The sequence below is a fragment of the Rutidosis leptorrhynchoides genome, chromosome 11, assembly GCF_046630445.1.
Source record: "Rutidosis leptorrhynchoides isolate AG116_Rl617_1_P2 chromosome 11, CSIRO_AGI_Rlap_v1, whole genome shotgun sequence".
Classification (NCBI taxonomy): Eukaryota; Viridiplantae; Streptophyta; class Magnoliopsida; order Asterales; family Asteraceae; genus Rutidosis; species Rutidosis leptorrhynchoides.
The window spans coordinates 34,023,092-34,095,180 of record NC_092343.1 but is presented as its reverse complement, the minus strand read 5'-3'; the positions used below and the strand labels follow the sequence as shown (position 1 = coordinate 34,095,180).

At 34.6% G+C, this 72,089-nt stretch overlaps 3 protein-coding genes across 3 annotated transcripts; 2 read left to right on the top strand and 1 right to left on the bottom strand.

The window, feature by feature from the left end:
* The first annotated feature begins 20,675 nt into the window (after positions 1–20,675).
* LOC139877506 (tubulin beta-2 chain-like) lies at positions 20,676–23,228 on the top strand. The gene is made up of 3 exons (XM_071864939.1): positions 20,676–21,129; positions 21,972–22,241; positions 22,329–23,228. Exons 1-3 carry the CDS (start codon positions 20,736–20,738, stop codon positions 23,000–23,002), a joined length of 1,338 nt encoding a protein of 445 aa, XP_071721040.1. The 5' UTR covers positions 20,676–20,735; the 3' UTR covers positions 23,003–23,228.
* Positions 23,229–32,322: 9,094 nt separating this feature from the next.
* LOC139874443 (uncharacterized) lies at positions 32,323–34,825 on the top strand. The gene is made up of 2 exons (XM_071861876.1): positions 32,323–32,843; positions 34,567–34,825. The coding sequence occupies exons 1-2, from the start codon at positions 32,323–32,325 to the stop codon at positions 34,799–34,801; spliced, it is 756 nt and encodes a 251-aa protein (XP_071717977.1). The 3' UTR covers positions 34,802–34,825.
* Positions 34,826–35,271: 446 nt separating this feature from the next.
* LOC139877845 (uncharacterized) lies at positions 35,272–46,398 on the bottom strand. Its single transcript, XM_071865251.1, has 4 exons — positions 46,342–46,398; positions 45,812–45,918; positions 35,710–35,786; positions 35,272–35,609 (listed from the first exon to the last, which is right to left on the bottom strand). Exons 2-4 carry the CDS (start codon positions 45,910–45,912, stop codon positions 35,482–35,484), a joined length of 306 nt encoding a protein of 101 aa, XP_071721352.1. The 5' UTR covers positions 45,913–45,918; positions 46,342–46,398; the 3' UTR covers positions 35,272–35,481.
* Between the last annotated feature and the right edge of the window lie 25,691 nt (positions 46,399–72,089).

Below are 72,089 nucleotides of genomic sequence, written 5' to 3'. Positions count from 1 at the left end.
ATGGAATTTATGAAGAACACTTAGAACTTGAAGATAGAACTTGAGAGAGATCACTTAGATGAAGAAAATTGAAGAATGAAAGTATTTGTAGGTGTTTTTGGTCGTTGGTATATGGATTAGATATAAAGAATGTGTAATTTTGTTTACATGTAAATAAGTCATGAATGATTACTAATATTTTTGTAATTTTATGACATATTTCATGCTAGTTGCCAAATGATAGTTCCCACATATGTTAGGTGACTCATATGGGCTGCTAAGAGCTGATCATTGGAGTGTATATACCAATAGTACATACATCTAAAAGCTGTGTATTGTACGAGTACGAATACGGGTGCATACGAGTAGAATTGTTGATGAAACTGAACGAGGATGTAATTGTAAGCATTTTTGTTAAGTAGAAGTATTTTGATAAGTGTCTTGAAGTCTTTCAAAAGTGTATGAATACATATTAAAACACTACATGTATATACATTTTAACTGAGTCGTTAAGTCATCGTTAGTCGTTACATGTAAATGTTGATTTGAAACCTTTAAGTTAACGAACTTGTTAAATGTTGTTAACCCAATGTTTATGAGATGTTAAATTTTTATATTATCATAATATTATGATATATTAATGTATCTTAATATGATATATATACATTTAAATGTCGTTACAACGATAATCGTTACATATATGTCTCGTTTCGAAATCATTAAGTTAGTAGTCTTGTTTTTACATATGTAGTTCATTGTTAACACACTTAATGATATATTTAAATATCATTTTATCATGTTAAATATAGTGTATCAATATCTTAATATGATACATATGTATTTAGTAGACGTTATCATAACGATAATCGTTATATATATCATTTCGAGTTTCTTAACTTAGTAATCTCATTTCTTATGTATATCACACATTGTTAATATACTTAGTGAGATACTTACTCATCATAATTTTATGTCAACCATATATATATGTCTATATATACCGCAACATGTAGTTTTTACAAATTTGTAACGTTCGTGAATCGCCGGTCAACTTGGGTGATCAATTGTCTATATGAAACTTATTTCATTTAATCAAGTCTTAACAAGTTTGATTGCTTAACACGTTGAAAACATTTATTTATGTAAATATCAATTTCAATTAATATATATAAACATGAAAAAGTTCGGGTCACTACAGTACCTACCCGTTAAATAAATTTCGTCCCGAAATTTTAAGCTGTTGAAGGTGTTGACGAATCTTCTGGAAATAGATGCAGGTATTTCTTCTTCATCTGATCTTTACGCTCCCAGGTGAACTCGGGTTCTCTACGAGCATTCCATCGAACCTTAACAATCGTTATCTTGTTTTTCTTAAGTCTCTTAACCTCACGATCCATTATTTCGACGGGTTCTTCAATTAATTGAAGTTTTTCATTGATTTGGATTTCATCGAACGGAATAGTGAGATCTTCTTTAGCAAAACATTTCTTCAAATTCGAGATGTAGAAAGTGTTATGTACAGCCGCGAGTTGTTGAGGTAGCTCCAGTTGGTAAGCTACTGGTCCGACACGATCTATAATCTTGAATGGTCCAATGTACCTTGGATTTAGTTTCCCCCATTTACCAAATCGAACAACGCCTTTCCAAGGTGAAACCTTAAGCATGACCATTTCTCCAATTTCAAACTCTATATCTTTTCTTTTACTGTCCGCGTAGCTCTTTTGTCGACTCTGGGCGGTTTTCAATCGTTGTTGAATTTGGATGATTTTCTCGGTAGTTTCTTGTATTATCTCTGGACCCGTAATCTGTCTATCCCCCACTTCATTCCAACAAATCGGAGACCTGCACTTTCTACCATAAAGTGCCTCAAACGGCGCCATCTCAATACTAGAATGATAACTGTTGTTGTAGGAAAATTCTGCTAACGGTAGGTGTCGATCCTAACTGTTTCCGAAATCAATAACACATGCACGTAGCATGTCTTCAAGCATTTGTATCGTCCTTTCGCTCTGCCCATCAGTTTGTAGATGATAGGCAGTACTCATGTCTAGACGAGTCCCCAATGCTTGTTGCAACGTCTACCAGAACCTTGAAACAAATCTACCATCCCTATCAGAGATAATAGAGACGGGTATTCCATGTCTGGAGACAACCTACTTCAAATACAATCGCGTCAACTTCTCCATTTTGTCATCTTCTCTCATTGGCAAGAAGTGTGCTGACTTGGTGAGACGATCAACTATTACCCAAATAGTATCATAACCACTTGCAGTCCTTGGCAATTTAGTAATGAAATCCATGGTAATGTTTTCCCATTTCCATTCCGGGATTTCAGGTTGTTGTAGTAGACCTGATGGTTTTTGATGTTCAGCTTTGACCTTAGAACACGTCAAACATTCTCCTACATATTTAGCAATATCAGCTTTCATACCCGGCCACCAAAAGTGTTTCTTGAGATCTTTATACATCTTCCCCGCTCCGGGATGTATTGAATATCTAGTTTTATGTGCTTCCTTAAGTACCATTTCTCTCACATCTCCAATCCTTTATACCCAAATTCTATCAGCCCTATATCGGGTTCCATCTTCTCGAATATTAAGATGTTTCTCTAATCTTTTGAGTATCTCATTCTTCAACTTTTCTTCTTTTACAACCCCCTGTTGCGCCTCCTTTATTTGAGTAGTAAGGTTAGTACGAATAATTATATTCATAGCTTTTACCCGTATAGGTTCTCTGTCCTTTCTACTCAATGCGTCGGCTACCACATTCGCTTTCCCCGGGTGGTATCGAATCTCAAAATCATAATCATTCAACAGTTCAATTCACCTGCGTTGTCTCATATTCAGTTGCTTCTGATTAAATATATATTGGAGACTTTTGTGGTCGGTATATATAATACTTTTGACCCCATATAAATAATGCCTCCAAGTCTTTAATGCAAAAACAACAGCACCCAATTCCAAATCGTGAGTCGTATAATTTTGCTCGTGAATCTTCAATTGTCTAGACGCATAAGCAATCACCTTCGTTCGTTGCATTAATACACAACCGAGACCTTGCTTTGATGCGTCACAATAAATCACAAAATCATCATTCCCTTCAGGCAATGATAATATAGGTGCCGTAATTAGCTTTTTCTTCAATAACTGAAACGCCTTCTCTTGTTCATCCTTCCATTCAAATTTCTTCCCTTTATGCGTTAATGCAGTCAAGGGTTTTGCTATTTTGGAGAAATCTTGGATGAATCTTCTGTAGTAACCAGCCAATCCTAAAAATTGACGTATATGCTTCGGAGTTTTTGGGGTTTCCCACTTTTTAATGGTTTCGATCTTTGCCGGGTCCACCTGGATACCTTCTTTGTTCACTATGTGACCGAGGAATTGAACTTCTTCCAACCAAAATGCACACTTTGAAAACTTAGCGTACAGTTTTTCTTTCCTCAATACTTCTAGCACTTTTCTCAAATGTTCTTCGTGCTCTTGATCATTCTTTGAGTAAATAAGTATGTCATCGATGAAAACAATGACAAACTTGTCAAGATATGGCCCACACACTCGGTTCATAAGGTCCATGAACACAGCTGGTGCGTTAGTCAATCCAAACGGCATAACCATAAACTCGTAATGACCATAACGCGTCCTAAAAGCAGTTTTTGGAATATCATCCTCCTTTACTCGCATTTGATGATATCCAGAACGTAAATCGATTTTCGAATAAACCGACGAGCCTTGTAGTTGATCAAATAAGTCGTCAATTCTCGGCAGTGGATAACGGTTTTTGATGGTAAGTTTTTTCAACTCTCTGTAGTCAATACACAACCTAAATGTACCATCCTTCTTCTTGACAAACAAAACAGGAGCTCCCCATGGTGATGTGCTTGGTCGAATGAAACCACGTTCTAATAGTTCTTGCAGTTGGCTTTGCAGTTCTTTCATCTCGCTGGGTACGAGTCTGTAAGGAGCACGAGCTATTGGTGCAGCTCCTGGTACAAGATCTATTTGAAATTCAACGGATCGATGTGGAGGTAGTCCCGGTAATTCTTTCGAAAATACATCGGGAAATTCTTTTGCGACGGGAACATCATTGATGCTCTTTTCTTCAGTTTGTACTTTCTCGACGTGTGCTAGAACAGCATAGCAACCTTTTTTTATTAGTTTTTGTGCCTTCAAATTACTAATAAGATGTAGCTTCGTGTTGCCCTTTTCTCCGTACACCATTAAGGGTTCTCCTTCTTCTCGTACAATGTGAATTGCATTTTTGTAACATACGATCTCTGCTTTCATCTCCTTCAGCCAGTCCATGCCAACTATTACATCAAAACTCCCTAACTCTACTGGTATCAAATCAATCTTAAATATTTCGCTACCCAGTTTAATTTCTCGATTTCGGCATATATAATCTACTGAAATTAATTTACCGTTTGCTAATTCGAGTAAAAATTTACTATCCAACGGTGTCAATGGACAACTTAATTTAGCACAAAAATCTCTACTCATATAGCTTCTATCTGCACCCGAATCAAATAAAACGTAAGCAGATTTATTGTCAATAAGAAACATACCCGTAACAAGCTCTGGGTCTTCCTGTGCCTCTGCCGCATTAATATTGAAAACTCTTCCATGGCCTTGTCCATTCGTTTTCTCCTGGTTCGGGCAATTTCTAATAATGTGGCCCGGTTTTCCACATTTATAACAAACTACATTGGCATAAATTGCTCTAACACTACTTGCTCCGCCATTACTCGTTCCGACACCATTTGTTCCTTTCGTTCTGTTAACCCCAGGTCCGTAGACCTCACACTTCAAAACGCTATGACCATTTCTTTTACACTTGTTGCAAAATTTGGTGCAGAACCCCGAGTGATACTTTTCACACCTTTGGCATAGCTGCTTCTGATTGTTGTTGTTGTTGTTGTTGTTGTTGTTGTTGTTGCGGTTGTTATTGTTGTTGGGATGATTATTGTAGTTGTTGTTATTGTTGTGCCGTTTGTTGTTGTTGCGATTGATGTTGCGATTGTTGGGATAGTTGTTGTTGTATTGGTGACTCTTATCACCGTTTTCCTCCCACTTTCTTTTGACTAGCTTCACGTTGGCCTCTTCGGCTGCCTGTTCTTTAATTCTTCCCTCAATCTGGTTCACTAGTTTGTGAGCCATTCTACATGCCTTTTGTATGGAGGCGGGCTCGTGTGAACTTATATCTTCTTGGATTCTCTCCGGTAACCCTTTCACAAACGCGTCGATCTTCTGTTCCTCATCTTCGAACGCTCTCGGACACAATAGGCACAATTCTGTGAATCGTCTTTCGTACGAAGTAATATCGAATCCCTGTGTTCATAACCCTCTAAGTTCTGACTTGAGCTTATTGACCTCGGTTCTGGGACGGTACTTCTCGTTCATCAAGTGCTTGAATGCTGACCACGGTAGCGCGTAAGCAGCATCTTGTCCCACTTGCTCTAGATAGGTATTCCACCATGTTAACGCAATACCTGTGAAGGTATGCGTAGCGTACTTCACTTTGTCTCCTTCAGCACACTTACTTATGGCAAACACCGATTCAACTTTCTCGGTCCACCGTTTCAATCCGATTGGTCCTTCGGTCCCATCAAATTCTGAAGGTTTGCAGGCAGTGAATTCCTTGTAGGAGCATCCTACACGATTTCTTGCGCCGTTAGCTGTATTGCTAGATTCAGAGCTGTGGTATGTAGCGCGGCCTGTACTGCGGCTATGTTTGAAGCAAGAAAGGCACGAAATTCCTCTTCGCTCATATTCAAGGTGTGTCGAGTAGTCGGTGCCATTTCCTTCAAAATAGTCAAATGAAACAAGTTAATCATACAGAATATTAAGAGTAGTCATGTAGCGACCCGACCAAATCATGTTTGACGGCGCCGTCTACTTAGGTCCCGTTACGTGGTCATAAGTCTTTAAGACAAAGTTTGACCAAAATATGTCGCCTTCATTTCAAAATAAAGATTGTTCCCAAAGTTTACAAGAATTATTCAACCAATAGTTAAGTTACAACGTTATAATACGAATGAAATCTAGGCGACACGGTTTAAAGTAAAGTCAAAAGACGCTCCATGAAATGCACATATACTCGACATCCAATGCAAGTATCAAATAATGAGCGGAAGCATGTATCATGTATCGTTCAAGGTCCTGAGAAAAACATAGAAATCTGTCAACGAAAACGTTGGTGAAATCATAGGTTTAAGTAAGTAAGTACAAGTGAACCACAAGATTTGCATCAATGAAATAATAGTAATACATTCCAAAAGTTTGTTTCACGAGCACCCAATTATCAAAGCTTAACATTCCTTCCATTGTATACCCCATCACTTAGTGCTAGAACAAACACTGATTCTCGAAAATATATTTCATCCGTAGACGGTAGCGAACCGTCAAAGATGAGGGTTGTCAACCCATATGGCCATATAACATAAGTTCTCGCTTACACCCGGCAAGTGTAACTAATGATAATCGAATTGAGGATTTTTGTTCTAAACTCGTATGTAGAATGTTTGTTTTCCCGTTCTTGTGTTCACTTAGTTCAAAAGAATCGTTTATGTTTTCTCATCCCAATATAAGTTCAAAAAGAGTAAAAGTGGGACTATGATCTCACCTTGAGTGCACGAGTAGTAAAGTACTTCGACAAGTAAACGTGTGCAAAGAACAATGCTAGTCTTGACCTAAACAAATAGGTCGTATCAATAACGGTAAACACGATAGGTCAAAGATGTTCAATTAGTCCTATGGCTCGTTACGACTCGATTATTTAGCATGTGAAATCAAATTGTCAATTTTCATGCAAGATACAAGTATATAAACAAGTTAGGAAGGTTGCAAAATCATTTGGTTAAGTTTGACAAAAAGTCAAACTTTGGTCGGTCAAAGTCAACGAAAAAGTCAACACGTTCGGGTCGTGTCCCGAACTATTTTTCTGAGGTTTTTAATCATGTATGAACATGCTAGGACAGGTTACATGTGAATCGGAGGTGCGTAGCATAGCAAACATTATTCGAAAATTGACCAAGTTGGACAGACCCAAACGGCGCGCCGCGCGGGTATATGGCGCGCCGCGCGGGTACCTGTGCAGAGAATTCTGGCAGTTTTTAAGTTTTATGCACGAACCTAACTTCAAACAATCACCATTTATGATCCGCAAACAATCAAGACAAGTATCTTATACCGTTGGGAAGGTAATTTGACGAGGAAAACAACTAAACACATTTCATCAATCAATTTACCTATTACAACAACCAAAACCGCATCTAATGCTTAACATTAACCGCATACAAGTTCATAAATGCAATTCAATGATTCGGGCAACCAATTTACATGAATGATATGCTGTTTCGATGGTAATCAAGCATACAATCCAACTAAACACTTACCAATAATAATCCATGGCATTCAATGCATCAAAAGTCCATTTCAAGTTCATCAAACCCTAACCCAAATTCACCAAAATCACTAATCAAGTTCATGAAGTTTTCTAAGGCAACCTACACATCAAATTGAAGCTAGTGATGCTAGTAACACAATTAAAACATCAACTTTTAACATCTAACAACATATGATCATCCAAAATTCAAGAACAACACACCAAAATTTAAGTTCATGCTAGTTACACTAAAACAACGAGATCGAGCATATAAATCATATATTCCTGTTAGACTTGAGCCATAGACACTAATTAACACTTTTATAAGTTAAAAACATCAAGAACACAAAATCTAGTGATTTTAGAAAGTTACCCAAATGAGATGAAGTTGGTACCAAAATGAAGAGGATGAAGAGAGGATCACGAATATGTAATTTATTTGGTTGCTAGCTCCTTAATTCGGATTTAGATGATGAATGAATGAATTTGGAAATTGGGTGTGTTCTTGCTAGAGAGAAAGAGAGAGAGAGTGAGAGATGAAAATGAATGGGTGAAAGGGGTTTGACCCTTTGACCTAGTCAAGGGTTTGATCCCTTGTCAAGTTTAGTCCCTCAACTTTCGTTCGGGTGCGGGAATTACCTAAACGAGATAATTTAAAACGCGTATCAATGGGAGATGTTATAAACATATAACGGACTTTATATTAGTATAACGGAAAAGTAAATGGAAAAAGGCGGGATGTTACATTACCTACTCCTTAAAAGAAATTTCGTCCCGAAATTTAAGTAGGCGTAGTAGTCGTTGTTTCTTCCTCGAGATCTTGCGTTTCCGAATTCACGAATAGATGAGGATACTTCCTTTGCATTTGATCTTGTCTTTCCCAAGTAAACTCGGGTCCTCTTTTGGCATTCCAATGAACCTTGACAATCGGGATTCGGCTTTGTTTCAATGTCTTGACGGAGGTGTCCACAATTTCAACCGGTTCCTCCACAAAATGAAGTTTGTCATCAATAGTAAGTTCTTCGAGAGGAATGACGATATCGGGTTCGGCAAGACACTTTTTCAAGTTAGATACATGGAAGGTAGGATGAACGGAGTTCAATTGAGGCGGAAGATCTAAACGATAAGCAACGGTTCCAATACGCTCCAAGATTTCGAAAGGACCAATATACCGCGGATTTAGCTTCCCGCGTTTCCCAAAACGGATTACACCCTTCCAAGGTGCGACTTTTAACATTACTCGGTCACTGACTTGAAATTCAAGATCGTTGCGTCGTTTGTCGGTATAGCTCTTTTGACGACTTCGGGCCGTCCTAAGCCTATCTCGGATTTGAACGATTTTCTCGGTGGTTTCGTGAATGAGTTCGGGTCCGGTGATTTGCACGTCGCCTACCTCGGCCCAACAAAGAGGTGAACGACATTTGCGGCCATATAGCGCTTCAAAAGGTGCGGCTTTAATACTCGCGTGATAACTATTGTTGTAAGAGAACTCGGCGAGAGGTAAGTGCTTGTCCCAAGCTTTTCCGAAATCAACCACGCAAGCTCGTAACATGTCCTCTAAGGTTTGAATTGTACGTTCGCTTTGTCCATCGGTTTGAGGATGATATGCGGTGCTCATGTCTAAACGCGTTCCCAACGCTTCTTGCAATGTACGCCAAAATCTAGAAACGAAACGGCCATCTCGGTCGGAGATAATCGATAAAGGTACACCGTGTCGGGCTACGATCTCCTTAATGTAAAGTTGTGCAAGTTTCTCCATTTTGTCCGTTTCTTTCATGGCCAGGAAGTGTGCGGATTTGGTGAGACGGTCAACAATAACCCAAATGGTATCATAACCGCCCGTCGTTTTTGGTAGTTTGGTGATAAAATCCATTGTTATTCTTTCCCACTTCCATTGCGGGATCTCGGGTTGTCGAAGTAGTCCGGACGGTCTTTGGTGTTCGGCTTTGACTTTGGAACATGTCAAACACTTGGAAACATAAGTAGCTACGTCCCTTTTGATGTTCGGCCACCAATATAGCTATTCAAGGTCGTGGTACATCTTATTGGCACCGGGGTGAATCGAGTATCGTGACTTATGGGCTTCATCTAAAATAAGGCTTCGTAGGTCCCCATAACTAGGCACCCAAATCCTTCCGGCGAAATATCGGAGTCCGGTTTCTTTAACTTCGAATCGAGAGGTGAGGACGTTCAAGTGTTCGAGAGAGATGTTTTCATCCTTGAGAGCCTCATCTTGGGCTACCCGAATTTGGCTATTAAGGTTTGTGTGGATGGTGATGTTTAAGGCTCGGACACGAAGAGGCACCGCTCTTTCTTTTCGACTTAAGGCATCGGCTACTACATTTGCCTTCCCGGGATGGTAACGAAGCTCGCAATCGTAATCGTTTAAGGTTTCAATCCACCTTCGTTGTCTCATGTTTAGTTGCTTTTGATCGAAAATGTGTTGGAGGCTTTTGTGGTCGGTAAAGATAGTACTCTTGGTCCCGTAAAGATAGTGTCTCCACATTTTAAGTGCAAAGACAACGGCTCCGAGTTCGAGATCATGTGTCGTATAGTTTCGTTCATGAATTTTGAGTTGTCGAGAAGCATAAGCAATGACTTTCGTTCGTTGCATCAATACACACCCAAAACCATGTTTCGAGGCATCACAATATACAACAAAGTCATCATTGCCTTCGGGAAGTGACAAGATAGGAGCGGTGGTTAGCTTCGTTTTCAAGATTTGGAATGCGGATTCATGTTCGGTCGCCCAGATGAATTTCTTTCCCTTGTGAGTCAATGCGGTTAGAGGACGTGCAACCAAAGAGAAGTTTTCGATGAATCTACGATAGTACCCGGCGAGACCCAAAAATTGACGAATGTGAGTAGGAGTAGTAGGAGTCTCCCATTTGCTAATGGCTTCGATTTTCGTTGGATCGACTTTAATACCTTGGTCACTTACAACATGACCAAGAAATTGAACTTCCTTCAACCAAAATTCACACTTGGAGAATTTGGCATAAAGTCGTTCTTGTCTCAAGAGTTCAAGCACAAGTCGGAGATGTTGTTCGTGCTCTTCTTCATTTTTAGAATAGATCAATATATCATCGATGAACACAATAACGAATTTATCGAGATACGGTTTGCACACGCGGTTCATAAGATCCATGAACACCGCCGGTGCGTTAGTGAGACCAAATGGCATGACGAGGAATTCATAACTACCATAGCGAGTCCGGAAAGCGGTTTTGGAGACATCTTCCCCCTTAACCCTTAATTGATGATAACCCGAGCGGAGATCGATTTTCGAATATATACAAGACCCTTGTAGTTGATCAAAGAGGTCATCGATGCGAGGAAGAGGATATCGGTTCTTAACCGTCAATTTATTTAGTTCACGATAATCAATGCACATTCGTAGGGATCCGTCTTTCTTTTTAACAAACAAAATCGGAGCGCCCCAAGGTGAATGGCTAGGTTGGATAAAACCACGATCAAGTAGTTCTTGGATTTGACTTTGCAATTCTTGCATTTCGGATGGGGCGAGTCTATATGGTGCACGTGCTACGGGTGCGGCCCCCGGAATAAGATCGATTTGGAATTCAACCGGTCGATGAGGTGGAAGACCCGGCAATTCGTCGGGAAATACATCGGAAAAGTCACTAACAATTGGCACATCATCGATATGCTTCTCATCGGACTCGACTTTCTTAACGTGGGCAAGGATCGCAAAACAACCCTTACGGAGTAGTTTTCTAACTTTAAGGCACGAAACGAGATTGAGTGTGGTGCAACTCTTATCGCCATAAACAATCAAAGGTTCACCATTCTCGATAGGAATTCGGATTGCGTTAAGATCACAAAGGATGTGAGATTTCATTTTGACTAACCAATTCATACCGATTATTACATCAAAGCTTCCTAGTTCCATGGGTATCAAGTCAATTTCAAATTCCTTACCCAAAATGTTTAACGCACACCCCCGGTAATATGTGTCGGCACTTAATAGTTTCCCGTTAGCCACTTCAATGGTATAAGGGGTATCTAATGGAAGAGGTGGAGTGCTAAAAGAATGAGTCAAAGTCTTGGATACAAAGCATTTATCGGCACCTGAATCGAATAAGCAAGAGACATAAGAATTGTTGAGGAGAAACGTACCCGTGACTAGTTCAGTGTCATCCCGGGCTTCCTCGGTGTTGATGTTAAAAGCTCGGCCGCGCGTGTTGGGGTTATCTTTCTTCTTTGGGCATGCATTTCTATAATGACCCGTTTGGCCACATTCGTAACAAGTGCCCGTCTTTGGTGCATTGGGCCACTTTCGAGCGACGGGAGTGGCACTTTTACAATCGTTGGCCTTATGACCAATTCCTTGGCACCGATGGCAAATTAGCTTACTACATTCGCCAAAGTGATGTTTGTTGCATTTGTTGCAAAAAGGTAGATTCCCGGCATAACCCTTCTTGCCGTCGAAAGTGAAAGATTTCTTGGCAAAGTTGTTGTTGCTTGATTGGGAGGGTTCCCACTTTCTTTTGTTGCCGCCCGATTTATCCTCGGCCTTAGGTGCCGGAACTACGATTTCGTCAACCGTTTCAATTAGTTGGCGAGCCATGTTCATAGCGGCTTGATGAGTAGTGGGTTTGGATGACATCACCCCTTGTTTGATGCTTTTTGGAAGACCGAGCATGTAGAGCTCAATCCTTTGAGATTCGGGGTTAACAAGATTAGGACACATCAAGGATAGTTCGGCGAAGCGTTGATTATAAGCTTTAAGATCGTTTCCGACCGCTTTCAAAGCTCTTAGTTCTTCCTCAAGCTTTCGGGTTTCTTCGCGCGGAAAATACTCAACAATCATCTTTTCCTTTAGATCGGCCCAAGAGAGGGCATGAGCTTCATCGGTACCCACCGATTGAACATAGGTGTTCCACCATGTTAGAGCAATTCCGGAGAAAGTGTGAGTGGAGTATTTGACCTTGTCTTGATCCCGGCAACCGCTTATGCTAAAGACGGCCTCGGTTTGTTCAAACCAACGAGTAAGCACAACCGGTCCCCCGGTTCCATCATAAGTGTGGGGTTTGCACCCCATGAAAGCTTTGTAGGAGCACCCTTCGCTAGAGTTACCGGCTCCTTGGTTGTTGTTGTTGTTGTTGTGGTTGTTATTATTATTGTTGTTGGATGAGTGACCGGCCATGGCCGCATCTACGGCGGTGGCTATCATCCGTTCGAGAGCTTGTTCGGGAGTTTCATTGCGGCGTACACGACGAGGAGCCATTGTTCCTTCAAGACACAAGAATATCATTGATTAGTATTCTCAATAATACTAACCGTGATATAGAATAAAGATAAAGAGAAGTTTTTCCTCGACTCACCTTAAATTCTTTATGTCATAATGTCGGAACGTTCATATGAGTCACCGTAATATAATCCCGGAAATTATATTACCCTGATTCATATGTGCATTCGACATCATTTCATATAGTCAAGGTGGCGCGTCAATCAAATTAAACAACGTGAGATTAAGATGAACTAAGAGTAGATATGAGTAGAAGCGTTCGAGTATAAATGCACAAGTAGTCAAGTAATTCCTACTTCAAGTCTATATGCCGGTTGTAGTCTAGACTCACCAATGTACCCTATGACTCGGGGTTGACACTAATGAACTCTAAATCCCTACAACCAACGCTCTGATACCATCTGTAGCGACCCGACCAAATCATGTTTGACGGTGCCGTCTACTTAGGTCCCGTTACGTGGTCATAAGTCTTTAAGACAAAGTTTGACCAAAATATGTCGCCTTCATTTCAAAATAAAGATTGTTCCCAAAGTTTACAAGAATTATTCAACCAATAGTTAAGTTACAACGTTATAATACGAATGAAATCTAGGCGACACGGTTTAAAGTAAAGTCAAAAGACGCTCCATGAAATGCACATATACTCGACATCCAATGCAAGTATCAAATAATGAGCGGAAGCATGTATCATGTATCGTTCAAGGTCCTGAGAAAAACATAGAAATCTGTCAACGAAAACGTTGGTGAAATCATAGGTTTAAGTAAGTAAGTACAAGTGAACCACAAGATTTGCATCAATGAAATAATAGTAATACATTCCAAAAGTTTGTTTCACGAGCACCCAATTATCAAAGCTTAACATTCCTTCCATTGTATACCCCATCACTTAGTGCTAGAACAAACACTGATTCTCGAAAATATATTTCATCCGTAGACGGTAGCGAACCGTCAAAGATGAGGGTTGTCAACCCATATGGCCATATAACATAAGTTCTCGCTTACACCCGGCAAGTGTAACTAATGATAATCGAATTGAGGATTTTTGTTCTAAACTCGTATGTTGAATGTTTGTTTTCCCGTTCTTGTGTTCACTTAGTTCAAAAGAATCGTTTATGTTTTCTCATCCCAATATAAGTTCAAAAAGAGTAAAAGTGGGACTATGATCTCACCTTGAGTGCACGAGTAGTAAAGTACTTCGACAAGTAAACGTGTGCAAAGAACAATGCTAGTCTTGACCTAAACAAATAGGTCGTATCAATAACGGTAAACACGATAGGTCAAAGATGTTCAATTAGTCCTATGGCTCGTTACGACTCGATTATTTAGCATGTGAAATCAAATTGTCAATTTTCATGCAAGATACAAGTATATAAACAAGTTAGGAAGGTTGCAAAATCATTTGGTTAAGTTTGACAAAAAGTCAAACTTTGGTCGGTCAAAGTCAACGAAAAAGTCAACACGTTCGGGTCGTGTCCCGAACTATTTTTCTGAGGTTTTTAATCATGTATGAACATGCTAGGACAGGTTACATGTGAATCGGAGGTGCGTAGCATAGCAAACATTATTCGAAAATTGACCAAGTTGGACAGACCCAAACGGCGCGCCGCGCGGGTATATGGCGCGCCGCGCGGGTACCTGTGCAGAGAATTCTGGCAGTTTTTAAGTTTTATGCACGAACCTAACTTCAAACAATCACCATTTATGATCCGCAAACAATCAAGACAAGTATCTTATACCGTTGGGAAGGTAATTTGACGAGGAAAACAACTAAACACATTTCATCAATCAATTTACCTATTACAACAACCAAAACCGCATCTAATGCTTAACATTAACCGCATACAAGTTCATAAATGCAATTCAATGATTCGGGCAACCAATTTACATGAATGATATGCCGTTTCGAAGGTAATCAAGCATACAATCCAACTAAACACTTACCAATAATAATCCATGGCATTCAATGCATCAAAAGTCCATTTCAAGTTCATCAAACCCTAACCCAAATTCACCAAAATCACTAATCAAGTTCATGAAGTTTTCTAAGGCAACCTACACATCAAATTGAAGCTAGTGATGCTAGTAACACAATTAAAACATCAACTTTTAACATCTAACAACATATGATCATCCAAAATTCAAGAACAACACACCAAAATTTAAGTTCATGCTAGTTACACTAAAACAACGAGATCGAGCATATAAATCATATATTCCTGTTAGACTTGAGCCATAGACACTAATTAACACTTTTATAAGTTAAAAACATCAAGAACACAAAATCTAGTGATTTTAGAAAGTTACCCAAATGAGATGAAGTTGGTACCAAAATGAAGAGGATGAAGAGAGGATCACGAATATGTAATTTATTTGGTTGCTAGCTCCTTAATCCGGATTTAGATGATGAATGAATGAATTTGGAAATTGGGTGTGTTCTTGCTAGAGAGAAAGAGAGAGAGAGTGAGAGATGAAAATGAATGGGTGAAAGGGGTTTGACCCTTTGACCTAGTCAAGGGTTTGATCCCTTGTCAAGTTTAGTCCCTCAACTTTCGTTCGGGTGCGGGAATTACCTAAACGAGATAATTTAAAACGCGTATCAACGGGAGATGTTATAAACATATAACGGACTTTATATTAGTATAACGGAAAAGTAAATGGAAAAAGGCGGGATGTTACAAGTCAATAGTATCTCATAGCATAATATGAACTCATTTATAAAAGCTTTTTCTTCATATTAGCGTTTTATAAGTTTAAATTCGGGTACTACCTACCCGTTAAGTTCATACTTAGTAGCTAATATACAATTCAACTACTACAATTCCATATGAAAAACTGATTATAATAATATATCACATACAAATATTCTTCAAACTTACAACTTCGCTATATTACATATAACATGAAATATAGTACACTATGATACAGGACAGTTTTGAAGATAAATCTAGTTAATACGCAAGTTGTTTAGCAAAGAAAATAAAGACACTTAATTCATAAGTCCAGAAACAAGTCATGCATTCTGGTTTTACTAAGACGACTTCCCATCCTTGGTCTTGTGGAAAATAACCGTTATGATCATTGGCTAGGCAGCAGGTTGTAATGTCGTCAAAAGGACGAGGGTTTCGTAATGTCCAACAGCCCCGTAATAATCTAAAAACCTTGTTTCTCACCCCAACTACTGAATCCGTCACTTGTGGGAAAGTTTTATTTAAAAGCTGCAATCCGATATTCTTTTTCTCACTTCGGTAAGAAGCGAACATCACTAACCCGTAAGGATAACATGCTTCTTTATGTTGCATGTTAGAAGCTCTTTCTAATTCATGAAATCCTATGTTGGGATATGTTGAGTCAAAATAGGTTCTTAACCCGTAGCGTAAAATTGTATTTGGGTTCCCCGCATTTAACGCTTTAAAGAAAACACGGCTTAACTTAAAGTCTCCCCAATGTGATATACCCCACCTATCAAAGGAAAGCCTTTTATAAACTAAGGCATTTCTGGAAAGTCTTTCAAATGTTTGACAAGTTAATTTCGCCATAACTAAATGTGCTGATGAATTCTGACCGACTCTAGACAAGATTTCCTCAATCATATCCTCTCGTAGGTCTTCTAAAATATTCGATTGTCTACCCTTAACGTCCATTTTGTTTTTATACTGTAAAATAGACAAGGATTAGATTCGTAATAACAAACAATACAAGCAATTTTTACATAGAACATAAAAGTAAAAGCACACTACAATACATTTATTACACAACATGCTCACACCCCTCTAATCTGAATCACTGGTTTCTTCTTCTTCGGACTTGGTTCTTTTTCCTAATTTTCTAGGGATATATGATGTTCCTCTAATACGAGCCGTCGTTTTTCACATTGGTTTAGAAAAACCTGGTGGTTTAGAGGTTCCCGGGTTATTGTCACGATATTGAAAATACGGGTGTTAACGGTACATATAAAGTTCATCGGGGTCGGAATCAGATTTCTCTATTTTGATGCCTTTTCCCTTATTATTTTCTTTTGCCTCATTAAATTGGGTCGAGGTAATTTCTATAACATCATTGGAATCCTCATCAGGATCCGATTGATCGAAAAATTGATAATTTTCCCAATATTTTGCTTCCTTAGCGGAAACACCATTGACCATTATTAACTTTGGTCCATTGGTTGGGGATTTTCTTTTATTTGACCGGTTTTCTGTGTTTCCTACTATTCCCCCCTCCGGAACCTCTTCTTCTTCCGGTTCCTCTTCTTCTGGTTCTTCTTCTTCCGGTTCCTCTTCTTCCGGTTCCGTTTCCTCTTTTTCCGGTTCTTCGGGAACTTGTGAATCTTGCCAATATATATTCGACTCTTCGTTATTATTAGGTGAGTCAATGGGATTTGTGCTAGAGGTAGACATCTATCACACAATATCAAACATGTTAAGAGATTAATATATCACATAATATTTACATGTTAATAATATATAGTTTCCAACAAAAATGTTAAGCAATCATTTTTTAAAGAGAACACGGTCGAAGTCCAGACTCACTAATGCATCCTAACAAACTTGATAAGACAAACTAATGCAAATTTTCTGGTTCTCTAAGACCAACGCTCGGATACCAACTGAAATGTCCCGTTTGTAGTGACACGAACTTTTCCATGTTTATATATATATTAAATGAAATTGTTATTTACATGATTAAGTGTTTCCAACATGTTAAGCAATCAAACTTGTTAAGACTTGATTAATCGAAATAGGTTTCATATAGACAATTGACCACCCAAGTTGACCGGTGATTCACGAACGTTAAAACTTGTAAAAACTATATGATGACATATATATGGTTATATATATAGTTAACATGATATTATGATAAGTAAACATATCATTAAGTATATTAACAATGAACTTCATTTGTAAAAACAAGACTACTAACTTAATGTTTTTGAAACGAGACATATATGTAACGATTATCGTTGTAACGACATTTAATGTATATATATCATATTAAGAGATATTTGTACATCATAATATCATGATAATATAATAATTTAAAATCTCATTTGATATTATAAACATTGGGTTAACAACATTTAACAAGATCGTTAACCTAAAGGTTTCAAAACAACACTTACATGTAACGACTAACGATGACTTAACGACTCAGTTAAAATGTATATACATGTAGTGTTTTAATATGTATTCATACACTTTTGAAAGACTTCAAGACACTTATCAAAATACTTCTACTTAACAAAAATGCTTACAATTACATCCTCGTTCAGTTTCATCAACAATTCTACCCGTATGCACCCGTATTCGTACTCGTACAATACACAACTTTTAGATGTATGTACTATTGGTATATACACTCCAATGATCAACCATATTGCTTCATAATTTTATGTCAACTATATATATATATGTCTATATATACCGCAGCATGTAGTTTTTACAAATTTGTAACGTTCGTGAATCGCCGGTCAACTTGGGTGATCAATTGTCTATATGAAACTTATTTTATTTAATCAAGTCTTAACAAGTTTGATTGCTTAATACGTTGGAAACATTTAGTCATGTAAATATCAATCTCAATTAATATATATAAACATGGAAAAGTTCGGGTCACTACACCCGAATTGTGTCGTTGCTGGTATTTTAATAGAAAAAGGTGTTGTGTTATTTTCCACTTAGTAAATCGAGAATGAACTTTGTGTGCGCGGTGATTATCTGTATTCTTTTTGTTCATCAACATTTTATGGCCGAGATCTTTATGCCTTGTGTGCGAAGGGAATACTTATTGTTATTAAAGATTTAGGTAAAGAAGATTATTCTCGAAAGATAGTTTAAAGTTTTGGTAAAGATTTACGTAATGAAGATTATTCTTCAGTGCAATTTTTCCTAATGACATGTCATCAAAGTCTTTTGTTAGTCACTACAACGGTAAACAATTCCGTAACATTGAGAGTTGGGAGAGGTAATGAGGGTAATTTCTGACAAGTGGTTGAAGTTTTGAATGGAATAATTTTTCAGATAAATGGGAGGAGATAGACAGTATTGGAAAACACGTGATTTATATTCGTGGTAAAATGTGTTTTTGCATTGAAGCTAAAAAGGCGGAAATGGAGAACAAGATCTTCTTCCCGAATCTACATCGGAAGAACAATAAGATATTTTGCTATTCACTCGAAACACAAAAGTATCATACATTTAATGGAAATAAGAGTTCAGAAAGCTACGAAGATTTGGTTGGAGCTATATATTACAAAAATGTTAATGCTTGGATTGAACAACTCGGAGTTAATTAGCTTATTTAGTTGATGTGACAGCTAGTTCTAGTGAGGAAACTTGTCATGGTTGGAAACATTTTCATAAACAACTACTAATTATATAATGTGAGGCATATACTTGACTCACTGAGCGAAAACTTGTATAGGGATGCACCCCTATACTCTAGGTTTTTGACAGTAAAATACCCTACCCATTACACTAGTTTTATTTTAGAAGAAAAAAAAAAGAAGTGGAGAGAAGCTAAAAAATTATTTCCGAGTTTTATTTAAGAGAGAAAGGAAATGAAATGAAATGAAAGAAATATATAGTCTTATTTTTCCTTTCAATTCCTTCCAAATTCAGAAGATTCCATTTCTTTTATTTTCCCTTCTTTTCATTTCATTTCTTTTATTTTCTCTACTTTTTCATTTCATTTCATTTCTTTTCTAGAAATCTCGGGAAAGAATGTAATAGATACCATTTTGTTTCGACATTGAACCACTTCTTTGAGAGTGTTACCTCGTACTATTATTTATAGTTTACATAGTCAACACAAAATAAGCTAGTGGTTAACGTCCTATATTATCATAAGAAATCTCAGATTTTACATTTTGAGGTGGCAATAAAAAGAATTAAAAATATCACGCAATAAACCAATTAGGACTCAGAGTAAATTTATTTGCAGTCACGAATAGACTGAACATGTAAATCACCTTCAATTTACATGTTTTATGGTTTTTGTAGGAACATAAAACCTTTTTTTTTTTTTTTTTTTTTTTTTTTTTACATTTTTTATGTTTTCTGCAGAAAAATAAAACTAAGAATGTGTTAGTAAAATTTAATCTGCATTTTTCTGTTATTAAAAGGGAGGTTATTTTTTTCTGCTAATATAACATAATTTATTAAAAAATTGTCTTCATGGAAAATAATGAAGTGCCCTGCTAAATGATAGAAACAAGATTAGCACGGAAGGCTCGAAACAAGTAAGTATCACAAATCAACACTAACTCCAATCAAACTTAACAGGGACAAAAAATGCTAAACTAAGCGAACAATCGAGAAAAAAATACAACATACAAAATGCAATGCAAAAACATACAACATAAAATAAGAAAATCACCATACAAAAAAAAGTGAAACAAATACAACAAACCTATACCGAATTAACCAACTTTGGCGGAGCCTTTTCGGTTCCTCTCATTCAGACGAGACGTAATCCCGTCCACTTTGAAAGAAAGTTACATATGTTAGCAAAATTTGAAACAGTTAATATAGGCCATTGGATTAAGCATCCCCTATAACACCTAACCTTTACAAATTAATCTTGCATAAGCAACGTTCCACCATTTTTTAACCGATTTTAATAAAACCCTACACTATTGATAACATAAACGTACGTTGGTAATAATAACATTGAAATGAGGTGGTTCTGCTTCGCTGGACTTCGTGAAAAATTGAGTGGTTTAATAAAACAATAATACCCTTGTTACTATTCCCACCGACACCGACTATAACAATTTTATATAAGTATCATTTGCCGAACCCGCTTTGCTGGGCTAAAGAGACATAAAAAATTGCAGGTAAAACTAGAAAGTAATAAAAATAAGTACTTTTATAATATTTCTTAAATTATGTATTTATATGTGGAAAATTGGGATGGTGGGAATACAAATATACACTTGAATTCTACGGAGTTAAATACTGTAAAATGAAATACGGAGTAGGTCAAAAAATTTGAACCTCAATATAAAACCTCCATTTTCAGCCCCCGTTCACATCTGTAAACCCTACTTCTCACTCCCAAAAACACTACTCTCTCTCTCTGCAGATCTAAAACACTCAAATCACCGGCTAAAATGAGAGAAATTTTACATATTCAAGGAGGACAGTGCGGAAACCAGATCGGAGCTAAGTTTTGGGAGGTAGTGTGTGCGGAGCACGGGATCGACGTTACCGGAAAGTACACCGGCGATGCGGAGTTGCAGCTTGAGAGGATCAATGTCTATTATAACGAAGCGAGTGGCGGAAGGTTTGTTCCACGCGCGGTGCTTATGGATCTGGAGCCAGGAACGATGGACAGTCTCAGATCTGGAGCGTACGGACAGATATTTAGGCCGGATAACTTTGTATTTGGTCAGTCTGGTGCTGGTAATAATTGGGCGAAAGGACATTATACTGAAGGTGCTGAGTTGATTGATTCAGTTTTGGATGTTGTTAGGAAGGAAGCTGAGAACTGTGATTGCTTGCAAGGTATATATCTATTCGTATTGGTATACTTATTGGTTTGATTAAGTTCGTCATCCTTTTGCTGAATGATTTTTAGTTTGAAGCAGAAATGATGGATCTGTTATCTGCATCTGACCTTTGATAGATTTCTATATGAATTTGTTTTGTGAAATCTTATACAATTGATTGATTTATTTTTGCTTATCTATACTAGTGCGTTATGTAGTTGTAATTAGTATAAATTGCTTTGAATGTCGTGATATTAGATGGAGTATGTGATTTGACTTACATGTGTGTATAAATTATAGATCTGTTATTGTTTACCTCAGATCTCATATTATGCTAATTTTGATAATGAATTAGATTGACTAACTATTTGATAGTATATGATCTCTTATTCAAATACATTGTTCATTGTTAAAATGCCAAATGAATTTGTTTCTAACTAGAAGTGTGTCAATAGTTTTGAATGTTTTAAATTTCTTGATATGAAATATTTAACTCTTCCTTTTCGTGTTTTTGTGTGTGTGTGTGTGTGTGTGTGTGTGTGTGTATATATATATATATATATATATATAATATATATATATATATATATATATATATATATATATATATATATATATATATATATATATATATAATTGGTATATTTTAAGTTATGGATTAGTTCATTGTGCTTACTAATCATTGTACTTACTAATCAAAGTCTGCTGTTGTAAGTAGCTTAATATCATCTGTGAATTTATAACACTGTGATGTGCTGTGTAAGGTTGTTTCACGTGATTATTTAAATTTAATCTTTTTATTTTGTTCAATCAGCTGATCATTAGAATTTATACTAATTGATTGTTTTTTATTTGCAGGTTTTCAGGTATGTCATTCTCTTGGAGGTGGAACAGGATCAGGAATGGGTACACTTTTGATTTCAAAGATCAGAGAAGAGTACCCTGACCGTATGATGATGACCTTTTCCGTATTCCCTTCACCAAAGGTTTCCGACACTGTTGTGGAGCCTTACAATGCCACCTTATCTGTTCACCAACTCGTTGAGAATGCTGACGAGTGTATGGTTCTTGATAATGAAGCTTTATATGATATCTGCTTCAGAACTCTCAAGTTAACCACCCCTAGTTGTAAGTGTTGTCTCTTTCAATAAACAATTTATTGATAATGATTTCTATAATGCCTGATGTAGCTAACTATATACTTTTTTGTTACAGTTGGTGATTTGAACCATCTCATTTCTGCAACCATGTCTGGAGTAACTTGCTGTCTAAGGTTTCCTGGTCAACTCAACTCTGATTTAAGAAAGCTTGCTGTGAATCTAATCCCATTCCCGCGTCTTCACTTTTTCATGGTTGGTTTTGCTCCCCTTACATCTCGTGGGTCCCAGCAGTACCGTGCGTTAACTGTACCCGAGCTCACCCAACAAATGTGGGATGCTAAGAACATGATGTGTGCTGCTGACCCGAGGCATGGGCGATACTTGACAGCTTCGGCCATCTACCGTGGCAAAATGAGCACTAAAGAAGTTGACGAGCAGATGCTTAATGTCCAAAACAAGAACTCGTCTTACTTTGTTGAGTGGATCCCAAACAATGTTAAGTCTACTGTTTGTGACATCCCACCAACTGGTTTGAAAATGGCGTCAACTTTCATCGGAAACTCGACATCCATTCAAGAGATGTTTAGGCGAGTGAGCGAGCAGTTTACTGCTATGTTTAGGAGAAAGGCGTTTTTGCATTGGTATACGGGTGAGGGTATGGATGAAATGGAGTTCACTGAAGCTGAGAGCAACATGAATGATCTGGTTTCAGAGTATCAGCAGTACCAGGATGCAACTGCTGATGAAGAGGGCGAGTATGAAGAGGAAGAAGAGTACGATGAAGCTTAAGAAACAACATAAGGTTATTATTATTGAAATGAAGTGTTGGTTTTTATGTAGTTTTTGAGCTGTGACTACAATCTATGGTTGTAGTCTTTGGCTGCTGCTGTATTGTGCGAAACGCTGTAGGAAAGAAAACTGGTGTAGTGTAATTTGCTTTACTGGAAGGTTTGGGTTTTATTTGTGTATTTGGATGCCAAATTCTGTAATATTTCCCTTTTGTTAAATCTTTATTTGGGTGATTTTCTATTTTTTAAAAAAAGTTTTTCTAATTATGTTTCATGTAAACAAGACTCACCTCTAGGAACTGAACTTTTTTGAAGACAGATTTAATTTTCTAGGTTTTTGAGAGTTGATTATGAAGGATGAACTTAAAGAAGCACAATAATGGAAATTAGTTTACCCTCATCTAGTCATGCCACACCCCTATTGATAAAGGGAATGAATAGTATTGACTTTTGAGGTCAAAGTTAGCCTTCAAAGAAATTAGCTTATTAGCATACATGAAGAAGTCTTTCAATCTTGAGTTTCACAGTATCCAGTGTTCTCCATTCACGTGACTTGTAATTATGCCTGGCAAACGGGTCAAATTGGGTCGGTTTGAGTAACGGGTCAAAATAGTTTTGGGTTGAAATGAGTCATAGGTCAAACGGGTCAATTTTTTAAACGGGTCAAAATGGGTCAGGTTGGGTTGGGTAACGGGTTGAAACGGGTCACAGGTCAGTTGGGTCAAATGGGTTACATCGCTTGTTTTACATTTATTATATTATTTTAGTTATTATTATTTATTATATATACATAACAACTATTAATATACATAATAAATGATATAACCATGAATGCTTTCATAAATTTTTGACTGATGAAACTTTTTGTGCTCGACTCATTAGACCCATTCACAAAACTCATTAGACCCATTTTTTATTTATTGATCTTTGAGTATTGATACCCATTAGACCCGTTCCTTCATTTTTTGTATAGGACTCAATAGGTTGGAGAGAAACTCATTTGGATCTTTTTTAAGTTTTGATTTACATTGTTAAGCTTAATTTTTCTCAAGACCCAATTGACCTGAAAGCTTGACCCATTTGACCCGAATTTGAGTGTATGGGTCACAATTGCCAGGTCTACTTGTAATTAGGGATGACAATGGATCGGATATGGATCGGGTGATGCCGTATCCATATCCATATCCATTTAGTTTTTGTTCATCCATATTCATATCTATATCCATTTAATTTTTGTTCATCCATCCATATCCATATCCACTGGATTAAGCGGGTTAATGGATATCCAATGGATGTTAAAAAATTGTTATAATATTCCCTAATATGCGATGAAAACAAAAACGTAATATAATGAAAATAAATATTACATGACCATAATTAAAATTTATTCACAAGACGTGTGATATTTGTCGAAGGTAGAACACAATTTGTTGAACTTGCTATTAAACGTAGATTATGAAAGAGTAAAAATATAATTTGTATGTTTATTTTGTTAAATATACGTGTTTTATTGTAATATATATAGTTATTTAATTATAAATTTGAAAGCAAAATGTAAATCTAACGGTAAATGTATTTTTAATAGTAAATATGTATACATATATCTATATTTATGTATTTGTATATGTATTTCGGGTTTTAATGGATATATCCATGGATGAAATTTTTCATCCATGTCCATATCTATATCCATTTAGGTTCACCCATATCCGTATCCATATTCATTTAGGTTCATCCATATCCATCATGTAGAGGGTGGATCGGATGGATATCCATCGGATCGGGTGGTCATTGCCATCCCTACTTGTAATGTAGCATGTAGGTTATTTTATACATTACATGCTTGATGCCTGTATACTTATACTTTTACAGATGTTTTTTGAGGTGAAATTGGGTTATCACGTTTTTACACAAGTCTAACGTGGTGTGTTATGTTCTTTTTCAGTTCATTATGCCTTTTGGGTTAATTGTAATTTGCACCTAACTACTTGTTTTTAATTTTTTCGTAGTGTTGAAATTTGTACACATTTTCTCTAAACTTACAGTTTTATAGACCGTCCTGCTTTAGCCCAACGATTCGATGTCCTTATATGGCTGCAAACGAGAAGAATTTATACGATAATCAGTGTAAACGAATAAACTGACAAGGTTTCATTGTTAAAGCTACACGGATAGGTTGAACATTTTTACTCAATGTACGCGGCCTAATCGGGTTATTCCTTAATCGTTTTCGTCGTTTCGCTGGCCATTTTAATACATACTGCTTGTGATATTTGAACCTAACCTAAGCATCTTGTGACAATCTTATGATCCCAAACAATAGACTATTGGTTATAATAAGATAAGATAGTAGTCATAAAGAAACCCCATCACGCAATTTTTCGTCAAGGTGATGTTAACTTCAACCGATTTGTTGTGGGCAATGATAAATCTCCCACAAATGTTGTGGATAATGACAAATCTCTCAAATTAACTTGTTATACTGTACTGTATAGTATATCAATTCCTACGTATAATAGGAAACAATTAAGGGTTCAAGTGTTCATCAAAGGGGTTAATCACTTTGTCTATTAGAAAAGGGGTTAATTACTTTTGTCTGTTAGAAAGGGGTTAATGATATCGAAGATCACTTTCCGTTTGTAATATCCCTATTTCTTAATTGGGCTTTTGACCCAAGTTTCTTTAATTAGAATTATATCCAATGGGCTGAATCTAACCATATTATCCACCAAATAATAAAATTAATATACGGAGTAATTTTTATTTTCTAAAAAAAGGTAAAAGGGCCCACAAGTCTTCTTTGTCTGACAAACTTATGAACAAAAGAAAGAAAACTGTAAATTGTTATAATTCACTAGGCTTATAACTACCTTTAGTGGTTCTTGACTGTAGAAGGTATATAGAGATAGAGATACTGTAAAACTGAGAAAACAAAGGTTGAACAAAAGGTATGAGTAATTGGTTTTTTATTTATAGAAAAATGTACAATGAGAGTTTGGTGGCATTTGGAATCGAGAGAGAGAGAGTGTTTTTGTTAACCAAAAAAATACATACCATAAACTCTAACTCAACACACCTATTTATACTCAAAAAAAATATACTATGCAATATCTATAATAATAATAAAATTATCATCCAATTATTACTTTTATAACACTCCCCCTTGGATAATAATTTTATTAGTGAATAACTAGTACTGCCTCGTTAAAAACCTTGCTAAAGAAAACCCTTTGGGATAAAACTTTAGCTAAGGGAAAAAGAGTGCAGCATAGAGTTGACTCCCCCTCAAGTAGGCAACGCCTGAGTTGTTACATCTTCTGAACATGCCTCATGCCAATATTATGAACGTGTGTTCTGAAAATAGCAGTTGGAAGTGCTTTGGTGAAAAGGTCAGCAGAGTTTTTGCTGGACTGAACATATCTCATTTCAATCTGGTTGTCCTTAATGAGATTTTGAGTGTATGAGAAGAATCTAGGGGGTATGTGTTTTGTTCGGTCACTTTTGATATACCCTTCTTTCATCTGTGTTATGCAAGCTACATTATCTTCATAGATAGTTGTTGAACTTTTATTGCGTTCTAGTCCACAAGAATCAGTAATGAGTTGTGTTATTGATCTCAACCAAAAACATTCCCGACTGGCTTCATGTAATGCAATTACTTCGGCATGATTTGATGATGTTGCAACAAGTGTTTGTTTTTTGAGAACGCCATGATATTGCGGTACCTCCATTTAGGAATACATATCCATTTTGAGATTTAGCTTTATGTGGATCAGATAAATAACCTGCATCTGCATAACCAACCAAATCTTGTTTTGATTCGTTAGAATAAAATAATTATAAATCAGTAGTTCCCCGAAGGTATCAAACTATTTGTTTGATCCCATTCCAATGTCTTTTGGTAGGGGCTGAGCTGAACCTTGTCAACAAATTAACTGCAAAAGAAATGTCAGATCTTGTATAATCTATAAGATACATAAGAACCTCAATTGCACTAAAATATAGAACTTCCGATCTGTTAAAATTTTCATGATCTTCGCAGGGATGAAATAGATCAGTGTCAATATTGAGTGATCTAACAACAATGAGTTTGTCTTTAAAAAAAATGTTTTAAAATCTTTTTGGTATAAGTTGTTTGATGTACAAGTAAACCATTAGGCATATGCTCAATTTGCAATCCAAGGTAATACTTGGTTTTTTCAAGATCTTTCATTTCAAAATAATTCTTTAGAAGTTGAATGATTTCATAGATCTCTTTATTTGTTCATATGATGTTAAGAACATTGACATAAACAACTACGATCTCATATCCGAACATTGTTTTTATAAAACATACGTGCAAAATAAGTTTATATTTATACCCTTTTTTTTATCAAGTAGTCATTTAATCGGTTATACCACATACGTCCCGTTTGTATAAACCCACTTAGAAATCTTTGTGATTTAATGGAATATATTCCCTTGGGTTTTACATTAGATGCTTATGATACCTTAACCCTTTAGGTATATTCATATATATCACTATTAAGTGATCCATACAGATAAGTAGTAACAACATTCATGAGATGCATTTAAATAACTACCAGGTTGATTAAGTATCTAATAAGTAATTGTATCCATTACAGGAGGATAATTTTTCCTCCTAATTCATTTCTGGTCTTTGTGGGAAATATTGAGTTACAAGTCTAGTTTTGCCTTGTAACTTCATTTGCACATTTCTTTTCGGATAAAAATTCATTTGTATCCCATACGTTTCACATCTTTAAAAGTGATAACGATTGATCCGAAAACTTTTCTTTTATCGAGCGATTCTAATTCAGCTCTTATTGCTCCTTTCCATTGAGCTCAATCATGTCCATTTTGTATATTCAATGACAGATTTTAGTTCCAGATCATCATCTTTATTCATGATGTCATCGTAACATTATATGAAAATATCTCATAGAGATTTTAGTTTCATTTCGGTTCCATAATATTGCATAATTTATCGCAATTTTAGTATTTACATTTACCAATATCCTCTGCAGAAGGAATATTGATTTGTGGTTCTTCTTGAACACTTTCTCTTACCTCATTATCAGCTGATTTTCTTTTTCGAGGATTTTTATCTTCGGAACCAATTGATCTTCCACGTTTGATGCGTGGCAAAGACTCAACAGTGACATTATTGCCAGCTTTTGGAATTTCAGTTCGAGCTGGAGCATTTATCGCTGGTATATATGATTTAGTCACTTTTTTATATCTGTAAATGCATAAAGTAATTAATTTGCAAGTTCTTGCATATGCATTATTTTTGGACTTTCGTTTCACATTCTTTTTTGCGAGTTCAATATACCTTAATTGATGTTCACATCATGAAGCATCATTTTATTTTTTATTTTTATTTCTCCCCCTAATCTAGGGAACAATGTTTTATTAAAATGACAATCAGCAAAACGTGCTGTAAAAACATCACCCATCATGGGTTCAATATATCTTATGATTGAAGATGTTTTATATCCAAAATATATTATCATCTTTCTTTGAAGAACCATTTTATTGTGTTGTGGTGATATAATTGGAACATACACTGCACAACCAATGTTTTAAGGTAGAAAATATTTGGCTCTTGGCCAAAATCAAGTATTAAGTGAAAATATTTACGACTTTCACATGGTATAATGCGAATTAATGTCGCAGCATGTAAATTTACATGTCCACATATAAATATTGAGAGATTTGTACTCATTATCAATTGTCTAGTTATTAGCTGTAAGCGTTTATCTATTGATTCAGCTAAACCAATTTTGTGTATGCACATGAGCAACTGGATGTTCAACAACAATCCCTGTAGATATATAATGATCATTAAATGCTTGAGATGTTAACTCACCAGCATTATCAAGTCTGATTCTTTTAATGGTGTAATCAGAATAATGTGTTCTCAATTTAATAATTTGTGCAAGAAACTTTGCAAATGCCATATTACGGCTTGATAACATACAAATATGAGACCATCCGCTAGATGCGTCTATTAGAACCATGAAATATCAAAATGGTTCATATGATGGATGAATTGGTTCATATATCTTACCTTGAATTCTTTCAAGAAACATTTGTGATTATTTTTCACAATATACTTTTCATTAATCACCATATGTGCTTTCCATTAATCACCATATGTGTTTTTTTTTTTTTTTTTTATAAATCACCATATGTGTTTTTTTTTTATCATATATCCTTTTCACCATATACGCTTTTAATCATATGCGCTGTGTTTTTCACCATATGCGCTTTTAATCATATGCGATTTTCATCATATGCGTTGTGCTTTTCATCATATTCGCTTTTTATCATATGCGCTTATCATATGCGATGCGCTTTTTATCATATGCGCTTTTTTATGTGAATAGTAAATTAAGTAATTTCGTTTTACTATTCATATGAATTAATTTAGATTTACTATTTTGTTAATTGAGTAATATATATATACATCATATACTTGTGACTCCGAAGGCTCAAATGAATTTGACCATATAGTTATACGTTGTACCTTGCACATTAATTTTCAGTAGAAGCTTTAGATGCATATTATTTTCAGTAGAAGCTTTAGATGCACTTTTTTTTAATCACCAAATACCACAAACACTTTGTTTGCGTTTGTTCATAGTCATCAATGAAAACCATTTTCTTTAATTTTATTTTATACAATAAAATTAACGCATCATTATTCTTTTCAAAAACAATAATCTATTGTTATTGTTCACTTGTGCCATGTTTAACAACAAAAGTCAACAACCTCTGTCTTGTTTGTTGTGGCAACCAAAAACAACCTTTGCTTTTGTTACCGAGAATCCAAGACCAAAAAACAATTAATTTTTAATTAATCTTTTATCAAAACCATAAATGATTTTATTGATCTACGTTGATATGGCCATAAAGAATTGACGGCTGACCTACTTTTGTAAGTGTATTTCGGCTATCATCCCGAAAACGCACAACGACCTTTTTTTTTATGAACTATTTGTTTCATATCTAGCTTAGGCAATTATTGTGAACATTTGGTCCCTATAAGAGCATTTATTTTTAGACTTTTAGTTGATTTGTACTTGTCACAATTAGGGATAGCACCCGCGGGTCGTGGATGCGGATCCATTGGATCCATCACCCGTACCCGCGGATTTTTTTTAAGAGACATCCAATTGAACTCTTGTTCGTTGAAACAATTTGACTATATTTTTACTCCCCATTATTAAACGGGCCATTTTGATGCACACTCTTAAAAAAATAATTTATTTTTTAAGTTTTATTATTCAACCTCCTTTTTTCAACGGTCACGTTTTTAACAAAACATTTGACAAGTTTGGAAAAAAGTTTTTTATTGATTATCATCAAAAGTTTTCTATTGTCACTCTACTGGATGGAATTATGGCATACAACCAAAATTGCAACCCAACACTACATAAGAACAAAAAGGTTGTTTTTAATTATCATATGTATATGTGTTAAACTCGGAATAATAATAACTTATTTTAGAAAATTAACATAAGACATGTTGAAACATTTTTGTCACATTTAGCTCATCAAGTCTAATACTTATCATTGATAGATTTTATCACGTCCAGGAGATGTTTACTTTTTTCTTGTATTAAGTCCTACTTTCATTTACCTTTGTTTGGAAAAAAGTTTTTTTTTTACTTTGCTTTCCCCCTTTCTGTAAAACTCATTTAAACACTTTCTTTATTTTTTTTTTTTTAAAAAAAACTTCCCTTTTTTTACGTTACCCGTAAATTATAAATATTTAAAAAAAACTTTTTGTTTAAATTTTTTTTCTAGTTTTTAAAAGGCCACTTGACCAATTTTTTAATTCTTTCACAACACCTGATATCGTGATCGTGACCTTTCACCAAAGCAAGAGATATTCTTGATAAACTAAACACGGACTCGTGTTTGAAATTGTCGGCCACAAAAAAATTCATTTGATAAAAGTATATATTTTTTTTAGTTATAGAAGGAGACCACTTCATTTTCAATACTTCATTTTTGACAAAAAAACTATTCCATTTTACCATCCCCTTTTTTTTTTCTTACTTTAACTTTTAAGATATACTTTTAATAAAAATACAAACTACTTTTTCTTATTTTAACTTTTAAGATTTACTTTTAATAAAAATACAAACTACTTTTTGTATTTTAACTTTTAAGATTTACTTTTAATAAAAGTACAAACTACTTTTTCTTATTTTAACTTTTAAGATTTACTTTTAATAAAAATACAAACTATTTTTTTATTTTAACTTTTAAAATTATAAATTTAAGAATAAACATTAGTATGCATGAAATAAATAATGATTAATTGCATAAGTAATCATAAATGTTAGATAACATATAAAGACCCCGTCGTATTCGTATTGATCGGAATTAATCTCGACCCATGGTACCGTGTTGTCAAATGACGTGTTGCGTACATAAAGTACCGTGTTGTCAAATGACGTGTTGCGTACAATCATGAGGTCTTATTAACATAAATATAAATGTTAGTGAAGTTAATAAGAGTTAGATTACAGAAAATATAATTCTGGTGGTATAACCGACCATATATAACTTAAATAACATAAATATAAATGTTAGTGAAGTTAGTAAAAGTTAGATTACAGAAATATAATTCAGGTGGTATAACCGACCATATATAACTTAAATAACATAAATATAAATGTTAGTGAAGTTAGTAAAAGTTAGATTATAGAAATATAATTCAGGTGGTATAACCGACCATATATAACTTAAATAACATAAATATAAATGTTAGTAGTCCAAAATTTGATATATTCGAGTCTGAAAATTATTAATAATTTCATACCTTGATTAGTGATTCGTGATCGTTTGAGATATCTTTTAATTACACTAAGCTTTTCGTGCTGATAACGTGTTATAATTCAGTAGGCTTATAACTACCTTTAGTGGTTCTTGACTGTAGAAGGTATATAGAGATAGAGATACTGTAAAACTGAGAAAACAAAGGTTGAAAAAAAGGTATGAGTAATTAGTTTTTTATTTATAGAAAAATGTACAATGAGAGTTTGGTGGCATTTGGAATCGAGAGAGAGAGAGTGTTTTTGTTAACCAAAAAAATACATACCATAAACTCTAACTCAACACACCTATTTATACTCAAAAAAATATACTATGCAATATCTATAATAATAATAAAATTATCATCCAATTATTACTTTTATAACATAAATCCTTTTATTATTTTCCGTTTTATTTCAACACTGACACTCACCCACTTACCTATACATACGTACATACCACCATTTCTACACTACTCAAATTCCCCAAATGCCTTCAACAATCGACAATTTCAACACCATCCAACCACCTTCCTCCGGAACCTTACCTCATCCACCTCGCCGGCGCCGGCGCCGTCCTCGTTCTGGCCATCGACGGCGTCCATCTCATGCAGAACCAGCTGCTGTAGCTGCTGACGGCGGCGGCAGTAGCTTTGGACTATCTGATTCCGACGCCCAGTCGTCGGCGCAGATTGACTCTTCCGTCGCCGGAGATGAATGTGGATCTTCTGGTATCTTTTCGTTTAATCATAGTCGTATGGAATCATCTTGTGATGAAATTGATTTGGAGAGTGGTGAACTGGAAATGAAAGTGCATTTTTTAGTGAAGAATGATATGCAGTGTAGAATTTGTCACTTGAATTTTGAATGTAACGGTGGTGATTCGTCGGTGGATTACGACGGTGATGGCGGTGGTGATGGTTTCATTGAGTTAGGGTGTAATTGTAAAGGGGATTTGGGAACTGCTCATAAACAATGTGCAGAAACATGGTTCAAAATCAGAGGAAATATGTAAGTCTTCATCTAATATACATTACATAATATTATTAATATTATTAATTATATTTATATTTATATTTATATTTATATTTATATGTCTGTATAGGAGCGATGAACTATCTTTTACTACATTTGATAGTTGATACAGTTGACTTTAGGTTTGACTATTGCTGTAAAAAGAATTTGACAAAGGTTTAGGTTTACGAGTACTAATTGACATTTTGTGCAGCCACCTGAAATTCTCCCTTTTTAAGTTTAAAAAAATAATGCACAATTAACAATTATCAGATTAATAACTATATTGTAACTTGATTTATAAGTCAATCATATTTGAATTTTTAAGCTTGGATACAATTGAAATGTCACAATTTTTACATTATTGAACCTTTCTTATTTATAATTTAATAAATAAATTAGACACTATTAAGTTTCAAGAAATAGTTCTGTTAATCAAGATGTTGATGTGTTGAATAATTAGTTTTGTCATTTGTTGATCATTTGCCTACCCTCTTGGTGTCTAATCCTAATTTTTTTAATTATTATATACGCGTGACATAAAAAGTAGGCTAAATGTATGCTAATAATTAGTCCGTGATAATATGAAAAAACATCTTTTTAGCTACTTAAAAAGCCAAATCAATGAGCATGTCTTATTTGAGATGATCTCGTTTATTTTGATTTACAGTTGGTGTGAATTTTGAATTCGAATTAAGTTCGACATCATGTTTGATGATGCACAGGCGATCAACAATAATATAAGTACAACCTACTCTTGGATCTATATGTATGGTAATCTACTCATAAGTCATGGTAATGGAATCTTGTTTGTTAAGATGTGAGGTTACCTAACCTGAAACAACTTATATGTGTTTTATTTATGCTATAATAAAGAATATTATGTATATTTATTTATATTTTATATTATATGCCTACCTAATTTGTTTTAATTTGTTTATAATTTGTGAGCTCTATATATTTTTGCCAATTATCATATGTATGGCATCTTCCCTGTTTCTCTCGCCAATTGTCATATTTATGCTACTATTGAGGTTGTATTATGTCTTTGCTATTGCTTGTGCTAATTGAAGGTTTTCGAGGCCTCGTTTCGAAAAATATTTGAGACAAACCGCCTACGGCAGTTTGCCAACAGATAGATCTCGAAAAAATACACGATTTAAAAAAAAGACGACTAAATCGCTCAAAAATGTGTTTTTCGGCCATGAATTATTATCAAAACGAATCTATAGTCAAATATAAACCTGACTCTTGTACACTTGTTTCTCAAGTCCTATCCAGGTTTTTATCATCAATCAATATCAATATCAATATCAATATATATATTTGATTGATGGGGGCTAATCAAGGGGGAGCACTTTTTTAGGAGAAATGGAAATAAATTCTTAATTTTCACTAATTCTGTTTGCCTAAAACTGCATATAATTTTGTCTTTCGAGATAATTAATGTGTTAAATATGATTATACAAATATATAATTATAAATGTAAACTAGATCTTTGAACAAAAGTAATGTACTTTGGACGACTTTCAATTTGTTTGACTTGTTCCATTAAACATTTTGGTTTGAGGGTTGGACCAATTCAATATTTTTAGATAAACAACCCCCCAAATTGACCCATAGTAAATGTAACCAAGTGTATATTTACTAATGTACCACATGAAAGAGTTAATTTTGACTGTTCTAATGTTTCTGCGCTTAATATATTTTAATGACCCAGGACCTGTGAGATCTGTGGTATCACGGCACAAAATGTCGGTGGGGATCAGACAAATGAGACGAGCAACGCTAACAATGAAACTGAGCGATTGGACCGATCAGTCACAGCACCCATGGTGGTCCCTACCGAGGCACGGACTTTCTGGCGGGGCCGCAGAATCATAAATATCTTGCTGGGTTGCATGGTTTTAGCATTCATCATTTCTTGGCTATTTCGATTTAATTTATTGCCTTAATTTTTATTATTTGCCGAGAAAAAAAAGAGTTTTGAGAGGAGGCTATATATGTTTCTCGATGTTTAAATAAATCAGATCAACGGTCACATAAATGAAATCAGATCAACGGTCACATAAATGTATATACTTTCAAATCCGGAAGTATAACCTTAACAAGATTTTCGAGTACAATCAGAATGAAATTCTAAAGCTGTCATTTACATATGATACGGGGGTGTCAAAATGGGCAGGTTAACTTATCACTGTTTGTGTAGAATCAGAAAATAAGATACAAAGTTTTATCGTAGGTATGGTTTGAGGCAAGGTGGCAAAATGGGTGGGTTAAGTAACACACCAAAGCAAGTGATAATTAACTAGGTCTAAAACAGTCCAGAGTATTTTATGATCAGTAACCGTAACTATCAATAACAAAACAATCTAACCGTTTGATTAAAAATGATTCTGAAAAATTCTACATAAACTTTGTGACGTTAAATCTGTTTACTTGTTCGTTTAAACTATTAAACACACTTTACTCTTTCATACGGAGTAACAAGATATCACGAACCAACCGATTTATAAGTACGCATAATGAGAAGAAACAAAGATATGGACTGAGACAAAAAACAATCAGTATAACACATAGAGATTACAAATTAATCAATAAAGTTTCCAACTTATTAAAATATAGAGATCTTAATCTACTCGCTTGAAGAACCTTGATTGTTTTTGAAATCGGCAACGGCTTGGTCAAAGGTGCTCTGAACATGCTGACCTATCAGCATGATATCTTGGCATGAATCTTTCAATACTTCCTTTGCTGGATCACCTACATAACAAAAGCATATAATCAAAGTCAAAGTCAAAGTCAAAGTCAATATACAATAAATCTTGAAAATAACTAGATATAACTCGATGCATATATGTACCTGTTGTCTGGACTCTTATGTTTACACGAGCCTCTGAAGGATGAGGAATGCTGTACCCGCAGAATGAAACTCTTGGACTGTAACCACAAATAATTGATACAATCATTAACTAATAAAAAAAGACTTCAGAAGAAGTTATATGATCTAAAAAAAAATTAGGGCCCTATCTGTAAATGAGCCAAGCTACTCGTGAGCTACTCGAGATGGGTTCGAGCCGAGCCTAAACGAGCTCGAGTGTAAATTAGGGCTCGTTTAATAAACGAGCTCGAGCTTTAGATGTCAAGCTCGCGAGCCTAAACGAGCTAATATAAATGTATATACATGAATATTTAGGTTTGCTATTTTAATGTATATAACACGGTCTTGCTGGTATTCAAAATTATAAAAAGAAATTCAAACACCTGGTGTGGTTTATATCAATTTCAATAATAAATTAAAAAAGAAGATGTGAGACGATTTCTATTATCTTAAAACATTTGAACTTATGTTCAGAAACAAAGAAAAACTAATGTGAATTCATAAGTTTAAAAAAGGCAGGCAACACCCACTAAACAGATGTATTACATAAAAATCTTAATCAACATACTATATTCAACAGTTGCAGTGATGAGTAGTTTCCCGGTAAGCATCTCCGCAAAAAGACAACCAACTGACCAAATGTCAGAAGCAGTGTGTATAATGCCTGATCCTAAAAGAACTTTAGGGGCCCGATACTGCATTGTCCCCATCTGAAAAATCACATCGATAGAGGTGCTAAATCCTTGAATGTTAGTGTAAAAACTTAAAAGAAACCAGTGACTTGCGTTTGGAGTTTTGGGTCTGGCGAGAATATAAAATATGCGAATCAACCCAAAGTCGGTGAGCTTGACAACATTGCTTATGATGTCAAGTAACAAATTCTAGGGTTTTAGATCACGACGTATAATGCTACTATCATCACAGTGATTGATTCCGCACAATATTTGATGAAAAATACACCGTAAATTTAAAGCGAAAATGCAAAAATTAAATATGCTAACTATGTAGCATATACAACTGGTGGTATTTACAGTATCCACATTTACTAACTCACTTTTACACGATGAGGATCCTTTGACAACCCTGGACAAAATTTCATGTACGTACGTAAATCCATGTCAATGAAATCTATGACATTGGACACAATGGACACATGTGTGCGAGCAAGTACATAAATGTGAATATAGTAAATTTCAGTTGTATATGTTACGCGTACTAGCATATACTAACTTTTTCATTTTTCGCTTTAAACATTCAGTGGTTTCTCCATCAAATCTTGTGCAAACTCAATCACTATCATTAGTATAGCATCATACACCGTGATATAAAGCCCGAGAAATTATTAATAGACATTAAAACCAATGTTATAAAGTTCGCCGATTTTGGGTTGGCGCACATCTTATATTCCCGCAAAACCTAAAACTCCGAACGTAAGTCACTGGTTTCTTTTAAGTTTTTACACTAAGATCACAAAGATTTAGGACCTCTATTGAAATTATAGATTATTTTTCATATGGGGACAATGAAGTATCGGACCCCCGAAGTTCTTTTTGGATCAGACTTATACACACTACTTATACACAACACTCGCTTATGACATTTGGTCAGTTCTTTGTATTTTTGCGAAACTGCTTATCGAGAAACTACTCTTTAGCGCAATATGATATATGATGTTGATTAAGATTTTAGGTAATACATCTGGTTTAGTGGGTGTTGTGTGCCTTATTTAAACTTATAAATTCACATTGATTTTTTTTTGTTTTTTGTTTTTGTATTACCTAGTGTTGGTAATACAAATATTTCATTTAATATATTTGTCCACTCCAGGCATTATACCGGGCAAACAGGTCGAGATGAGTCGAGTTGGGTCAAAGATCAAATGGGTTTGGGTCGAAACGGGTCATGGGTAAAAACGGGTCAGATTTAAAATGGGTCGAACGGGTTGGGTCGAGACCAGGGTTGGTTTGGGTCAAGACCCGGGTCGATTGGGTCGGACTAGTAAAATTGTTCTTGTTTGTATTTTTTTATGTATCCTACCGAACACGCGCCTCGAAAACGTGCCCCAAACACGCTGGTCGAATACGCGCGTAAGAAAAACAACTCAAAATCGTGCATCGAAAACGCGCATCGAAATCGCGCGTCTAAAAACGCGGGTAAAAAACGCTTGTCGAAAAACACCTAGTCGAAAACACGCCTCGAAAGCGTTGGTCGAAAAACGCGCCGAAATCACTGGTCGGAAAAGCGCCTTGAAAACGTGCGTCGAAATCGCAAGTCGAAAAATGATGGTCGAAAACACGCGTCGTAACGCAAGTCGAAAACGCGTGCCGATGGTACATAGTGATTAAGTGTTAAAATTTTTATTATATTTATATTTTTATATTATGTAGTAATAGTAATAGTAAGTAACAGTAACAGTAACAGTAACAGTAACAGTAATAGTAATATATATAATTGTTATAAAAGTAATAATTGGATGATAATTTTATTATTATTATAGATATTGCATAGTATATTTTATTTTGAGTATAAATAGGTGTGTTGAGTTAGAGTTTATTGTATGTATTTTTTGGTTAACAAAAACACTCTCTCTCTCTAGATTCCAAATGCCACCAAACTCTCATTGTACATTTTTCTATAAATAAAAAACCAATTACTCATACCTTTTGTTCAACCTTTGTTTTCTCCGTTTTACAGTATCTCTATCTCTATATACCTTCTACAGTCAAGAACCACTAAAGGTAGTTATAAGCCTACTGAATTATAACACGTTATCAGCACGATTATCTCAACATTTATACTAAATATGGTTGGCTCTGCCACCTAACTAATATATGGTCGGTTATACCACCTAAATGATATATGGTCGACACTGTCGCCTAATTTACATTTATGTTATCTAACATTTATTTATGTATACTAACATTTACATTTATGTTATCTAACATTTATTTATGTATACTAACATTTACAGTTATGTTCACTAACATTTATATTTATGTTATTTAAGTTATATATGGTCGGTTATACCACCTGAATTATATTTTCTGTAATCTAACTCTTATTAACTTCACTAACATTTATATTTATGTTATTTAAGTTATATATGGTCGGTTATACCACCTGAATTATATTTTCTGTAATCTAACTCTTATTAACTTCACTAACATTTATATTTATGTTAATAAGACCTCATGATTGTACGCAACACGTCATTTGACAACACGGTACTTTATGTACGCAACACGTCATTTGACAACACGGTACCATGGGTCAAGATTAATTCCGATCAATACGAATACGATGGGGTCTTTATATGTTATCTAACATTTATGATTACTTATGCAATTAATCATTATTTATTTCATGCATACTAATGTTTATTCTTAAATTTATAATCTTAAAAGTTAAAATAAAAAAAAGTAGTTTGTATTTTTATTAAAAGTAAATCTTAAAAGTTAAAATAGAAAAAATAGTTTGTATTTTTATTAAAAGTAAATCTTAAAAGTTAAAATAAAAAAAGTAGTTTGTATTTTTATTAAAAGTAAATCTTAAAAGTTAAAATAAGAAAAGTAGTTTGTATTTTTATTAAAAGTAAATCTTAAAGGTTAAAATAAGAAAAAGTATATTATAATAATATATATTATAACTTAATATATATTATAATAATATCATTAATAATATAATATAATATGAACCTATATTCCCTTATGATTTTATTATTTGTAATCATACCATTATTACTTTGTTTACTACTTATGAATCTAAACTAATTCTAATTGCATGTTGTTATTTATCTACGAAAAAAAAAATATTATGATTATGATTATGATTATGATTTATGTTGTTCATCTTTCTGAAAATAGAAAATGTCAAACTTATCAAAGCTTGAGTTTGATGCCTTAGACGTATCGGGAACAAACTACACATCATGGGTTATGGACGTAGAAATAAATCTTGGATCATTGGGTATTCTAGAAACTTTAAAAGAAAATAATACTTGTTCCGATCAAGATAAATTAAAATCAATTGCTTTTATTCGCAAACATATTGATACCACCTTAAAACATATGTTTCTCACTATCAAAGATCCACATGTTTTATGGGAAAGTATCAAGAGTAGATTCGATAATCAAAAGGAAATATTACTTCCAGCTGCGAGGGAAGAATGGAGAAATCTAAGGTTCCAAGATTTCAAAAAGGTAAGTGAATACAGCTCGGCCATGTTCAAGATCCGTTCAAAGCTTCAATTCTGTGGTCAAGAAATAAGTGATGCTGATATGATGGAGAAAACTTTCTCCACAATGCATTCTGCAAATATAACTGTGCAAGAAAATTTAAGATTGCAGAATTATAAAACTTTTTCCAAACTTCAAACTTATCTCTTAGTTGCAGAAGTTAATAAAGAATTACTGATGAAAAATCAAGAATCTCGTCCTACCGGTGCGCTAGCATTTCCTGAAGCTAATGCTATTAACAATAATAATAATAATAATAAAAGAAGAAATGCACATGGACGAGGGCGTGGAAGAGGTCGTAGCCATATTAGCCAAAACCATCATCATGGAAATTACCATAACAATAATAAAAATCATAACTATGTTCGAAATCACCCTTATGGTAATGGTCGTGGTGGTGGTCGTGGTCGTGGTGGTCGTGGTCGTGGACAAAGAAATAATAATCCACAAAATTATAAAATCCAAACACCATACAATCCCACAAATCACAATGTTGAAAAAGGCTCTTCAAAGAATGTTGAAGATTCTTGTTACCGATGTGGTAAAATTGGCCACTGGTCTAAAAACTGCCGAACAAATCAGCATTCTGTTAATCGGTATCAAGAATCCCTAAAGGGAAAAGGAAAAGAAGCAAATCTTGTGGATGACCTTGATACAAAAATCACTGAGCCAACTTGTGACTACTTTAATGAATAAATTTCTAATATCTATATATATATATATAGATATCCTATTATATGTTCTCGTTAAATAAATGGTTGTAGATTTTCAATCTACACCATATCTAGTTTACTACATATTTCCTTATTATGTGCTATCGTTTGTAACATGTTTTGAATGTAATATATTGATACTCATTATTTGTTTCTCATATTTTTTTTTGAAGTTCATGATGTATACTGCTGGAGTAAAAAATCAGTCAAATGGTGGAGATATTTGTATTGCAGACAGTGGTGCCACTCACACCATATTCAAATCTAAAAAATATTTCACAGACTTGAAAGCAACGGAAGGAACTATACATACTATATCAGGTCCTGTGGACTTAATAAAAGGAATGAGAAAGGCAAAATTCATGTTACCAAATGGTACGAATTTTCTGATAAATAATGCCTTATTTTCTCCCATGTCAAAGAGAAATTTGTTAAGTTTCTCTGACATATACCAAAATGGATATGATTATCAGTCAGTGACAACAGAAAATGAAAAATATTTAAGTATCACTGATAAGAATCGTGTAATTGAAAAACTACCAAGACTTCATTCTGGTTTACATTATACACATATAAATGTACCTGAAGTAAATGTGGTAGTTAAAGAAAAATTATGTGATCTTGTAATGATCAGTTTGTGGCATGAGAGATTAGGTCACCCAGGATCAACAATGATGAAAAGAATAATACAAAATACACATGGACATCCATTGGCGGATCAAAGGATCCCTCATGATGCACTTATCCCATGTACATCATGCTCACTTGGAAAGTTGATAATAAGACCATCACCTCTTAAGGTTGAAAAAGAATCACCAATGTTTCTTGAAAGAATTCAAGGTGATATATGTGGACCAATTCATCCACCATGTGGACCATTTAGATATTTTATGGTTCTAATAGACGCATCTAGTAGATGGTCTCATGTTTGTCTATTATCAAGTCGAAATATGGCATTTACAAAATTTCTTGCTCAAATTATTAAATTGAGAGCACATTTCCCTGATTATACTATTAAAAGGGTGAGACTAGATAATGCCGGTGAGTTTACGTCTCAAGCATTTAATAACTTTTGCATGTCTATTGGGATTATTGTTGAACATCCCGTTGCCCATGTGCATACACAAAATGGTTTAGCTGAATCATTAATTAAACGATTGCAGCTAATAGCTAGACCATTGATAATGCGAACAAAACTCCCAGTATCTGTATGGGGCCATGCAATTTTGCATGCTGCATCATTAATTCGCATTAGACCAAGCGCAAGTCATACATATTCTCCTTTGCAACTTGCTTTTGGTCATCAGCCAAATATTTCCCACCTTAGAACATTTGGTTGTGCGGTTTATGTCCCTATCGCACCACCACAACGCACTAAAATGGGTCCTCAAAGAAGGATGGGAATATATGTTGGATATGAAACATCTTCAATAATAAGATATATTGAACCCATGACGGGTGATGTTTTTACAGCACGTTTTGCTGATTGTCACTTTAATGAAACATTATTCCCTAGATTAGGGGGAGAAATAAAAAATAAAGAAAATGATGTTTCATGGTGTGAACCTCAATTAATGTATCTTGATCCTCGCACAAAAGAATGCGAGATCGAAGTTCAAAAAATAATGCATATGCAAGAACTTGCAAATAAATTGCCTGATGCATTTACAGATACAAAAAGAGTGACTAAATCATATATACCAGCAGCAAATGCTCCAGCTCGAATTGAAATTCCAAAAATTGGCAATAATGTTATTCTTGAGTCTTTGCCACGCCAGAAACGTGGGAGACCAATTGGTTCCAAAGATAAAAATCCTCGAAAAAGAAAATCAGCTGATAATGAGGTAAAAGAAAGTGTTCAAGAAGAACTACAAATCAATACTCCTTCTGCAGAGGAGATTGATGATGTCAATACGGAATTTTCAATCAATTACGCACATTCAAAAATATTATGGAACCGAAATGAAATGAAAAATCTTGATGAGATATTTTCATATAATGTTGCATATGACATCATGAATGATGATGATGATCCAGAACCAAAATCTGTCATGGAATGTCAAAATAGACATGATTGGGATCATTGGAAAGGAGCAATACGAGCTGAATTTAAATCACTCAATAAAAGAAAAGTTTTCGGATCTATCATTCTCACACCTAAAGATGTGAAACCTGTGGGATATAGATGGGTTTTTGTGCGAAAAAGAAATGAGAAAAATGAAGTTACAAGGTATAAAGCTAGACTTGTAGCTCAAGGTTTTTCTCAAAGACCGGGAATTGATTATGAGGAAACTTATTCTCCTGTTATGGATGCAATTACTTTTAGATACTTAATCAGCCTGGCAGTTTCTGAAAATTTAGAAATGCATCTCATGGATGTTGTGACTGCTTATCTTTATGGATCACTTGATAGTGATATATATATGAAGATACCTGAAGGATTTAAGGTATCAGAAGCAACCAATGCAAAACCCAAAGAAATGTACTCAATCAAGTTACAAAGGTCTTTATATGGGTTGAAACAATCGGGTCGCATGTGGTATAAACGATTAAGTGATTACTTGATAAGCAAAGGGTATACCAATAATCTTATTTGCCCATGTGTTTTCATTAAGAAAACAACATCCGGATATGTGATCATAGCTGTTTATGTTGATGATCTTAATATCATAGGTACAAATAAAGAGATCCACGAAGCCATTCAACTTCTAAAGAAAGAATTTGAAATGAAAGATCTCGGAAAAACCAAGTATTGCCTTGGTTTACAAATTGAACATATGCCTAATGGTTTACTTGTACATCAAACAACATTTACTGAAAAGATTTTAAAACGTTTTAATATGGACAAGGCAAAACCATTAAGTACTCCTATGGTTGTTAGATCACTTAATGTTGACACTGATCCATTTCGTCCCTGTGAAGATCATGAAGATATCCTGGGACCAGAAGTACCATATCTTAGTGCAATTGGAGCTCTTATGTATCTTACAAATTGTACAAGACCTGACATTTCTTTTGCAGTTAATTTGTTGGCAAGGTTCAGCTCAGCTCCTACCAAAAGACACTGGAATGGGATCAAACACATATTTCGATACCTTCGAGGAACTACTGATTTAGGATTATTTTATTCTAACGAATCAAAACAAGATTTGGTTGGTTATGCAGATGCAGGTTATTTATCTGATCCACATAAAGCTAAATCTCAAAATGGATATGTATTCCTAAATGGAGGTACCGCAATATCATGGCGTTCTCAAAAACAAACACTTGTTGCAACATCATCAAATCATGCCGAAGTAATTGCATTACATGAAGCCAGTCGGGAATGTTTTTGGTTGAGATCAATGACACAACTCATTACTGATTCTTGTGGACTAGAACGCAATAAAAGTTCAACAACTATCTATGAAGATAATGTAGCTTGCATAACACAGATGAAAGAAGGGTATATCAAAAGTGACCGAACAAAACACATACCCCCTAGATTCTTCTCATACACTCAAAATCTCATTAAGGACAACCAGATTGAAATGAGATATGTTCAGTCCAGCAAAAACTCTGCTGACCTTTTCACCAAAGCACTTCCAACTGCTATTTTCAGAACACACGTTCATAATATTGGCATGAGGCATGTTCAGAAGATGTAACAACTCAGGCGTTGCCTACTTGAGGGGGAGTCAACTCTATGCTGCACTCTTTTTCCCTTAGCTAAAGTTTTATCCCAAAGGGTTTTCTTTAGCAAGGTTTTTAACGAGGCAGTACTAGTTATTCACTAATAAAATTATCATCCAAGGGGGAGTGTTATAAAAGTAATAATTGGATGATAATTTTATTATTATTATAGATATTGCATAGTATATTTTATTTTGAGTATAAATAGGTGTGTTGAGTTAGAGTTTATTGTATGTATTTTTTGGTTAACAAAAACACTCTCTCTCTCTAGATTTCAAATGCCACCAAACTCTCATTGTACATTTTTTTATAAATAAAAAACCAATTACTCATACCTTTTGTTCAACCTTTGTTTTCTCCGTTTTACAGTATCTCTATCTCTATATACCTTCTACAGTCAAGAACCACTAAAGGTAGTTATAAGCCTACTGAATTATAACAATAATATATATATATATATATATATATATATATATATATATATATATATATATATATATATATATATATATATATATATATATATATATATATATATATATATATTATATTATATAGATTATATAGATATATTAAAAAATGATATAATAAGAATAATAAATAATAAACTTAACACCTGAACAGAGAATTATTATAACAACCCGTAAAGGATTCATTGATGACTATGTAGGACCCGTTCAGATCCAATCATAATTGAAATAGAAATGTTCAAGACCCAATTGGGTCTGTAGTTGCTTTGATGTCTATTATAGAGAAGGACCCAAACGGGTCAAAGATAAAACCCAATGGACCTGTTTTATTGGTTTTGGGTTTCATTTGCCAGGCCTACTGCAGGCATAGACAATATGTAGTCATGTGAGACGATTTCTGTTCCCAAGTTTATATAAAAGTCTATTTCATTTTGCAACTTCATAAGTAAAATTTCCATTTAAGTTTTAAGATATAAATTCTTACTATCTGATGATTCTATTACTCTTCAAAAATTTCCCACAATAATTTGAAGTTTCTTCCATACGGTAGAAACCATCAATACGTAATTTCTTATATTCATACGCAGCACCACCACTCACTTAGATGTTATAACTTAAAAACCGTAACGAGCTTAACCAAATACATTAATTACCTCGAGTTTTACTCAACGAGCCAAGCTTAATTCGAGCTAAAGCAGATTAAAGTTTTATTTTTATAAATAAACGAGCTCATCACGAGCCGAGCTCGAGCTTTTAACATAAATCACGAGCTGAGCTCGAGCTCAAGCTCGAGCTTTCTGAATACCAAACGTGTCGAGCTAGAACAGTACCAAGGTCGGATTGGCTCGGCTCGTTTACACCTCTAGGCTCAACCAATATGAACAAAGTCGCAATTTGTGCGATTAATGTATATCTACAACTGTAACATATAACAAAAACTGAAACTACCATAACCTAAAAGTGAACACACAAGAATTTGAAAGCGTATACTTACTCTTGGTTAAGAGCAAATCTTAGGGAGTTTGCCAGTGTATGATCTTCATCGGCTAAAGAAAACGTCGACGCTGATTGATCCTGATATGACCTGTGTTCCATTTCTGACTACAAAAAGCTAAACTGCAGACAAATTTATGTGTTAAAACAATAAACAAACTGCAACTTTCATTCAATTTGCAAAAAAAAACTAAGTAAACAGAGTGCATATATATACATAATCATATATAAGCATTCGAACACAATTTCAAACTCATGTTGACAAGAGGAGATTCATCACAACTATCAGTTCAAAGATTGAAGTAAAAGAGCTTCAATTCAAACAAAAACTGTCGATTTAATGTTCAAAATTAAAAAAATTTACCAAATTTGAGATGGATAAATGGGTATGAAAAGATTATATACACAAATTGGTTGAGACATTATATCAAACAGTTTTGAACATAACCAAAAAAAAAGATTACAAATTTATGAATACGCGTGAGCAAAAACACCTCAATTCATATGAATAACCCTAATTCGATATATTACCTTAGTTTCTTGAAAGTGTGCAGAAGTCTGAAAAACCCTAATTTGAGTGTGGGCGTGAGGGTTTTAGGAATGATATTACTACATGGGCGGGGGAAAATTATAATTTATAAACCGAAAGAATAAGGAAGTGTGTTTTGCACACTTAAGTTTCATTATTTGCACATTTTGTTTACATCTTTTTATTCTCTTCGGTCCGATTAAGTCCAAAATATTTATTCATTCATATTTATTCATAATACTTTATTAAGAAAGCTAATTACTTGGGATAACAGATTATAACAGATTATATATAAAGAACAATCTATACATTTTAAATTCATATCTTAAATTTAACATTTTTTATGAAACACCTTTTTAGAAACGGATAGAGTATTACTCCTCCGTATTAAGTATAGAAAAAAATCACAAGTCTAAGAGCACGCCATACAATATGCTTCACATTCACAAAATCATTCATGGATTGAAATCGTCGCACGAATGGGGCAATGGTGCCATCGGCGCCAATGGTTGGCGGTTTATTGACAGTTAATTGACCTGGTGATTTCGTAATTGTTGGAAGTGCTCTTATTAATTAGTATTATTAATTATTATATGTGTGAACACTTAGAGTAAATAACATTTAATTCAAAGTAACAAAGCATTAATTGGCTTTAATTTGAAACGGTAAAATATTTATTTTCATTTTGTAATAACTGAAATTAAAAATTTAACGTATATTGAGTATACTGTGTAAGTATATTACGGAGTAATTAATAAATAAGTATATTGAGCCTCTTATAAGTTCTCATTATCAACCAAGTGTCATGACTATATAGTTAATCATCTAATTTCAAGCATCATGAAACACCTTTGCTTACTTGTCTTTTTATGCCTTATCTGCAAAGGTATGTACACGATTATACTACTAACAAACATATTACGTACTAATATTCTAATCATTCATTTTTGTTAACATATTGTGTGTAATTTGTATAGATGTTTGTGGTGATGACCACCACCACGATCTCTCCGTCCATCAAGAGCCGACAAGTGCACAAGGAGAATGGAAGGTGACACTTGCGAACGCAACTCCTTGTTCAATAGAGAAAGCATACTTAGATTGTACGGGGTTCCAATCTCGCATAGAAATTGATCCTAAAATCATTTCGAAACAAGGTGATGTTTGCGTCGTTAATGATGGGAAACCAATGAGTCCTGGACTCAGCCTAGACTTCATTTATGTTTGGTATAATCAATTTCCCTTCTATCACCAAAACTATCACTAACAATTTCTGTTCATATCCATGCGACTAATCACATCAGTACTGATACCAGCTTCACCTTGCAAACACTGCCCATTTTTCTCAATCCCATTCATATAACGCCTAACTTCACTCTTTATAATTTTGAAAGTTGAAATCCAATTAAAGGAGGTAGCCAAAATGCAATCCTCCATATATCGATTCCTTCGTTGATAACCAGTAACGTATCTTTTTTAAAATCTTCCGATGAACTTTTAACTTTTTCTCTTTTCTTGATCACATCTTCATCCCTTCTCCTTTGCATTTGTTAATCACCTAATGGATCTCATCCTCTTTATTTGATTTAAGCTTTCCTTTTTTTGAGTTGCATACCATCTGTTCGACCATATGTCTCAAAGAGCAAATACACCGACTTTTTTTTATCAACACTCGTGGGTCAGTTTTAATTCTTTTTCATTATCCACCTTTAATCAAAACACCAAAACTCTTCCTCATACTCTCCTCCGTTAATCTTCATCGTTCCGGCCAGGCTCCTGGCTGATGATGATTTAATCTTCATGTCGAAGCCAAGTGGCTTTTCGTGTACTAAGTCGTGCGATAATCGAGTAATTTCATTTTTGATTTTCAACTTTCCGGACACATGGACTCGTGTTGAGTGCCGGAGAGTCTTCGAGAATTACGGTGATCTTCAAGATGTGTATTTTGCACGTAAGAGATTGTCGAGTGGCCAACGCTTCGAATACGTTCGATATGTTGGCATCACTGATATCGAACCTTTCACAAAAGTCTTGAACACCATTCAAGTTAATGGAAAATGGATTCGAGCATACAAGGCTATGGAGAGGAGTGTGGCTAACCGTCCATCGAGTAAGGAATATGAGAACAACCTGAATGCATATGACTTTCCACCGGCCCCTTGGATCCGTGGTACGTCTAATCCAACTAAATGGGAAGGAAAAAGCTTCAAGGATTCGCTTGCAGGTCTTAAAAACGAATCCAAGGAGTTTCAGTTTCACATGGCTAATCGTATTGAGATCAATGTCGGGGGCAATTTTTTCGAAATTAATCTTCCTAATTCGGTGAACAATCACAATCTCGTTTTTAGCTTTAACAATGATCGATTATCTTGGTCTTTGGTCGAAGTGAATAAGACTCGGGTTGAAGAGGAAGACGGAGATGTTTTGGATAAATCCCATGGCATCTCCAGTAATCGTTCGGACTTATCAGAACCTGCAAATATGTCGTGTGTGGGAGAAAAAGTTCAGTCAAGTATGGATGAGAATCAGGGTACCTCTGATGGAATTATAAACGATTCAGTTTACGATGATTCGTTTTATTGTGAGTCTGCAGATGCTGCAGATGCTACTGAAGATGGTGAGTTTATTCCGGATTCGTCCGATGTGCAGGTTAATTCAGGCGATGATGAGTCTGTGCAGGTTAATTCAGGCGATGCTGCAGATGCTACTGAAGATGGTGAGTTTATTCCGGATTCGTCCGATGTGCAGGTTAATTCAGGCGATGATGAGTCTGTGCAGGTTAATTCAGGCGATGATGAATCTCCGGCTGCCATACCGGAAAGTAATTCAGGCGTTGCTCAGGTGACGGGTGAAGAACAAAGTGAAATGTCCCGTTCTTATTGATTAAAAACGTTCCATATTAATTGATTTCGTTGCGAGGTTTTGACCTCTATATGAGACGTTTTTCAAAGACTGCATTCATTTTAAAACAAACCATAACCTTTATTTCATCAATAAAGGTTTAAAAAGCTTTACGTAGATTATCAAATAATGATAATCTAAAATATCCTGTTTACACACGACCATTACATAATGGTTACAATACAAATATGTTACAACAAAATAAGTTTCTTGAATGCAGTTTTTACACAATATCATACAAGCATGGACTCCAAATCTCGTCCTTATTTAAGTATGCGACAGCGGAAGCTCTTAATAATCACCTGAGAATAAACATGCTTAAAACGTCAACAAAAATGTTGGTGAGTTATAGGTTTAACCTATATATATCAAATCATAATAATAGACCACAAGATTTCATATTTCAATACACATCCCATACATAGATATAAAAATCATTCATATGGTGAACACCTGGTAACCGACATTAACAAGATGCATATATAAGAATATCCCCATCATTCCGGGACACCCTTCGGATATGATATAAATTTCGAAGTACTAAAGCATCCGGTACTTTGGATGGGGTTTGTTAGGCCCAATAGATCTATCTTTAGGATTCGCGTCAATTAGGGTGTCTGTTCCCTAATTCTTAGATTACCAGACTTAATAAAAAGGGGCATATTCGATTTTGATAATTCAACCATAGAATGTAGTTTCACGTACTTGTGTCTATTTTGTAAATCATTTATAAAACCTGCATGTATTCTCATCCCAAAAATATTAGATTTTAAAAGTGGGACTATAACTCACTTTCACAGATTCTTACTTCGTCGGAAAGTAAGACTTGGCCACTGGTTGATTCACGAACCTATAACAATATATACATATATATCAAAGTATGTTCAAAATATATTTACAACACTTTTAATATATTTTGATGTTTTAAGTTTATTAAGTCAGCTGTCCTCGTTAGTAACCTACAACTAGTTGTCCACAGTTAGATGTACAGAAATAAATCGATAAATATTATCTTGAATCAATCCACGACCCAGTGTATACGTATCTCAGTATTGATCACAACTCAAACTATATATATTTTGGAATCAACCTCAACCCTGTATAGCTAACTCCAACATTCACATATAGAGTGTCTATGGTTGTTCCGAAATATATATAGATGTGTCGACATGATAGGTCGAAACATTGTATACGTGTCTATGGTATCTCAAGATTACATAATATACAATACAAGTTGATTAAGTTATGGTTGTAATAGATTTGTTACCAATTTTCACGTAGCTAAAATTAGAAAAATTATCCAATCTTGTTTTACTCATAACTTCTTCATTTTAAATCCGTTTTGAGTGAATCAAATTGCTATGGTTTCATATCGAACTCTATTTTATGAATCTAAACAGAAAAAGTATAGGTTTATAGTCGAAAAAATAAGTTACATGTCGTTTTTGTAAAGGTAGTCATTTCAGTCGAAAGAACGACGTCTAGATGACCATTTTAGAAAACATACTTCCACTTTGAGTTTAACCATAATTTTTGGATATAGTTTCATGTTCATAATAAAAATCATTTTCTCAGAATAACAACTTTTAAATCAAAGTTTATCATAGTTTTTAATTAACTAACCCAAAACAGCCCGCGGTGTTACTACGACGGCGTAAATCCGGTTTTACGGTGTTTTTCGTGTTTCCAGGTTTTAAATCATTAAGTTAGCATATCATATAGATATAGAACATGTGTTTAGTTGATTTTAAAAGTCAAGTTAGAAGGATTAACTTTTGTTTGCGAACAAGTTTAGAATTAACTAAACTATGTTCTAGTGATTACAAGTTTAAACCTTCGAATAAGATAGCTTTATATGTATGAATCGAATGATGTTATGAACATCATTACTACCTTAAGTTCCTTGGATAAACCTACTGGAAAAGAGAAAAATGGATCTAGCTTCAACGGATCCTTGGATGGCTCGAAGTTCTTGAAGCAGAATCATGACACGAAAACAAGTTCAAGTAAGATCATCACTTGAAATAAGATTGTTATAGTTATAGAAATTGAACCAAAGTTTGAATATGATTATTACCTTGTATTAGAATGATAACCTACTGTAAGAAACAAAGATTTCTTGAGGTTGGATGACCACCTTACAAGATTGGAAGTGAGCTAGCAAACTTGAAAGTATTCTTGATTTTATGTAACTAGAACTTGTAGAATATATGAAGAACACTTAGAACTTGAAGATAGAACTTGAGAGAGATCAATTAGATGAAGAAAATTGAAGAATGAAAGTGTTTGTAGGTGTTTTTGGTCGTTGGTGTATGGATTAGATATAAAGGATATGTAATTTTGTTTTCATGTAAATAAGTCATGAATGATTACTCATATTTTTGTAATTTTATGAGATATTTCATGCTAGTTGCCAAATGATGGTTCCCACATGTGTTAGGTTACTCACATGGGCTGCTAAGAGCTGATCATTGGAGTGTATATACCAATAGTACATACATCTAAAAGCTGTGTATTGTACGAGTACGAATACGGGTGCATACGAGTAGAATTGTTGATGAAACTGAACGAGGATGTAATTGTAAGCATTTTTGTTAAGTAGAAGTATTTTGATAAGTGTATTGAAGTCTTTCAAAAGTATATAAATACATATTAAAACACTACATGTATATACATTTTAACTGAGTCGTTAAGTCATCGTTAGTCGTTACATGTAAGTGTTGTTTTGAAACCTTTAGGTTAACGATCTTGTTAAATGTTGTTAACTCAATGTTTATAATATCAAATGAGATTTTAAATTATTATATTATCATGATATTATCATGTATGAATATCTGTTAATATGATATATATACATTAAATGTCTTTACAACGATAATCGTTACATATATGTCTCGTTTAAAAATCATTAAGTTAGTAGTCTTGTTTTTACATATGTAGTTCATTGTTAATATACTTAATGATATGTTTACTTCTCATAGTATCATGTTAACTATATATATATCCATATATATGTCATCATATAGTTTTTACAAGTTTTAACGTTCGTGAATCACCGGTCAACTTGGGTGGTCAATTGTCTATATGAAACATATTTCAATTAATCAAGTCTTAACAAGTTTGATTGCTTAACATGTTGAAAATATTTAATCATGTAAATATCAATCTCAATTAATATATATAAACATGGAAAAATTTGGGTCACTACAGTACCTACCCGTTAAATAAATTTCGTCCCGAAATTTTAAGCTGTTGAAGGTGTTGACGAATCTTCTGGATATAGATGCGGGTATTTCTTCTTCATCTGATCTTCACGCTCCCAGGTGAACTCGGGTCCTCTACGAGCATTCCATCGAACCTTAACAATTGGTATCTTGTTTTGCTTAAGTCTTTTAACCTCACGATCCATTATTTCGACGGGTTCTTCGATGAATTGAAGTTTTTCGTTGATTTGGATTTCATCTAACGGAATAGTGAGATCTTCTTTAGCAAAACATTTCTTCAAATTCGAGACGTGGAAAGTGTTATGTACAGCCGCGAGTTGTTAAGGTAACTCAAGTCGGTAAGCTACTGGTCCGACACGATCAATAATCTTGAATGGTCCAATATACCTTGGATTTAATTTCCCTCGTTTACCAAATCGAACAATGCCTTTCCAAGGTGCAACTTTAAGCATGACCATTGATAAGGCTAAAAAGGAACATATATTTCATAGCAAAATCCCCCAAGAAAGACAAGATTTTAGTTGCAATTGTTCCATTTTCAAGTAATATTCGTTTATTTTAAATAAGTGCGAAGACAAAAGGCGAAAACGACGAATTGAAGACACAAAGGTCCAAAAAGCTCAAAAGTACAAGATACAATCAAAAAGGTTCAAATTATTGATGAAGAACGTCTAAAAATAACAAGAGTACAAGTTACAAAACGCAAAGTACAAGATATTAAATAGTACGCAAGGACGTTCGAAAATCCGGAACCGGGACATGAACCAACTTTCAGCGCTCGACGCAACGGTGTAAAAATTACGAGTCAACTATGCACAAGAATAAAATATAATATTTAAATAATTCATAATAAGAATAATATTAAATAATAAAAAGTTGTTAATTGAGCATAGTTCAGGGGTCGTAAATGAAAATTCTATTTCTAATTTCGCTATAAAAGCGATGATTTACGATCAAAATTAGAGAGACTTTTTTCGAACACCTTTTTCTATCTTTTTCTTATTTATCAATATCAATTATCAATATCTATATTCTATATCTCTATCATAATGTTAACTTAAGAAGATATAACAATAATCTTAATTTTAATTTTAAATTATGATAATAATAAGATTTATGATAGAGATCGTTTGAGTGTGTAAGTCAAAATTCTGTCCGTGTAACGCTACGCTATTTTTAATCATTGTAAGTTATGTTCAACCTTTTTACATTAATGTATCGTAACTAAGTTATTATTATGCTTATTTGAGCCGAAGTGTGACGATCGCTCCAAATCCATATGGACGAACACGTCATTTATTGATTTCATTGCGAGGTATTTGACCTCTATGTGATACGTTTTGTAACATTGCATTCGTTTGAAAAGGTATTTCATAAATGAATATATAAATTCCAGTTTTTTTTACATCTGATGATTCCTACGTATAGACAATCACCATTTAAATGGTTTACAATAATACATCTGTTAACAATACAGTCAAAATAAGATACATGGTAATGGTTTGATGAATGCAAGTTTCTTGTATATAGCATGTATGACTCCAAGCACATAACTTGTATCACGTATGAGCAAACAGCGGAAGACTTCTAGAATCCTGAGAATAAACATGCTTCAAGTGTCAACACAAAGGTTGGTGAGTTCATAGTTTTAATATTACACATAATCCGTATATCAATGTGGATTACAAAAGTTCAGTTGTTTTATTCAAAACGTTTATCAATAGGTTTTACATAAAAGGTGAATCACAAGATTTCAGTTGTTTCATCCGAAACGTTTATCAATCAGTTCTACAAAATTGAGCACCCTGGTAACTAAACTTTAACGTTTATATAATTTGTACCCTTTGTATAATCATCTTAATAATACACGCAAACCAACGTGTACGCTTCTCAAATAGCATACGTCCGTTAAAAGGCTAGCGCTCTAGCTCGGACGGGGATGTCAAGCCCTATGGATCCATATACTACTACTCGCGCCCACCAGTTCTTATAACTGGCAGTTAACAGTTACCAAAGCTAAGGGATTTTCGGTTCAAACTCAGTGTAGAATTTAGTATGTACTTGTATCCATTGTGTTTTAAATAAAGTGCATGTATTCTCAGCCCAAAAATATATATTGCAAAAGCAATTAAAAAGGAATCAATGAAACTCACGCATATAGATATTGTAAAACAGTTATTAAATCATTTGCATGTATTCTCAGCCCAAAAACATAAAGAGTAAAAGGGAGCAAATGAAACTCACGCATATAAATAATGTATATCGGTTAATAAAGCATTTGCATGTATTCTCAGCCCAAAAATGTAGAGAGTAAAAGGGATCTTATGAAACTCACAGTTTAATATTGATATACAATATTGCAGGAAAGCACGTAGACGCATCGGAGATGATAAACACGAGGTTTGATTCAGAAAAAAAATACCCCCGAACATTACCCATAACCTCCTTGGCAATAACCCATAATTTCCTTAGCTCTAGCTTGCTCGAAAACTCATTTTGAAAATTACTTGGACAGCACTCCGTCGTAATATTTGATGTACATTATTATTTTTGTATCGCAAAAATAATAACACTAATAATAAAAAAAATAATAAGATTAATAATAATCTTATTAATAATAATAATAATAATAATAATAATAATAATAATATAAATAATAAATAAAATAAATACGGAGTAATATGTATGTGTGTGTTTTTTTTCTTTTTTTACTCGGCAGAAAATGTTGCAATTTATAGAACCTGGCCTGAAATCTGGAGTCATGCGACTCGCATGGAAATGGCCTTCTGGCCATGCGACTCGCATGAGGACCAGGGACAGCTCACATTGTTTTGGCTCCTAGCTTGTCGACATAATATAAAATAAATATAAATATATAAATAATTAATATAATTATTTATATATTATATTTTATTCTTGTGCATAGTAGACTAGATATTTTTGGTCCGTTGCGTCGGGCGTTTCTTCTTGACTCGGGTCCCGGTTCCGGATTTTCAGACGTCCTTGCGTACTATTTTATATCGTGTACTTTTCGTTTTGTGACTCGTACCTTTGTCACAATATAACTTAAATTATCCCTAAATTATATCACTCAAATTATAACTTATACATTTGAGTGTTTTGGTCATTTACTTCTATAAATCATTGTCTCGCTATTTGTTAAAATACATTTTAAAATAGTGTTTTACTGTAGCAAAGTTACTGTAGCAAAGTCAATTTTTACTGTAGCAATTCACTGTAGCAAAGTCAATTTCACTGTAGCAAATAGTGATTTTCGAAAACACTGTAGCATTTTGAGTAATGTGGCAATTTGAAAACACTGTAGCAAATTAGTGTTTTACTGGTTCATCTTAAACGTTTTAGTTAACTTATCTAAATATCAATCGAATCAATAATCGAATGTTATTATCGTTTACTAAATAATTTGAAATCATATATATTCAAATAGATATATAAACCAATAAGTTTAATGTACGGTATCATGCAATTAAAACTTTGTTACATTTTCAAGTTATAGTATATATATGTATCTATTTACATATAATGGTTCGCGAATCGTTGAGAATAATCGAAAGGTATTTGAATAGTTCAAAAATTTTGAGATTCAGTTTTACAGACTTTGCTTATCGTGTCGGAAATGTTAATCATACAAAGATTAAGTTTAAATTTGATCAGAAATTTCCGGGTCATCACACGAAGTAATCGTGATGTTGGGCTAAAATATTAAGAAGGGGTTATTGAACTTTGGACCATAATTAAGGTTTGGGCAAAAGACCGACACTTGTGGAAATTGAACTATTGACTATTAATAGATGGGGGGTATTGTCTAATTGAGTGACAACTCATTGGAGTCTGTCGAACCTATCTTCAAATTAATTAACCTAATAATTAATAATGATTATGGTTGTCCTATTTAGTGATGTTCATATGGAATCTGTTATAATCATTTAATTAATCAATTGGGTTGGGTAATTGATTATTCATTCTGATCAAGTGGATGAATTAATATTCATAAACTAATTAAAACAGGGGTGGATTACATACAGTGATAACTGGTGTAATTGTTGACAGAAGTGATAACTGCGTCACAGTTTAAATCCTTAATCAGTTGGAATATTTGACTTCGGGTATAAGGGTAATTTGACGAGGATACTCGCACTTTATTTTTATGACCGATGGACTATTATGAACAAAAACCAGATAGACGTATCAAATAAACCAGGACAAAGGACAATTAACCCATGGTAATAAATTAAAATCAACACGTCAAACATCATGATTACGGAAGTTTAAATAAGCATAATTCTTTTATTATATTTCTCATCGTATCTTTATTTACTGTCATTTTATTACTCGCAATTTTATTTACTGTCATTTTATTTATTGTCATTATTTTACGCACTTTAATTATCGTCATTTATCTTTACGCTTAAAATATAGAATCGACAAACCGGTCATTAAACGGTAAAACTCCCCTTTTATAATAATATTACTACTTATATAATTATATATATTTTGTATAAATATAGTTAAAAATATAGTAAGTATCACCAGCTCCCTGTGGAACGAACCGGACTTACTAAAAACTACACTACTCTACGATTAGGTACACTGCCTATAGTGTTGTAGCAAGGTTTAGGTATATCCCATCCGTAAATTAATAAAACTTGTGTCATATTTTGTAGTATTTTGTATTAAAAATAATACTATTTCGTACCCTCACGCTACATCATCAAGTTTTTGGCGCCGCTGCCGGGGAGCGCTAAAACGCTATATTTTTAATTATAATAATATTGAAATAAAATATAATAATATAATAATATTGAAATAGAATATAATAATATAATAATATTTTAGAATATATTTTGAATCGTAAAAGTTTTAAAAAGTCGTATTTATTAAATACTTCAGGGGTATATTTTGTAAATTGTAATTAATAATTTCTATCATGTCGCTTTCATGTGAATAGTAAATTAATTAATTTCTTTTCATTTACTATTCATAAATAGTAAATGAATTAAAAAAAAAATTTGAAAAAAAAATAATAATTATAAAAAAAAGTATTAATTTGTAAAAAAAAATCATTTTTAAAAAAAAAAAAAAAATTGTAAAAAAAAAAAACGTTTTTTTTTTAGAAAAAAAAAATTCGTTTTTAAAAAAAAAAACGTAAAAAAAAAAAAAAAAAAACGTAAAAAAAAAAAAAAAAAAAAAACGTAAAAAAAAAAACAAAAACGTAAAAAAAAAAAAATTATTAAAAAAAAATATATTTTTTAAGATTTTGTCTATAAAAAAAAATTGTTTTTTTTAGTTTTATTACCTTTAGATTTTTAGACTATAGTCGCAACTTTTAGTATTAAGTTTAGTTTTGCCATAGTTATTTTTACTTCTAGAATTTTTAGGCTTTGCCGTAAAATCCCTTAAGTGCTTATTCCTTAGATTAAGTTTTAGGTGCTTTAGAATTTTACGACGCCGTATTTCGCACTACTTTCTTATTTTTATTTTTCGACGCCTATTTTTCGACCTTTTCATTTTTCGACGCGCACTCTTTTTCTCTCTTATTTCTCGCCATTCTAGTTTTTAGGACTTAGATTTTTTTCTACTTCTTCTCTAAATTTCTTAAAATTATGAAAATTTATTTTAAGTGGTTAAATTGATAGACATCAAAATTTTCTGGTTCGTAGTAATAGTTGGATTTGTACGTGGACCGGGTTATTGGAGCCAAACAGTACTCAATTATATTGAGACCAAACGAATCCTGCCCCTCTGCTGCATCTTTTGGCTATTCGAAACGTGGGCAAAATCAGAAAAGTCTATTAATTGGATAACTTATATAATTTTTCTTTCCTTTTAAAAACTAATAGGATATTCTGTGAATGCACCGAGCAAAACGTTCACCACCTTTCATACGTTCACCACCTGTAACTCGATCAAGACATCTAGCAAATATTGTCGCCGTTGATTTTTCTTTGGAATCGTCATCTAGTCGAACAAGAACTCCAACTCAAATTTCCGATAATCCATCTTTTGAACCCGACTTCACAATTAAGAACCCGGAGCATATTCAAGGACAATTCCAAGATCCTGAACCACTAATTATTCCTCCTGAGCCACAAACCATTAAATCAGAATCCTCTAGTGATTCGTATTCAACAAATTCAATTATGGAAGTAACGGAACCTCTAAGTATGGAAGATCGAATGAGAGCCACACGCACGGGCCAAGGTCACGCCATTATTAAGCCAGAAGTTAATGCGCCAGATTATGAAATCAAAGGACAAATTCTACACATGGTAACTAACCAATGCCAATTCAGTGGTGCACCGAATGAAGATCCTAACGAACACCTTCGTACGTTTAAAAGAATTTGTACACTATTCAAAATCCGAGAAGTGGAAGATGAGCAGATCTATCTCATGTTGTTTCCCTGGACTTTAAAGGGAGAAGCCAAAGATTGGTTAGAATCGTTACCTGAAGGGGCGATTGACACATAGGATGTTTTAGTTGAAAATTTTTTTAAACAATTCTTTCCGGCATCCAAAGCCGTGAGACTTCAAGGAGAAATTGTTACGTTCGCGCAAAAGCCAAATGAAACTCTATATGAGGCGTGGACAAGATTTGGAAAGTTGTTGAGAGGATGTCCTCAACACGGTTTAGACACTTATCAAATAGTACAAATATTCTACCAAGGTGTCAACGTTGCTACACGAAAAGACATCGACATAACAGCTGGTGGTTCTATTATGAAGAAAACCGCAACTGAAGCTTACAAAATTATTGATAATACAGCCTCCCACTCTCATGAGTGGCGCCAAGAAAAAGATATTTTTCGTTCATCTAAAGCGGCTAGAGCCGATTCTAGCCATGACTTTGATTCCGTTTCCGCAAAAATAGATGCTTTCGAAAGACGAATGGAAAAGATGAATAAAGATATTCACGCAATACGAATCAGTTGTGAGCAATGCGGTGGACCACACTTAATGAAAGACTGTCACATTGAACAAACGATGGAACAACGTGAGAATGTTATCTACATGAACCAAAGGCTGGAAAATAGTTATCAGAATAATTATCAACCGCCAAGGCTAAACTTAAATCGAAATCAAAACATTCTTTACAATCCAAAAGGACCCGAAAATAACTGGTATAACCAACAAGGTCCGAATAACCAACCGACTCAAAACAACACTTTCAATCAACAAAGACCTAGCTTGTATAAACCACCACAACAACCCGAAGAGAAAAAGCCAAATCTAGAAGAAATGATGGCAAAGCTAGTTGAATCTCAAACACAATTTATTACATCTCAAACCTAAACGAATGAGAGGTTTGATCAGTCATTAAGAACTCAACAAGCTTCCATTTTGAATCTAGAAAAACATGTAGGTACTCTTGCTAGCATGATGAGTGAAAGGGAACAAGGAAAGCTACCGAGTAATACTGAAGCAAATCCTCGGAATGAGAATGTTAACATGGTGTCAACAAATTCTGAAAAACCAGCTCCAGAAGTTGGGAAGGTTTTAGATGAGAGTAACAATGAAGAAGTTACACCACCACCACCCGAGTATGTAAAGCCAGTGGTGGCACCATACAAACCACCCATCCCGTTTCCAAGAAAAGGAGTTGAGTATGAGCAAGTGATAGGTAATAAAGTTGGTGATACCATTGGAAAGAAGAAGAAGAAGAAGAATAAGAAAGTGCAAGAAACAAAAGCCGTAGAAGTAAACCCGGTGAAGACAGTTCCACCAAAACCTCCTCCTAGGATAGGTGATCCGGGTGAATTTATTGTTCCTTGTCTACTTAGTGATTGTGTCATGTATGATGCACTAGCAGATTTAGGTGCAAGTGTAAGTGTTATGCCTCTTTCCTTATATAAGAGATTAGGTGTAGGTAAGTTAAGTCCAACGGATATGAGTGTTCGACTCTTTGATCAAACTATTAAACACCCAGTTGGAATTGTTGACAACCTACCCGTTCAAGTAGGCAATTTAACCTTTCTAGTCGAATTCATTGTCATTAACATAGAAGAGGACCCAAACATTCCTCTAATTTTAGGTCGACCATTCTTAGCGTCCACCAAGGCGTTATTTGATGTAGGAAATGGTAGAATGACACTTAGTAGTGGTGACAAATCGATCACCTTTATGATTCGAAAGACTAAATCTCCACCAACCAAAACCGTTGAACCAGCAAAAACGATTGGTAAGAACCATGTTGTTTTACCAACTCCAACGGTAATACTTAGCAATAATGAAACGCCGAAGTGTGGGGAAAATGAAGTAACACCTAATGATGACATGATAACAAAGAACCCCGTTGTTGATACGAAATTAAATGATCCCGTTATTAATAGTTCAATGAAGAAACTTATTAAACGGATTCGCGATGCTAAAACCAAGGGGAACTTTAAGTTATGTAACCGGTTAGTATCCAATCTATCACCTAAAGAAAAGGAGAAACTAGTTGAAATTGTGGATATTACACAAGAATCCGACCAATGGCTTAAAGAAAAAGTCACGGATATGCAAGTTGATTATGGACCAAGAGAAATTAACGATGAAGTTAATCACAATTTTGACACCACGGCTACCTAAGTGTGGGGAGATTCAAATGTTCTAAAAAGAAAATGCTATCTAGAGTTAGTTGTTCTGTTCTCGTGTAGTTCCGAGAATGGAACCCGATTGGTCTTTTCCGCTAGCAGACACTAAAGAACTAGTTTTCTCCCTCCATTCTGAATTTTTGTTTTGTAGGTTTTTTTATGAAATTAATATGCATTTTAATTTAAGTTTTTAAAAACAAAATTTACTTTATTTCTTTAAGTTAAAAATATGATTTTTAAAATTCGTCGTAAGTTGAACACTAGGTCATTGAACCGAAATTACTTTACCCGAGGGCGGGGCGAAAAATTTTTTCATCATTATTTTTAATTTTATTGATTTAAAGTATGCCAAAAAAAAATATATTTGATTTTTATAAATTTTTGAACGTGGGGTAATATACCCAACTTTAAAAATATGTATATATGTTTGTATTTTATGTTATGTACACAACAGGGTAAAACAGCGCACTTTCAAAGACTGTCATTAAGTTCAACAAAAAGCTACTAATTTTGATGACAAGGCGCAAAATATCAAATGTGATGTAAAATAATATGCTTACAAACTGGGTATTTTTAATCACTTTTCTACACTAATCACCCTCATGAATTTATAATTATAGTCTGATTTCATGCAAATGAGGGCATTGCATGATCTCAAGTGTGGGGAAGGGTTATAAATTCTCTCGGGTTTACACTTAGTTTATTTGCCAAATTTTGTGAAAATTTGAAAAATTTTCAATTAAATGAACTCAAAATCATGTTTATACATATTTATGAACGATGAAAACTAGGTGATAATACCGAAATTATCGTTACCTCGAAAAGGACATAAATTGAGAAACACCCTAAAACGCTTGAATTCATTTAAAATGAAATAGAAGAAAATAAAAAGGCAAAGAAAGAAACTAAGTGTGGGAAGAATGTACCAAGTTATTCAATTTAAAACATATATCACATATTTTTGTACAAGATTATTGCAGGTACTTTTGTTTTGGATGATACTAATCAGTTTTACCCGGTTTACTGTAATATATTTGAAAGAAAGATGGATCTACACGATGAATCAATTCCATCATTAAAAGGAAGTAAAGTCTTCCGAAAAAGACACGCGCTTCTTGATTTAGGTCAAGAAGTTGTCGTCCAGACCAGCTGTAGGTTGACGAAAAATCTAGAAAAGTCATCTCTAAAATCAGCAGGAAATCCACGGACCTCAGCATCAAACAGGGTCGCCAAGTGGTCAGATTTATCCTAACCATGAGAAGGATTTATCTCGTACAATGGGGAGGCACCGTGCAAATTAGCTTGATAAGACTAATGAATCAGATCCCCAGAAAGGATAATCTCCTTAAAGATTAAAAATCAGCTTTTAAGACTGATATTACTCAATCCTTGAGATTGACCTTAAAGATTGAGAATTCAAACTCATGGAATTCAATGATATCTAAACTCGAGCTTGAACGAGAAAATATTTTGATCAAAAATACAAACCGATTTGTTTTCTGAAAACCCATTTTCAATGCGTTCATTACCATTGAACGTAAAATCCTAGGAATTCACCTGGAATTCATTAGGTCACCTGAACCAAATCGGGTGTCAACCGTAAGAACGGTGGTTGCATAGCATGGTCGGAGACAGGACCTTGTGCCAGACCGAAAAATTATAGGATGATCTTTACTATCGCTCCTACCAAGGATAGTTCTAGCATCCGACACGTTAAAAGACCATAATCATCTGCATGTCACGGGACATTGCCTTAACAGTTTCTTGTTCATCGCTTTCCTTTACAACCGGACGGTAGTTTACCGAAAGGTAATATACGGAACAAGTAAACTGGATGTGTGCTATTCGATACCGGGATAGCAGTGGATTACACGAACCTAAAAGTTTTAGCCAAAATATTGATCCACAAATATATTTTGCAACACCGATGATGGATCAAATCAGAAAACTTGTCTAGGGTAAAATCTAGCTTGAATTTTCGAAAGATCAAATGTTTTCATAAAGATCCAATTTCCTTAAAGGATCTAAATTTTTATAGTCATGTGGGACTGTAAACCGCCTTTCAAATGTGCACTTTGCTTTGGAAACCGAAAGTAAATCGGCTATTTGATTGCAAGTGTCGTTGTCCTAAACCCAAGGCAACTGTGGATGACACACCCACCTTTAACCATATCGTTACTATCATTGTTTATACCGCTCTATCAAAATCACTGATGTACAAAGTGTAAAGAATAAAGAAGTGATTCGTGTGATGTATTATATTATTTCAAGACTGTATTGCTTGAGGACAAGCAACGCTCAAGTGTGGGGATATTGATAAGGCTAAAAAGGAACATATATTTCATAGCAAAATCCCCCAAGAAAGACAAGATTTTAGTTGCAATTGTTCCATTTTCAAGTAATATTCGTTTATTTTAAATAAGTGCGAAGACAAAAGGCGAAAACGACGAATTGAAGACACAAAGGTCCAAAAAGCTCAAAAGTACAAGATACAATCAAAAAGGTTCAAATTATTGATGAAGAACGTCTAAAAATAACAAGAGTACAAGTTACAAAACGCAAAGTACAAGATATTAAATAGTACGCAAGGACGTTCGAAAATCCGGAACCGGGACATGAACCAACTTTCAGCGCTCGACGCAACGGTGTAAAAATTACGAGTCAACTATGCACAAGAATAAAATATAATATTTAAATAATTCATAATAAGAATAATATTAAATAATAAAAAGTTGTTAATTGAGCATAGTTCAGGGGTCGTAAATGAAAATTCAATTTCTAATTTCGCTATAAAAGCGATGATTTACGATCAAAATTAGAGAGACTTTTTTCGAACACCTTTTTCTATCTTTTTCTTATTTATCAATATCAATTATCAATATCTATATTTTATATCTCTATCATAATGTTAACTTAAGAAGATATAACAATAATCTTAATTTTAATTTTAAATTATGATAATAATAAGATTTATGATAGGGATCGTTTGAGTGTGTAAGTCAAAATTCTGTCCGTGTAACGCTACGCTATTTTTAATCATTGTAAGTTATGTTCAACCTTTTTACATTAATGTATCGTAACTAAGTTATTATTATGCTTATTTGAGCCGAAGTAATCGTGATGTTGGGCTAAAATATTAAGAAGGGGTTATTGAACTTTGGACCATAATTAAGGTTTGGGCAAAAGACCGACACTTGTGGAAATTGAACTATTGACTATTAATAGATGGGGGGTATTGTCTAATTGAGTGACAACTCATTGGAGTCTGTCGAACCTATCTTCAAATTAATTAACCTAATAATTAATAATGATTATGGTTGTCCTATTTAGTGATGTTCATATGGAATCTGTTATAATCATTTAATTAATCAATTGGGTTGGGTAATTGATTATTCATTCTGATCAAGTGGATGAATTAATATTCATAAACTAATTAAAACAGGGGTGGATTACATACAGTGATAACTGGTGTAATTGTTGACAGAAGTGATAACTGCGTCACAGTTTAAATCCTTAATCAGTTGGAATATTTGACTTCGGGTATAAGGGTAATTTGACGAGGATACTCGCACTTTATTTTTATGACCGATGGACTATTATGAACAAAAACCAGATAGACGTATCAAATAAACCAGGACAAAGGACAATTAACCCATGGTAATAAATTAAAATCAACACGTCAAACATCATGATTACGGAAGTTTAAATAAGCATAATTCTTTTATTATATTTCTCATCGTATCTTTATTTACTGTCATTTTATTACTCGCAATTTTATTTACTGTCATTTTATTTATTGTCATTATTTTACGCACTTTAATTATCGTCATTTATCTTTACGCTTAAAATATAGAATCGACAAACCGGTCATTAAACGGTAAAACTCCCCTTTTATAATAATATTACTACTTATATAATTATATATATTTTGTATAAATATAGTTAAAAATATAGTAAGTATCACCAGCTCCCTGTGGAACGAACCGGACTTACTAAAAACTACACTACTCTACGATTAGGTACACTGCCTATAGTGTTGTAGCAAGGTTTAGGTATATCCCATCCGTAAATTAATAAAACTTGTGTCATATTTTGTAGTATTTTTTATTAAAAATAATACTATTTCGTACCCTCACGCTACATCATCAACCATCTCTCCAATTTCAAATTCTATATCTTTTCTTTTAATGTCAGCGTAGCTCTTTTGTCGACTTTGGGCGGTTTTCAACCGTTGTTGAATTTGGATGATCTTCTCGGTAGTTTCTTGTATAATCTCCGGACCCGTAATCTGTCTATCCCCCACTTCACTCCAACAAATCGGAGACCTGCACTTTCTACCATAAAGTGCTTCAAACGGCGCCATCTCAATGCTTGAATGGTAGCTGTTGTTGTAGGAAAATTCTGCTAACGGTAGATGTCGATCCCAACTGTTTCCGAAATCAATAACACATGCTCGTAGCATGTCTTCAAGCGTTTGTATCGTCCTTTCGCTCTGCCCATCAGTTTGTGGATGATAGGCAGTACTCATGTCTAGACGAGTTCCTAATGCTTGCTGTAATGTCTGCCAGAATCTTGAAATAAATCTGCCATCCCTATCAGAGATAATAGAGATTGGTATTCCATGTCTGGAGACGACTTCCTTCAAATACAGTCGTGCTAACTTCTCCATCTTGTCATCTTCTCTTATTGGCAGGAAGTGTGCTGATTTGGTGAGACGATCAACTATTACCCAAATAGTATCAAAACCACTTGCAGTCCTTGGCAATTTAGTGATGAAATCCATGGTAATGTTTTCCCATTTCCATTCCGGGATTTCGGGTTGTTGAAGTAGATCTGATGGTTTCTGATGCTCAGCTTTGACCTTAGAACACGTCAAACATTCTCCTACGTATTTAGCAACATCGGCTTTCATACCCGGCCACCAAAAATGTTTCTTGAGATCCTTGTACATCTTCCCCGTTCCAGGATGTATTGAGTATCTGGTTTTATGAGCTTCTCTAAGTACCATTTCTCTCATATCTCCAAATTTTGGTACCCAAATCCTTTCAGCCCTATACCGGGTTCCATCTTCCCGAATATTAAGATGCTTCTCCGATCCTTTAGGTATTTCATCCTTTAAATTTCCCTCTTTTAAAACTCTTTGTTGCGCCTCCTTTATTTGAGTAGTAAGGTTATTATGAATCATTATATTCATTGATTTTACTCGAATGGGTTCTCTGTCCTTCCTGCTCAAGGCATCGGCTACCACATTTGCCTTCCCCGGGTGGTAACGAATCTCAAAGTCGTAATCATTCAATAATTCAATCCACCTACGCTGCCTCATATTCAGTTGTTTCTGATTAAATATGTGTTGAAGACTTTTGTGGTCGGTATATATAATACTTTTGACACCATATAAGTAGTGCCTCCAAGTCTTTAATGCAAAAACAACCGCGCCTAATTCCAAATCATGCGTCGTATAATTTTGTTCGTGAATCTTCAATTGTCTAGACGCATAAGCAATCACCTTCGTTCGTTGCATTAATACACAACTGAGACCTTGCTTTGATGCGTCACAATAAATCACAAAATCATCATTCCCTTCAGACAATGACAATATAGGTGCCGTAGTTAGCTTTTTCTTCAATAACTGAAACGCTTTCTCTTGTTCATCATTCCATTCAAATTTCTTCCCTTTATGCGTTAATGCAGTCAAGGGTTTTGCTATTATGGAAAAGTCTTGGATGAACCTTCTGTAGTAACCAGCTAGTCCTAAAAACTGGCGTATGTGTTTCGGAGTTTTCGGGGTTTCCCACTTTTCAACAGTTTCTATCTTTGCCGGATCCACCTTAATACCTTCTTTGTTCACTATGTGACCGAGGAATTGAACTTCTTCCAACCAAAATGCACACTTTGAAAACTTAGCGTACAATTCTTCCTTCCTCAATACTTCTAACACCTTTCTCAAATGTTCACCGTGTTCTTGGTCATTCTTTGAGTAAATAAGTATGTCATCAATGAAAACAATGACAAACTTGTCAAGGTATAGTCCACACACTCGGTTCATAAGGTCCATGAACACAGCTGGTGCATTAGTTAAACCAAACGGCATGACCATAAACTCGTAATGACCGTAACGTGTTCTGAAAGCAGTCTTTGGAATATCATCTTCTTTCACCCGCATTTGATGATACCCGGAACGTAAGTCAATCTTTGAATAAACAGACGAGCCTTGTAGTTGATCAAATAAGTCGTCGATTCTCGGTAGTGGGTAGCGGTTCTTGATGGTAAGTTTGTTCAACTCTCGGTAGTCGATACACAACCTGAATGTACCATCTTTCTTCTTGACAAACAAAACAGGAGCTCCCCACGGTGATGTGCTTGGTCGAATGAAACCACGCTCTAAAAGTTCTTGTAATTGGCTTTGCAGTTCTTTCATCTCGCTGGGTGCGAGTCTGTAAGGAGCACGAGCTATTGGTGCAGCTCCTGGTACAAGATCTATTTGAAATTCAACGGATCGATGTGGGGGTAATCCCGGTAATTCTTTCGGAAATACATCGGGAAATTCTTTTGCAATGGGAACATCATTGATGCTCTTTTCTTCAGTTTGTACTTTCTCGACGTGTGCTAGAACAGCATATCAACATTTTCTTATTAGTTTTTGTGCCTTCAAATTACTAATACGATGTAGCTTCGTGTTGCCCTTTTCTCCGTACACCATTAAGGGTTTTCCTTTTTCTCGTATAATGCGAATTGCATTTTTGTAACAAACGATCTCTGCTTTCAGTTCTTTCAACCAGTCCATACCGATTATCACATCAAAACTCCCTAACTCTACTGGTATCAAATCAATCTTAAATGTTTCGCTAACCAGTTTAATTTCTCGATTCCGACATATATTATCTGCTGAAATTAATTTACCATTTGCTAATTCGAGTAAAAATTTACTATCCAAAGGCGTCAATGGACAACTTAATTTAGCACAAAAATCTCTACTCATATAGCTTCTATCCGCACCCGAATCAAATAAAACGTAAGCAGATTTATTGTCAATAAGAAACGTACCCGTAACAAGCTCCGGGTCTTCCTGTGCCTCTGCCGCATTAATATTGAAAACTCTTCCGCGGCCTTGTCCATTCGTGTTCTCCTGGTTCGGGCAATTTCTAATAATGTGGCCCGGTTTTCCACATTTATAACAAACTACATTGGCATAACTTGCTCCGACACTACTTGCTCCGCCATTACTCGTTTCGACACCATTTGTTCCTTTCGTTCTATTAACCCCTGGTCCGTAGACCTCACACTTCGCCGCGCTATGACCATTTCTTTTACACTTGTTGCAAAATTTGGTGCAGAACCCTGAGTGATACTTTTCACACCTTTGGCATAGCTGCTTCTAATTGTTGTTGTTGTTGCGGTTATTATTGTTGTTGGGATGATTGTTGTAGTCGCTGTTGTTGTTGTTGTTGTTGTTGGGCCGTTTGTTGCAGTTGCGATTGATGTTGCGATTGTTGGGATAATTTTTGCGATTATTGTTGTAATTGCTGTTGTTGTTGTATTGGTGATTCTTATCACCATTTTCCTCCCACTTTCTTTTGACTTGCTTCACATTGGCTTCTTCAGCAGTCTGTTCTTTAATTCTTTCTTCAATCTGGTTCACTAGTTTGTGAGCCATTCTACATGCCTGTTGTATGGAGGCGGGCTCGTGTGAACTTATATCTTTTTGGATTCTTTCCGGTAATCCTTTCACAAACGCGTCGATCTTCTCTTCCTCATCTTCGAATGCTCCCGGACACAATAGGCACAATTCTGTGAATCGTCTTTCGTACGTGGTAATATCAAATCCTTGGGTTCGTAACCCTCTAAGTTCTGTCTTGAGCTTATTGACCTCGGTTCTGGGACGATACTTCTCGTTCATCAAGTGCTTGAATGCTGACCATGGTAGTGCGTACGCATCGTCTTGTCCCACTTGCTCTAGATAGGTATTCCACCATGTTAACGCAAAACCTGTGAAGGTATGCGTAGCGTACTTCACTTTGTCCTCTTCAGTACACTTACTTATGGCAAACACCGATTCGACCTTCTCGGTCCACCGTTTCAATCCGATCGGTCCTTCGGTTCCATCAAATTCCAAAGGTTTGCAGGCAGTGAATTCTTTGTAGGTGCATCCTACACGATTTCCTGTACTGCTAGATCCAAGGTTATTGTTGGTATGTAGCGCAGCCTGTACTGCGGCTATGTTTGAAGCTAGAAAAGTACGGAATTCCTCTTCATTCATATTCACGGTGTGTCGAGTAGTCGGTGCCATTTCCTTCAAAATAGTCAAATGGAACAAGTTAATCATACAGAATATTAAGAGTAGTTAATAGTATTTCGTAGCATAATATGAACTCATTTATAAAAGCTTTTTCTTCATATTAGCGTTTTATAAGTTTAAATTCGGGTAGTACCTACCCGTTAAGTTCATACTTAGTAGCTAATATACAATTTAACTACTACAATTCTATATGAAAAACTGATTATAATAATATTTCGCGTTCAAACTTTTACACAATATTTTACAAACTTACAATACCGCTTATTTTACATATAGCATGAAATATAGCACACAATAAATTTGATACAAGATGGTTGTGAAGATAATTCTAGCTAGTACACAAGTCGTTCAGCAAAGGCAATAAAGACACGTAATTCATACGTCCAGAAACAAGTCATGCATTCTGGTTTTACTAGGATTACTTCCCATCCTTGGTCTTGTGGAACATAACCGTGATGGCCGTTGATAAGACAGCGTGTTGTAACGTCGTCAAAGGGACGAGGGTTACGTAATGTCCAACAGTCCCGTAACAATCTAAAAACCTCATTTCTTACCCCAATTACCGACTCTGTCACGTGTGGGAACGTTTTGTTTAATAGTTGTAACCCGATGTTCTTGTTCTCACTTTGGTGAGAAGCGAACATTACTAATCCGTAAGCATAACATGCTTCTTTATGTTGCATGTTAGCCGCTTTTTCTAAATCACGAAGTCCAATATTCGGATATATTGAGTCAAAATAATTTCTTAACCCATTGCGTAAAATAGCATTTGGGTTCCCCGCAATATATGCGTCAAAGTAAACACATCGTAACTTATGGATTTCCCAATGTGATATCCCCCATCTTTCGAACGAAAGCCTTTTATAAACCAAGGCATTCTTGGAACGTTCTTCGAATGTCTTACAAACTGATCTCGCCTTAAATAGTTGTGCCGAAGAATTCTGATCGACTCTAGACAAGATTTCATCAATCATGTCTCCGGGTAGGTCTCTTAAAATATTGGGTTGTCTATCCATTTTGTGTTTTTATACTGTAAAATGGACAAGAGTTAGATTCATAAAAAAAATACTTATTAATACAAGTAATTTTTACATATATCATAAAGCATAAGCACACTATATTACATATATTACACCACACGAATACAACTATCTTATTCCGACTCGCTTGTTTCTTCTTCTTCTTCTTCGGTTTTGGTTCGTTTTGCCAAGTTTCTAGGGATATATGATGTTCCCCTAATACGAGCCGTCGTTTTCCACATTGGTTTAGAAAAACCTGGTGGTTTAGAGGTTCCCGGGTCATTGTTACAACTTAAGGACTTCGGGGGTTGACGATACATATAAAGTTCATCGGGGTTGGAATTAGATTTCTCTATTTTTATGCCCTTTCCCTTATTATTTTCTTTTGCCTTTTTAAATTCAGTTGGGGTAATTTCTATAACATCATCGAAATTCTCGTCGGAATCCGATTCATCGGAGAATTGGTAATCCTCCCAATATTTTGCTTCCTTGGCGGAAACACCATTGACCATAATTAACCTTGGTCGGTTGGTTGAGGATTTTCTTTTACTTAACCGTTTTATTATTTCCCCCACCGGTTCTATTTCTTCATCCGGTTCCGATTCTTCTTCCGGTTCCGATTCTTCTTCCGGTTTCGACTCTTCTTTCGGTTCCTCTTCGGGAACTTGTGAATCAGTCCACGAATCATTCCAATTTACATTTGACTCTTCATTATTATTAGGTGAGTCAATGGGACTTGTTCTAGAGGTAGACATCTATCACATAATATCAAACGCGTTAAGAGATTAATATATCACATAATATTCACATGTTAAAAATATATAGTTTCCAACAAAATTTGTTAAGCAATCATTTTTCAAGTAAACACGGTCGAAGTCCAGACTCACTAATGCATCCTAACAAACTCGATAAGACACACTAATGCAAAATTCTGGTTCTCTAAGACCAACGCTCTGATACCAACTGAAATGTCCCGTTCTTATTGATTAAAAACGTTCCATATTAATTGATTTCGTTGCGAGGTTTTGACCTCTATATGAGACGTTTTTCAAAGACTGCATTCATTTTAAAACAAACCATAACCTTTATTTCATCAATAAAGGTTTAAAAAGCTTTACGTAGATTATCAAATAATGATAATCTAAAATATCCTGTTTACACACGACCATTACATAATGGTTACAATACAAATATGTTACAACAAAATAAGTTTCTTGAATGCAGTTTTTACACAATATCATACAAGCATGGACTCCAAATCTCGTCCTTATTTAAGTATGCGACAGCGGAAGCTCTTAATAATCACCTGAGAATAAACATGCTTAAAACGTCAACAAAAATGTTGGTGAGTTATAGGTTTAACCTATATATATCAAATCATAATAATAGACCACATGATTTCATATTTCAATACACATCCCATACATAGAGATAAAAATCATTCATATGGTGAACACATGGTAACCGACATTAACAAGATGCATATATAAGAATATCCCCATCATTCCGGGACACCCTTCGGATATGATATAAATTTCGAAGTACTAAAGCATCCGGTACTTTGGATGGGGTTTGTTAGGCCCAATAGATCTATCTTTAGGATTCGCGTCAATTAGGGTGTCTGTTCCCTAATTCTTAGATTACCAGACTTAATAAAAAGGGGCATATTCGATTTTGATAATTCAACCATAGAATGTAGTTTCACGTACTTGTG

What these genes read in the sequence shown, in the direction of transcription:
- LOC139877506 (XM_071864939.1), top strand. Translation starts at nt 20,736, where the DNA reads ATGAGAGAAATTTTACATATTCAAGGAGGACAGTGCGGAAACCAGATC. An exon ending in GAACTGTGATTGCTTGCAAG is followed by an intron (nt 21,130 to 21,971) that starts GTATATATCTAT and finishes TTTTATTTGCAG; the next exon opens with GTTTTCAGGTATGTCATTCT. An exon ending in CAAGTTAACCACCCCTAGTT is followed by an intron (nt 22,242 to 22,328) that starts GTAAGTGTTGTC and finishes TTTTTGTTACAG; the next exon opens with TTGGTGATTTGAACCATCTC.
- LOC139874443 (XM_071861876.1), top strand. Translation starts at nt 32,323, where the DNA reads ATGCCTTCAACAATCGACAATTTCAACACCATCCAACCACCTTCCTCC. An exon ending in TTCAAAATCAGAGGAAATAT is followed by an intron (nt 32,844 to 34,566) that starts GTAAGTCTTCAT and finishes TTAATGACCCAG; the next exon opens with GACCTGTGAGATCTGTGGTA.
- LOC139877845 (XM_071865251.1), bottom strand. Translation starts at nt 45,912, where the DNA reads ATGGAACACAGGTCATATCAGGATCAATCAGCGTCGACGTTTTCTTTA. An exon ending in AGATTTGCTCTTAACCAAGA is followed by an intron (nt 35,787 to 45,811) that starts GTAAGTATACGC and finishes TTGTGGTTACAG; the next exon opens with TCCAAGAGTTTCATTCTGCG. An exon ending in CATAAGAGTCCAGACAACAG is followed by an intron (nt 35,610 to 35,709) that starts GTACATATATGC and finishes TTTGTTATGTAG; the next exon opens with GTGATCCAGCAAAGGAAGTA.